This window comes from Muscardinus avellanarius (genome assembly GCF_963383645.1).
Source record: "Muscardinus avellanarius genome assembly, chromosome: 5".
In the NCBI taxonomy this organism is placed as follows: Eukaryota; Metazoa; Chordata; class Mammalia; order Rodentia; family Gliridae; genus Muscardinus; species Muscardinus avellanarius.
The window spans coordinates 16,504,514-16,576,602 of NC_137790.1; the positions used below are offsets into that span (position 1 = coordinate 16,504,514).

Here is a 72,089-nt window from a genome sequence, read left to right on the forward strand (position 1 = left end):
TTCAGGGATAGCCTCGGCTACTTAGTGAGACCCTCTGCAACTCAGTGAGACCCTGTTTGAAAATAAAGACTAAAAACAGGGCTAAGGATAGAGGGAGAATGCCCCTTGGTTCAGTCCCCAGTACTGCAGAAAATAAATAATAAATAAATTCATGGTTTTATTTGACTGCGAAACAGTGTTCTCTCTCTCTCTCTCTCTCTCTCTCTCTCTCTCTCTCTCTCTCTCTCTCTTTTATGGCATGTAAATTTTATTTTTTATTATTTAATTTTAAATACTTTTATTGGTGCACTGTAGCCTTGTATCATAATGATAGTATCATGCACACACATAGCACTTTCTTTTCTTTTTTTAAATAAATGCTTCTTACCATTTAAACACTGGTTTTGGTAAGCATAGTTTAGAAATGCCTTTCATAGACTGCTTCCAGGTCATTTTCTTCTCACCAAGCATAGGATAGTAGTGCCTCGGGCAGTTGGAAGGGGTGTGCAATTACACAGATAAATTTGCAGAACCTTCTCTGAGCCAGCCCCTTAACTAGATGTCCTGTGGTTGTAAAAATATAGGATGCTCAGTTAAAATTGAATGTCAGATGAACAACATGTTTTTAAGTATAAAATATTTGGAATATAACTTAACACTTAAAAAATATTCCTTGTTTATCTGATTTCTGAAGTTCTGTTTGTACTGGTTTCCTGTATTTCCTCTGGCAACCCCACTCTGACAACCTTAGGGAAGAGTATTTGCCTGTCCTTCCGGTTCAGTCATGAGTCAGTTCTGCCATTAACACAGACCAAACATGACTCTGTCTCTCACGATGTCAGAATTTATTGACTAACAGTGCATTCAGAAGCCACGGCACTTTCATTGTTTGCTAGTGACTGAGGACTTACTCACGGGTTACCTGGTAGTCATACTTTAGAGTATCATGGGTTCTTTTATTTCAATCTTCCTTCCCAATATCTATGACACTCAAATCACACACCATCCTTCAGATAGTGATATATAAATATATATCATGGACAGACTAAAAATGATCAAGGTGGCTGCAGGGTTCCAGGAGGGCGTACGGAGAGCAACAGCAGAAAATAAACACAAAATAATCAAATAAGATTGCTCAACCAGCTGAGGACCTTGATAAATTCACAGAGCTGTCAGGGTGTGGAACCTGTGCTAGGCCAGGGTCCCCATGGCAGGCAGTTTCAAAATGGGCCATGTCAAATAGAGAGATCGAGCTCCAGGCTGAGCTGGAGCCCAGGGATAGAGTCAGAGGTTCATCACCTGATCACTGTGTGACTCATTCACTAGATGGTCTGATGATCTGTCATGAGACATTCCTCCTTTTATGGGTCTCAGGTGCAGGGGGAGGTGCTTCATTCAGTAGTGTGATGTGTTTGATAGCTCACGGGCCTGGTTTTCCTGATAAGGGGCTGATATGCCCTTGTATCTGCATGTTCGTGATTTCATTCAATCTGTTCACAGGTGGTTGTTATTTGCTATTTAGTAGCACCATTCATCAATTTATCAGTTTGTGCCCGGTGGTTGTGCAGGGTGGATGGTGGTTGTTTCCTGCACAAACAAAGCGTAGAGTCACTCTACTTTGGTACTCATACTCACAGTGAAGTAATTCGTGGCGAACTGCTGCTTCATAAAATGGAGTGACTCAGGCTTAGGCACAGCCTGGGGACTGCTGTTCTGTGCATCATGGAGTAACTGAGCAGGGCGCAGTCTGCTCGCCATGTCCAGATTTCAGATCTGTAATGGGGCTTCACTGCTAAGTCGTCATACGGTTAAAAATCCTGCTTGTAGCGTGTCCATCTTTTCAGCTTGTTGGTCTTTGCTAAAAACTCTCCCCGTTCCCCTGCAGGTCACTTCTCTGTTTTATCCCGCTGCGTGTCCTGGAAGAGTGGCCATATGGGTCAGTGACAAGGCTCCCTTGTCCTCTGCTTCTATTTGGGATGGCCACTGGGAGCCCCCAGGAGAAGATGGTGAGACAGAAGGAGAGGGAGTGAGGTATTTATCTTCCGGCTTCTCCTTACCAACCCTGAGAACTTGCCCCTTCCAAGGGCAAGTTCTTGAAGAAGGTCAGTGGCAGGGACCCTCCCCTACAGACACAGCACACTCCAGTCCCAGAGCTTTCTCCTCCTTTGGTTACCCTTCAAAGCCTAGGGGAATCTTTCCTGAAGCTGCCAGTCCCAATGCAGCCTCTTAGATTTGGCTTCACAGGACTCCCAACTTTGTAAACAGCCCCTTCATTAAGTTCTCCTTTATCCCTTGTTTGAGTGTGTCCCTACCACGACCCCGATTTGTGGAGGATTAGACTGAGATGTGTGGTACATAGAGATGCCCTGTTGGAACCTTAATCCTAAATCTCAAACTTGCACCAGCTTTTGCCAGAAAGCTCTATGTTGGGAGTTTTGGCCTCTGGCTGACAATAAAGAGGTTCTTTGTTTCTCATCTTTGAATCAGCTAAAGATCAACAAATGTCATTCAGTGTGGGCGTCACACAAGATATTATCATCACTGCCACCACTGTTATCATTAACACCCTAAATATTCATGTTTATACTGAAATAGTAGAGTAACAGTTTGGACATGGGGGCCAGGTTATTTAACTGCTATTAACACCCATCTCCATACCAAAAAGAAAAACGTGACTACTTGAGAATTGCCTGCAGACCACAATGACTTGGTGGTGGGTTTCTATTTTTGTCCATCTGTCTTTTGTGGTATTGAGGATTGAACCCAGGGGCATTCTACCCCTGAGCTACACCTCCAGCCCTGGTTTTTTTTTTTTTTTTGGTGGTACTGGGGTTCCTGGAAGCCCTTCTACCTCCGGGCTACACTCCCAGACCTATTTTTACATTTTTATTTGGAAACAGGGTCTCCTAAGCCAGCGCGCGCAGCTGGCTTCGAACCTGCGCGATCCTCCCGTTTCTGCCTCCCAAGCGCGGGGATTACAAGCGTGCGCCACCACGCCCGGCTTTTTTTTTTTTTTTTTTTTAAACAGGGTTTCACTGAGTTCCTCAGGCACTCACTAAATTTCTGAGGCTAGCCTCAAACCTGCAATTTGCTTTTCTCGGCCTCCCAAGTACTGGGATTGCAAGCGTATGTCACTACACCCAGTTTTCCTGCCTGAGAGCTGAGATCTGACCAGTATCTTCATGTGGTTAGTCTCTGGAAATGTTAAATCTTAAGATTTTTGTTGGGCAAACCAGATGTTCTCAGAATATTGAGTGCTGGATGCCATACAATTTAAGTGTAAAACAAAACAAAAAGCATCCCAGTTTTACCAGAACCAATTTCTCTCCTTCTCCCCCTGCCCCCAGTTATATTTTAGTTATCAAATCGCCATCGAATCTATGGCATTTGGGCAACGGCAGGGCCTGTGAGTCACATCCTTAATTACAGGAACCAGGAGGGAAAGTCAGCTTGTCCAGCGTTTACTTCATTTATGAGTCTGCACTTAAGAAGCTGAGGAGGGGACCGTTTCGTGTGTAATTTTACCCCTTCTGACAATCTCTTTATCTTTCCCTTCTCAGGACTCTGACCTGAGAGAAGAGCCACTGCCTAGGCATGTTCTTTAACAGACAGGAAAAAAAAAAAAAAATACTATAGCCGGGCGTGGTGGCGCAGGCTTGTAATCCCCGCGCTTGGGAGGCTGAGACAGGAGGATCGCACAGGTTCGAAGCCAGCCTCAGCTACTGAGTGAGGCTCTCAGCTACTTAGTGAGACCCTGTTTCCAAATAAAGTATAAAAAATAGGTCTGGGAGTATAGCCAGGAGGTAGAAAAGCCTCTGGGTTCCACCCCCAGTACTACACACACACAAAAAAAATTATAGTCATTAGCAATTGCAAATTCTTCCTCTTTTGGTTGTGGAAAAATTTGGTTCCTTCTTGACATACAGTGACTCAGACTTTTTATTTTCCAAATGCTCTTTCTACGTTCCATAGTCCATAGACACCTAATAAAAAGTGTTTTTGAAAACCCAAATCTAAGCCAGGCATGGTGGTGCATGTCTGAAATTCCAGTACCTGTGAGGCTAAGACAGGAGGCAGGCAGGTTCGAGGGCAGCATCGGCAACATAGTAAGACCCTCGACAACTTAGTGAGACCCTGCTTCAAAATAAAAGAAAAAGGCCGGGCGTGGTGGCGCACACTTGGGAGGCGGAGGCAGGAGGATCACGCAGGTTCGAAGCCAGCCTCGCTGGCTTAAGAGACCCTGTTTCCAAATAAAAATATAAAAATAGGTGTCTGGGAGTGTAACCCGAAGGTAGAAGGGTTTCCAGGAACCCCAGTACCACCAAAATAAATAAATAAATAGATAGATAAATAAATAAATAAATAAATAAATAAGGACTGAGGGTGTCGCTCAGAGGTAGAATGTCCCTGGATTCAATTTCCAGTTCCAAACTAATAATATTAATATAAAAAGCCCAACTTTATAGAAAAAAAAACTTTGTTTTCCATCTTATGTGACTCAAGCCACCACCTCGTACACCTTATCGCAATCTCAATAATCAACTCTCAGAAAAGCCTCCCCAGCCGGGCGTGGTGGCGCATGCATATAATCCAAGCAATAAGGAGGCTGAGACTGGAGGATTGCGGTTCGCGGACAGCCTCAGCTACTTAGTGAGGCCCTTGGCAATTCAGTGAGACTCTGTTTCAAAACTGAAAAGACTAAAAAATAGGGCTGGGGGTTGTAGCTTGGAGGTAAAATGCCCCTGGGTTCCATCTCCAATACCGCGAAAGGAAGGAAGGAAGGAAGGAAGGAAGGAAGGAAGGAAGGAAGGCCGGCCGGTCAAGCCTCCCCTTTTATCTATCTGCATTCAGAGCTGCCTGGGAGTGTGCACAGCCATAAAGGAGCATACACATTTCCAGTTTGCAGAGAGCAAAATGAGTGCAGGCAAGGTTAGCACTACTGCAAATTATTAAGTATAAATGGTTTTCTTCCAGGGAGAATTTTTTGCTTCATAACTATGAGGAATAAAAGACTGTATTTCCAGTTCATGAAAGCAGTGTGATAGAAAGGTATCTGGAAAGGTATTCAGGGAAACTTAAGGACCGAGGTCTCAGCTCTGTGAGTTCCTTAATCTCCACTTTTCTATAATCCCATGCTTGCATCTGATGTAATCTGTATTCTCAGCTCTGATTACTATCATTCTGTAAGAATAACAATAATGGGGGAAATGTTATTTTAAGAGCTCTAGTTGTTTAAGAATACCCTGAGCTAGTTGCCTTTGAAATATGAGGCAAGCTGGGCATGGTGGTGCACACTGGTAATCCCAGCATTCAGGAGGTTGAGACCAGAGGACCGCGGTTCACGGACAGCCTCAGTTACTTAGTGAGGCCCTTTGCAACTCAATGAAACCCTGTTTCAAAACAAAGAATAAAAAATAGGGCTGGGAGTATAGCTCAGAGGTACAATGTCCCTGGGTTCCAGCTCCAGAACCACAAAAAAAGAAAAAAATATGAGGCACACATGAGACAATTTTGTAGAAATTTTTATAATAAGAAGAATTATTTGATCCCATCAAAGAAGCTAGTCTGCATTTTATTCTTCCAGAACACTTGATACTGATGAGGGTTTACTTATTCTTGATGAAAAAAAGTATTTGCTTAATGACTCTACAAGGTGCCTAACAATCTTGTCATCTAGCTATCTTGCCATTCATCCATCAGAACATGTATATTGTCAACAACCCTATACTGAACTCTACATAACTTTAAATAAGGTATCTCACAGGAAGTGAAAGTCATATGTTCTCTCTACTATGTGGAAGATAGAATAATGAAGATTCAAGACGGTCTTTAAATAATGGAACTAAAGAGGTGGCCTAGGGTAGGAGAGTGAGGAGATGGAGGATTAATGAGGGAAACACTTCCATTGAAATTATATACAACACCAATCTCAATACCATGTACAGGGGAAGGGAGGAGCGGGGAGGAAGCCCAGAAACATCTCACCAAGTGTTGTGTGCATGCATGCCGCTGTCACTGTCAACTACATCATGATGTGCACCAGTAAAAGTATAAAAAAAGAAAACTCTTAAAACCTGTTATCTGAAACATGTTTAAGATTCTTCAGTAACGTCTCTTTGCTTATAGGATTAAGGCCAAAATGCTCAAGGTCCTACCTTATTCTTCAACTTCATCGTGCACCATAGTCTTCCCGTCTCTTCACACTCAGCTAAATTGGCTTACTTCAAGTCTAAGTGTACCACAGAGCCCTTGCACAGGTTTTCACTGTCAAAGCCTTCTTCATCCGCCTCTTTCTTTGCCTCTGTAGCACTTACTCCTCGATTAAATCTCATCTCATTCTTCATGGCCTAATAGAAGCCATCCCAAACTCCTCATTGCAGTCAGTTTCCCTTTTTTTGTGTGCATTCTTAAATTATATTTTTTTCTGTTTGGACTTACCTCATATATTTGTCATATTGGTATCTATTGCTGCATAACAAATCAACCCCAAAAGTAGTGGCTTAAAACAATAAACATTTGTGTTCTCAAAGTTCAGGCAGTTTAACAGAGTAGCTCTGCCTCACAATCTTTCAAAAGGTTTTGCTCAAGATATCAGCCAGCTGGGTTAATAAATTTTTGTTCATCTTGGGAACTGTATAATAAGCACTTACAACAACATTGCTCTATGGAATTCTCCAAATGAATAGAGTAGACAGAGGAAGGGACAATTCTTGTGTGTGTGTGTGTGTGTGTGTGTGTGTGTGTGTGTGTGCGCGCGCGCGCATGTGTGGTACTAGGGATGGAACCCATGGGCCTCCTAACTCTGGGCTACACCCCTAGGCCTATTTTTATATTTAATTTGGAAACAGGGTCTCACAAAGTTGCTGAGATCCTAACTAAGCTGCTGAGGCTGGCTTAGAACCTGCGATCCTCCTGTCTCAGCCTCCAAAGTACTAGGATTACAAGTGTGCACCACCACATCCAGCAGGACAATTCTTGAACCATAAAATTTGATAGGGTTCCAATTACATAAAAATTATACGAATTTTTTTGCCGGCCATAGTAGCGCACGCTAGTAATCCCCGTGCTTGGGAGGTGGTGACAGGAGGATCGCGCAGGTTCAAAGCCAGTCTTGCTGGCTTAAGAGACCCTGTTTCCAAATAAAAATATAAAATAGGTCTGGGAGTATAGCCCGGAGGTAGAACGTTTCCAGGAACCCCAGTACCACCAAAAAAAAATTATACCAATTTTTGATGAAAATATCAGGTAATCAATATACTTTGGTGAAGAAAACTTAATAGGCTTATTTATGTTTGTTCCATCTGCCCAGTGATACTCATATCTGTAATGGAAAGATAAAAAGCACATAGAATATCAGTATACAATTATATAAAATGCACCTATTTTTATATTATAGATTATGTGTCATTAAAATATATATAAACATATTTTAAACAATCTGTTACTCCAAATAAAGATGTTGTGTTATTATTTTTCAAAAAAATGTCAGCCAAGCTATAGCCACTTGATGTCTTGCCCAAAGTAGGAGAATCTGCTTCCAAATTCACTTGTGTGGCTGTTGGTCAAAGGCCAACACCTGCAGGCCTCTCCATCACACTGCTTGAGTGTCCTCACAACATGGCAGCTCGTTCATGACAGAGCTACTGACCCAAGAGAGAGCAGGTAAGTAGGAAGCTTCAACATCTTCTTTGACCTGGTCTTACGAGTCACATGCTGTCTCTTCTGCTGGCCTTACAAACATTGTTCAAGACTGATTGACACTAAAGGAGAAAGAAATGAATCTCCACCTTTCAAGAAAATTTTTAGATATATTTTAAAACTACCCCAGGTAGGTATTAAGAAAAATTTCTTCTTACCAGCTTTAGAGTTCCTTGGGAACAGAACCCCTCTTTTTCCTCTTCTCCCTTGTATCCTGTCTCCATGCAGGAAGCCTGGTGAACGTAGATATTCAATAAATATGAACAAGTGAACAAACAAATAAAACTTTGTATTTGAATCCGAGATCTGGGGAACTTTGTCCAAATTATGTAAACTTAGCTCCTGTTTTGGAGAAATAAAGATAATTATAGCCAACTGATAGGTTGTAATAAGATTCAATAATACCTCCTGTGCCTAGTGCGTGGTCAAGTCTGGCCCAGAAGGAGCATGTTGAAAGTGATTTTTCTTCATCTTCCATGATTAAATCATACATGCAATGCATTCCAAGTCATGTGAGTTAGACTTCTTAGGTATTTCCCATCCGCTCCATCTTAGTTGCTACCACTTCAAGACTCTTGCACAGTCCTTTCTATTCACTTCTAAGGACCGCCCAGGCTTCTAGTCTCTATTTAGTACAGCATATCCCACACACTGCAAGCACATTAGTTATCTCTAAGTTTTTATGTCCTTCATTTTTACAACCTGTATTGCTGTTGCTCTGCCCTGCACTTGGTAAGTATATTATAAGTTTGCGGTAAAATGAATTTGGAAGTCCAAGTCCCTTTCAGTTCTTTTTCTGTTCTGAATTAATAATACAGCCAAGGCCAAATAATAGGATGACATAACGAAACATACTCTGCCAATACCAATAATTAGAATCTGACTGCTGGCCACACATGATGACATTCTTTTCATGCCTATGCAAAGCAAGTGGCCCACAAACAGCAGATTCTTTAGTAGAGTAACTGCAAACTATAACGTGAGTTATATTTTCCTATAATTCTGGCTCTGAAGCAAGTGCCTTCACCCTAAGGACATCTGTGCTTATTTTTAATGCTCTATAACATTATCGTTATTGCTCATAGTAAGAACATTATAAATATGTTTGAAGATAGAAAATTGTTTTGATGGGGTGCTGGGGATCAACCCCAGGTTCTTACACATGCTAGGCAAACACTCTACTCCTAAGTTATCGTCCCAGCCCTGAAAAACATTTTTAAAACAATATTTTAAATGATCTGTCATACAGAAAATGTACATTAGTAAATAAAATTGGAGAAAATTTTTCAAATGAATGAATAGAAGAAATTCAGCTCGTAGATTTCTCTGATTTGCCATAAAATGATGATAGTTTCATGTTTTAATAAATAAAAATCTACTGAAAACATCCATACTTGTGGAAATGCTTGCTTTTGAGTGACAAGTGCGTGTCTTTTGGAAACTTGTAAAATTTTAGGCAGAGACTAGCAAAGACATGAAACTATTTACCTAGTGCCTCAGTGTAATACTCGGGGTATTCAAATAATTTTATTGTGTCAAATTACTTTCATTGTGGAAGGGCAAAGAGATTTTAGACTTGTATCACCTTATCCCTCATTTTCTACAAAGAATTATAACTGCTGGAGTTTTATAAATGTACTCAATCTTCTCTAGAAAAACAATGACCAAAATGAATGATGTAAAGCATAAGCAGGTTGTAGGTAGCTCAGTAGAAGAGGAATCATTTAGTATGCATGAGGCCCTGGGTTCAATTCCCAGCATTACCTAAATGAATAAGTATAGGTAAGTTACTCTTCTTTGTTTCATTCTATTAACCCTGGGTTTATATAAATGTAGTGAATAATATTTCCTCTATGTTTATATATTTATATTTAAAAAGAAAATAAGAGAAAGTTCTGCCAGAATGAAAGGGACTTACCTTTGGTCAAATATTAAAGCAATCTGGGTGTGGTGGTACACACTTGCAACTTGTAGCTTGTACTTGGGAGGCCGAGACAAGAAGATTGCGGGTCTGCGGTCAGCCTCAGCTACTTAGTATGGCCCTCTGTAACTTAGTGAGACCCTGTTTCAAAATAAAAAGAATAAAATAGACTGGAAATGTGGCTTGGAAGTGGAATATCCCTCCACCTCCGACTTGTGTGGTCCATCCCCTAGTACCCCCACACACAAACACCTTAAATATATTAAATATATTTATTTATATTAAAGCAGAGGAAGAGTAAATGGGCTAAAATCACAGTAAAACTTTAACACACACTGGTAATCCTAGTACTTGGGAGGCTGAGACAGGAGGATCGCAGGTTTGAGGCGAGCCTCAGCTACTTTGTGAAACCCTCCACAACTTAGTGAGGCCCTATTTCAAAATAAAGAATATAAAATAGGGCTGGAGGTGTATCTCAGAGGTAGAATGCCCCTGGGTTCAACCTCTAGTACCACAAAATATAAAAATATAAAAAATATAAAAATATAAAAGTAAACCTTTAATATCTGCAGAAAAGCTTTATTTTACAAATGAGGATAGTGAGAATCAAGATGCTGAAGGGCAAGCCGGGCGTGGTGGCGCACGCTTGTAATCCCCGCGCTTGGGAGGCTGAGACAGGAGGATCACACGAGTTCAAAGCCAGCCTCAGCTACTTAGTAAGGCTTTCAGCAACTTAGTGAGACCCTGTATCCAAATAAAATATATTTTTAAAAGGTCTGGGAGTATAGCCCGGAGGTAGAAAGCCTCTGGGTTCCACCCTCAATACCACCAAAAAAAAAAAAAAAAAAAAGATGCTGAAGGGCCTCAGGGACTCTACACCACATGGCAAGAAACCTGTGGATCTCAAGCATGCTTCCCCTTGGCATCACCCAAACTGCCCAGCGATTGGTCTGCCCTGGGTACATCCATGCTGCTGCTTTTGACGTGTCGGGACAGACAATTCTTCATTAGGGGAGACGGTGCTGTGCATTGTATGATGTTTCGCAGCATCCCTGGTCTCCACCTTGCAGAAGCCTAAAGCATCATCACCTATGACAACAACAAAAGAAAATGTCCCCAGACATTGCCACATGTCCCCTGCAGATAAAATCACTCCCAGTGGAGAACCGCTGCTCTATCCAAGGCCATTTTATTATTTAATGAGCTATTCTTTATGTTCAGTAGACAAATACCTCCAGGCACAAAGGCATCATGATCAATGGGGCTCTGAGTTATTTCTATGAGAAATCATAGTCTTTCCAAGAAAAGGGATTTCACATATTTTTTAGCACATACATCTAAGAGTGAATCCTAACCAGGGTTAGGCGATACCAACTTTCAGCATGAAGGGGGTTAAGAAAAGAGCAAAAGACCATCTGGCAGTTTTAATCCATGTTTAATGAAAAAGAAATTACATGAATAGAAATGGACACATAACAAATATCAGTTTGGGAAAATATGGTGATAGCTAGAACAAGGGGAAAATCATTTTAATTCTGAATTTACTCACATAACCCTATACACTATTACTGATTTAGACATCTCTTTAAATCCAAAATAGCTATCATTTCATTGATGATGTCTTCATGGGAACTCACTAAAAGAATGTCTATACCATATGTTTCCATTTCCCCTATCTCCCCCAGAGCACACGCAAGCTAAGGCTGAGATGTTGACAGTGTCTTAATACAAAGCAAAGAAAATGTAGCCTTTTCTGTTTCTTTATTACAACAGCAAGTCAGCACTGGCAAGGGAACTTTTGGCACAGATTCCTGCTAGTATTTTCAAGAGCGAGCTTTTATGCTATGCAACCATTTGTTCTTAGGAAAATCAATCATCGGGGGATTATATCTGACTCTGGTGAATGTAAATATATGTAGAGAAGTTTTCATCAGTTTATATTTGAGCAGACTTAAAATATGAAAGGTGTGATATTTCAAACGTTGTGGGACTACAGTGAGCATCTTTACTGGTTTGGTTCATAGCTCATGATCCTTTTCAGTGTGGGTCAGTATTCTATCATCATTATCATCTTCTATCCTGGTGTATGATACGATCGTATCTCCCGTATCTCCTTATATAAGACAAAATATATATCTATGTCTTTGGAAAAGAATTCCGATCTCTGAAAACATACACTGTTGATAGCTTTGCATTAACAATCTCGCTTAAAATAAAATATCCCTTCTCTCAAGCTAGAAAAGTTGGCAAGCATTAAACTCATTCTAGACATTTGCCATGTGGGTAATAAAGAGAAGCAATAGATTTTATTTGCTCTCTCTTTCAACTAAAAACATACTGGCCAGTGCAGAGCAGTCACCAACCTCTTGTGCTCACATTTAATAATTTCATGTTAGGATGAGCCCTGCCTCTTCTGGTACTGTATTCTAAGTTTTTCCAGTTGTTCCACGCATTGGGACTGGGCCAACTTCAGTGTCTGGTTCTCCTCTGTCAGAGCCTCAAATTCCCGAACCAGCTGAGCAGCGTCCACTTTCTCCTTCTCTGCCTGGTCCAGCTTGGCAATGAGCTCCTTTCTAAAGATGTGGGGGACAGGGCCGGAAGAAGCATGACATTCAATGCAAACGACAGGAATGATTCCACGATAACTCAATGGAAGCAGAATGTTTCATCCTCCTCTTCTAAATATTTACCCATCTCTACTTGCCTCCAATGACTGATTTTTCTAGTTTCAAATGCTTTAGATCCCTTCATTTTATTCTAGCACCTCTACTAGATGTATCCAAAATACTAAATATACAGCAAGGTGTTGTGGGTGACACAACTGGAATCCTAGAATCCCAGTACTTGGGAAGCTGAGATAAGAGGATTGCAAGTTCAAAGATAGCACATACTGGCTTACCGAGACCCTGAACAAAATAAAAACTAAAAAGGACTAGGGTGTGTAACTTAGAGGAGAATATCCCTGAGTTTAATCCCTAATACTACACACACACACACACACACACACACACACACACACACACACCATACACACACAAAACACACACGCACACAGAAATATTAAAATACACAAAAAGCACTCACACACATAAACTCGTACAAAGAAATATTAAACATACACAAGCCTACAGGTATTTCAGTGGTCCTAAACACTGATCTTTTTAAGAATATAACCAATTGTCAAACTTGTAACTAATTTAAAAAATTATAATTTTGTATAATTTAAGGAACTGCCTGATGTCTTATAAGGAAAACTAGCTTACCTCATACTGAATCTTTGTTCTCCAAATACAGTGGTTATCTTTCTTTGTTTCCTATATCTGAATTTAACAAACCTTCACCAGACTTCTTTGAACTAAAAGAAAAAATCCCAACCCCTTTATTGCAAGTACTATTTTTTATGTCTTACTCTCATCCTTCCATTTATAGAGTCATCCATCAGTATCCTTAGGAAATTGGTCCCAGGCCCCATCTATGGATACCAAAATCTGCTGATGCTCAAGCCCCTTAAGTAAAATGATTATAATATTGAAGGTAATCTACATGCATCTTTCTGTGTCCATTAAATCATTTCTAGTCTATAAAGCCTAATACAAAGTGTATGCTATATAAATAGTTGTTAAACTGTATTGTTTAGAGCAAAATGACAAGAAAAACCACTTAAGTATAGAGCCTGGGTCCACCTGTCCACATTGCTTGGATCCACTGGTGTGGAACTATGGACAGGAAATTGGTGTGAAACTTAGGATGGAAGAAGCAGGGTGAGGGCACTGGAGGGAGCTTTCAGAGACAATGCCTTAAACAAATTCAGTTCTTAGTAAATATTTGTAAATAATTCATTGACGTAAGCATGCCTAATAAGTAGCTATCCCAGTCCAAGTTTAGATTTAATGAACATGGGACCTAAAAGGATGCCAGCACCACGCCCCTTAAGTGAGTCAGCTCCTCCTAACCTAGACTAGATCCAACTGAATTATCCTGTCTCACACTCCTTCTTTCTCTGCCAGGGGAAGAAGAGTTGGGAAATGTTCTTCAGATACATAGTTTTCTACATGGATTTCCTTAAGGAAACTTTCCTTTGCTGCTCATGTTAACATCAGATAATTTTAAGTAGTGTCCAGGCAAAGTTTCATTTAAAGTTTTTTTATTTATTTAATATACATTTTTAAACATAAACCAATCCATCGATTCTATGATTTCAAAAATCCTGTGGTCTAAGAGGATGCTAATTTTTAAAGCTATATAAATATGATTTAAAGAAAATTACTAAGTAAATAATAGTACAGATATGGGATATTTCATAAAAGTTATACCCAAATTACCAAAGCTAGGGACACACTGATGCTAGTCTCAGTCCCGAGCTTTAATCATTTTTGGCACACATACACACACATGCACACACACACACACACCCTCTGAGGCCTGTAGATTTCTTCTCAAGAAATAATGTTAAACTGTTTAAACTAGCAACAGCCTGGCCTTTGTGTAACACCTGCAAATACTCTCTTCCTTACATATGATTTCTCTTCTTTTAAGAATTATTTTTTTATAAATTAATACTTTTCCAAGGAAATAATCACTAGGGAAAAACATCTGGAATAACAGAATTTTTACTTTAATTTACAATGATATTCAAACTATTTATTAGTTTGGTTCTTTTTTATTGAGAGGGCAAGAAGTATTACAGACACACACTGCCACATCTGACTCTCTACTAAATTTGATTTCATATGGAAGAGAGATAATTTTCGTTATGGTTTGAATTAGATAAACAATTCATAATGTATTTCCACGTGATTTTTCAAAGCATCTTTTCTTCCTTTTGCTCTGATTAGATAGATACTGATCTGATAGCACATAATATGAAAAAAGGGAAAAAAAGGATATATTCCTGACAGAGTAATACTCAAGAACATATTGCAAATAAAACCCAGGGCCACTGGGAGCAAAGAAGGTTTCCTGATCACAGATCCAACCTATGCTGTTCCAATAATTCAGAACTAGAAAATAACCTGGCCACCCAGTACTGGGGAGGCTGAGACAGGAGAATGGCAGATTCACGGCCAGCCTCAGCTACTTACTGAGGCCCTCTGCAACTTAGCGAGACCCTGTTTCAAAGTAAAGAATAAAAAAATAGCTTGGAGGTGTAGCTTGGAAGTAGAATGCCCCTGGGTTCAATCCCCAGTACCACAAAAAAAAAAAAAGAAAAGAAAAGAAAAGAAAAGAAAAGGAAAGAAAAGAAAAGAAAAGAAAAGAAAAGAAAAGAAAAGAACCTGACCAGACCATATCATTATTTGTCTCTCCAAACATTTTTAATTGTATAAGACTATTAGTTCAAATCTTTGGATACAAACCAGGACTATTTCAACATATGTGGATTAATTCATAAATCATATATGTGCTATTATATATAATATAAAGCCTACCCAAATACTTACATACTCATACTTAAAATAGTGAGTAACAGGATAAGGTTGAATGCTAAAATTAGTAGGTACAAGTCTGATGAGGAACAAGATATTTATATATACTCAAAGCATATTCTGACAAATTGTTAATTGTAAATGGCTAAAAGTGTGGAGAAAGCTGGACGGCCACTTCAACCAAGTGATCAAAGTTGGCGTTACCACCGAGGAGATCAACAGATGTCGTTTGCACTAGGAGGGCAAGGCAACATTTCTGGGGTACTTCTGTCAAAAGCATGTAACTTAAACTTAATCATAAGCACCACCAGACAATATTGCACTGAGAGAAATTATGTAGAACTGTCACCTTATATTGTCAAAAATGTTATAAAATGTCCCATATTTAAAGAAACCAGAAGGAAATGACAACCAAATGTCATGTGCAATTCTGAACTGAAAAAAAAAAAAATCCCTGAAAGGATGGATCCGATTTGAATATGGACTGTGAATTACGCAACAGTACTAGTTCCGTGCTAAACTTCTTGATTTTAATTATTATTCAATGGTTAAATAAGAGAATACCCTTGTTTTTAGAAAACACTCACCAAAGTATTTAGGTCAATGGAGCGGGATGGCGTACATACATAAACATATGTACACACAAGCATACATATTATATATTACATATTATGTGTATATGTTATAACATATTATATATTAATAAGGGAGAAGGAAACCCCAGTAGTGTTAAGGGAAGAAAATAAAGCATGACTAGAGAAATTTTAAATAATAGGTAAATTTAATAAAGGATATATGGGAGTTCTTTATACTATTTTTATAACTTTTCTGTAAAATGGAAACCATCAAAATAAAGTTATCTTGGAAAAAGGACAAAAAGTGAATCCAAATGGGAGTTCCAGTAATGTCTTTCTATACTAAATAGATTACCCTGTGAGCCCAATTTGGTGCCCCTGAGCAAAACCAGGCACTAGAAAAGAAACACTCAGTCACAGCCAATGGGCAGATACTTTGGACCATCGGTGTGCACATACACAAAGTCCCTTGGGCTCTTGCTGAACCTGTTTACATGGAACAAGATATCAGTAAATACCTGTTCAATGAATAGATAAAGAAAAAATACCTTAGAGAAAAATAATTTATATTTTAAAGGGGAGGAAACAAAACTCCAAGTGTTCTATTTAATTTTTAAAAGTTACAGAGTTAAGCCGGGCGTGGTGGCACACGCTTGTAATCCCCGCGCTTGGGAGGCAGAGACAGGAGGATCGCGCAGGTTCGACGCCAGCTGGCTTAAGAGACCCTATTTCCAAATAAAAAAGTATAAAAATAGGTGTCTGGGAGTGTAGCCCGGAGGTAGAAGGGCTTCCAGGAACCCCAGTACCACCAAAAAAAAAAAAAAAAAAAAAAAAAGTTACAGAGTTAATAAGAAAAATAAATCAATCCTACTCTTCTGTTTAAATAGTTACAGCTGTGTGCCCTGGAGCTGTTTAAAGCAGCAAAAGTCAATAATTAAATATTGATTAATAAATGCCATCCTGTAACCATCTCAAAAAATTAATTAGTAAAACCTATATAAGTAAAAATTTAAAAAAACAATAAAGACATCCTGTAAGGGCTCTGCCTACCAGATCATCTCTTCCTGTTCTTTCTCCCTTTCAAATTTCCCGTGTCATAAAAATAATTTAGGTAGAAACAGAGATTTTCTTCCAAATCATGATCTCAGACTGCGTAGTACTATTTTTCTGACTCCTTATCTGACTTCATTTAAAACTTCTGAAGCTATCTATTATTGGTTTTGACTAGTAGAAATAACAAATCACAAAATTATCAATTTTATAATGACAAAGAATAGTTCAGATTGTCTCTATCTTCCTACACTGGAGATTGTCAATAATAATATCTTCTTTACTGGAACCAAGAAGACTCAATTGATAGGTTCCTAAATTAGTTTTGGGTACTTGATAAGTAATTTTACAGATCTCTAATGAAAACTGTCAAAATGTCTGTTGTCTCCTGTCTGGGACCTATTTATATAGACATATTTATGCTCACCCACTAGCAATTCATAATTATATCCTGGCACGTGAAGGTACAGATACTATCTCATAAATCGATGATCCTAACAACAAATCAATGTTTCTAATTGGCTAGAATGTGGTCCTACCTCCCAGTTGCTGGTTACCATTTCTATAATTCTCTTTACTATTATGCAAAATGAAGTAGAGGGCCATAGGTATAGGAATCTTATTTCTGGAGTTGATAACCTATAACTTAGCTTTCCACTGGAAGTAGCTCAATACGTCAAAGGCTATAACCTTATGGTCCATCATAGATCATTTGCCACCTTTACCTTGAGCTACATGCCTGGAAAGGTCGTTAGTGGCTGAGACAAATGGTGGAAGGGACAGTCCAACTGCATTAGTAAATAAAATTTTAAAATGTCATGGAAACTAATTTCCAAATTAAGGAGATTCTTTGTTACAGGAAATCGAGACATGGATTCCTCATTGGGATAAAATACTTCTCTGTTCTGGAGAGACTGCTTCCGTGGTTCTTGGCACTTTCAAACTGAGAATGTTTAATATAAAAAGGCAAAATTATAGACAGATTGGCCTCAGTGAGATGTACAGTTTGGGGTAGTAATGTAATAAAATAACATCTTCCTCACAGGATAAATTTTATTTGAAATTAGGAATTTGGAATGCATGCACTGCTGGTGCTTCTTGGAGATGGATACCCAAGTACAAGAATATACACATCAGAGAAAAAGTAGATGGCAAAAAGAATTAAAAGTCTACCTTCGTTTGATGCAGATGGAGGAAAAATAAACATTATTAAATTCCCAAATGCTCAGCCTAAACAATGGTGTTGGTGCTCACAAATGAATAATGCATAAAAAAATAATCTAATGTCTTTTGGAAGCCAGAGAACAGCTTTGAACCCTCACAGGAGAAAATGAGACTCACTCTAAAGCTGGGTTTGTCAACATTGCACAATTGACATTTGGGGCCAGAAACTTGGGGGTGAGGGGATTGCCCTATAAACTGGTGTTAGAAGAGGGTTAGCAGTATCTTTGGCTTCTATTCACTAAGTGCCAGTACCACCCCTCCCAAGTCATTACAACCCCAAACATTTCTAGATACTACCAATGTCACATACCTCCCAGTTGCTGGTTACCATTTCTATAATGGTAACCATTATAGAACTTACAGAATTATAACCATTATAACTGCCCTGTTATGAACCACTACTCCAAAGGAAATGGAGACTCCGGCTCTCACCCTGAAGAATCAACCTGAGATAGCGATACATGACAGTAAGATGTTTCTACACTGTTTCCCCAGAGATTGGATTGGAGCCTTCTCCCATAATAAGGGAAGCTACTTAAAAACCCTCTCACCAAGGAGATGTAAATGTTCTGTTCCTTTCAATAGGGTTTCAGGCAGACAATTAGGTAGAGAAGTATCTAGAAATGAGATTCCAGTTAAAACTGGACAACATGTAATTAGATGGCATAAAGAGTCATTGTGGCTTACTACGTACTACCCAGGTGTTTATGGCTAGGGACATTAAGGAAAAGTATTATCCGACAACTTGATGAAGTCTGGGATATTGGGGCTTCACACATAACTAATTACTAAAATTAAAGAAGCTCCTTGATGGGCATGGTGGTGCATACCTGTAATCCCATTACTTAGGAGGCTGCGACAGGAGGATCCAGGTTTGTGGTCAGCCTCAGCTACTTAGTGAAGCCCTCTGCAACTTAGTGAAACCCTTTAAAAAAAGAATAAAAAAAAAACTGGCTGGGGATGTAGCTCAGAGATAGACTGCTCCTGGGTTCAATCCCCAGTACCAAAAAATAAGTAGATAAAAGTATCTTCATTCTGGCTAGCCACATTAGTCCTGTGATGCACACCTCCACTGCTAGGAAATGAGCTCAAATCCTAAACTTGCCTGGTGTGATGGCACACGTTTGTCATCCCAGCATTTGTGAAGCTGAGACAGGAGGATCAAGGTTCGAAGACAGCCTCAGCTACTTAGTGAGGCCCTTTGCAACTCAGTGAGACCCTGTTTCAAAATAAAATATACAAAATAGGGCTGGGGTGTAGAATGCACCTTGGTTCCATCCCCAGCACCAAAAAAAAAAAAAATCCTAAACTTTACCTACCAGGCAATTTATCCAGGTCTGACATCACAGAAAAGAGAGGACAGGCTCTCTCTCTCTCTCTCTCTCTCTCTCTCTCTCTCTCTCTCTCTCTCTCTCTCTCTCACACACACACACACACACACATTCTAAGTCAATCATCTAAACACCAAATATGTAGATCATACAAGTGGTTTCTCCATTGAACAAGATAAAAGCCATAAAATATGTATATCTCACATTCATGAATTTCCATTACATACTCAAAAAGTTATATGTGTTGTGTTGTTTATAATATTTACTGAAAAAATGCTATAATATATGGAATTATAGGGAAATATCTATTAGCATGCAAAAAGGCCGAGAAAGAAATAGGTTAAAATGATAGCAGGGATTACAAGCGTGCGCCACCACGCCCGGCTCCATTTTATTTTTTATTTTGAAGCACAGCCTCATTAAATCGCTGAGGACCTTGCTAAATTGTTGAGGCTGGCCTTGAACCTATAATCCTTCTGTCTCAGCCTCCCAAAAAGTGGGATTACAGGCACACAGCTCCAAGACTTTTATTCTTCTTTTTTTTTTTATAACAGTGAAATACTAATTTCTGGTGGCTGAATAAAATTTAAGAGATATATGTTTTGACTCTAAAAGCAAGATTTGGTTCTCAGTGTTTTCACACTGGGCATTCCCTTTTCAAACAAATAATCCTCTGAAGTAAAACAAATAAAACAGATGGAATTGGGTCTTCTTTGTTTGACCCCAGAACAGAGCACTGCCTGACTTCCTCCCATTCATTCCCAGTCTTTCAGAGAAATTTCCAGAATACAGTTTAAAAATCTCTGTTTGGGAGAATATAAAAAAAAAATCTCCTGTTGGCAATTTCATAAAACTTTAAATATCATCTCTAAAATTAAACAAAAACAAAAATCAAGATAAATGTAGACTATACTTTAACCAGATATATATGGCCCCCATCCTGATATGTTCCCCTAGATGGCTCTGCCATGAAAACCCCCTTTTAATTTTTTTTGACTCATTGAGATTGTGTAACATTTTAACTCAATAATAAAAAGAGAGAAACCCCACTTAAAAATGGGCAAAGGATCTGAACAGACATTTCTCCAAAAACAAAACAAAACAAAAAACATAGAAATGGCCACTCAGCCCATGAAAGGCACCACAATTTCATTAGCCATCAGGGAAATGTGAATCAAAGCCACAGTGAGACGTCTTTTTATATCCGCTAGGATGGCTAGATACAAAAGACTAAGCACTGGCAAAGATGTGGGGATGCAGGAACCCTGATACACTGCTGATGCGGACAGAAATGGCCCCAGCCTTTGAAATCAGTGTGGCAGTTACTCAAAATTTTAGGCACTGAGTTATCATAAGGTCAGCATTTGGGAATATGTCCATTGTATAAATGTGAATATACCATCCTGGGTACTCTGTATTGGGAGGGAGGGAAGTGGGGATGTGGGGGGGCACTAAGTGCTGTGTACATATATATCATTACCAATATGATTTACACTATGATGTGAATCTATAATGCACCAATAAAAGCACAAAAAATCGTATGGTCACATGAAAACTTGTATATAAATGTTAAAAGCAACATCATTCAGAATAGCCTCAAAATGCAAACAACTTAAGTGTCTGTTGACTAATGAAAAAGGATAAATAAAATGTACATCTATACAGTCAAAAAGAATGAAATACTGATGCACGACACACCATGGATAAAATGGGAAAGCGTTATACTAAGTGAACAAAGCTAATAAGAAAATGTCACATATTCTATGATTCTATTTCTATGAAATGTCCAGGTTCAAACCCATAAAAACAGAAAATATATTAGTATTTACCAATTGCCAGGAGTAGGAGCCAATAGGGAGAAACAGCTCAAGGGTGTAAGATTTCTTTGGCAATGATGAAAATGTTCTAAAATTGTGACAGTAGCTGCACAACCCTGAAAACCACTGAAATGTTAAACAAACAATTAACAACAACAACAATAACACACACACACACACACACACACACACACACACACACACACCACATTCTGTTTTTGAGGTACTGAGGATTGAACCCAGGCACATTTCACCTCTGAGCTATACCCCCAGCCCTAGTTTTTATTCTTTATTTTGAAACAGGGTCTCACTAAGTGGAGGATGGCCTCACTAAGTAGCTGAGGCTGGCCACAAATTTGTGCTCCACCTGTCTCAGCCTCCCACGTACTGGGATTACATGAGTGCACCACCACCCCTGGCTCATATCACATTCTTCACCCTGACTTCTAAGAGAGTCTCTCTCTCTCTCTCTCTCTCTCTCTCTCTCTCTCTCTCTCTCTCTCTCTCTCTCTCTCTCTCTCATACACACACACACACAAACACACACACACACATACACACACACACACATTCTAAGTCAATCATCTAAACACCAAATATGTAGATCATACAAGTGGTTTCTCCATTGAACAAGATAAAAGCCGTAAAATATGTATATCTCACATTCATGAATTTCCATTACATACTCAAAAAGTTATATGTGTTGTGTTGTTTATAATATTTACTGAAAAAATGCTATAATATATGGAATTATAGGGAAATATCTACTAGCATGCAAAAAGGCTGAGAAAGAAATAGGTTAAAATGATAGCAGGAGTTCAAAGATATTAGGATTCTAGGTAATGTTTTAATTTCAAAAAAGTTCTCATTTTTTTAACAGTGAAAAGAAAAAAAAATGTTTCATTGGTCATAAGCCAGAAATGAATCTTTAAGCTGGATTCATAGCGTGGAGGCTTTATGATCCTAGACAGTGTTTGACTTCTTTATGAATCCAATAACATGAATAAAAATAATAGTTACATCAACTCTTCTCAAGGCTCCTCTGAAAAGTCTCCTAAACTTGATCCAGGGAGACCTCCTCTGGAGAGGAGAGAGAAGTTCAGTCTAAAGTTCAAACTTTAAACTGTGCTCAAATGACTCCAGTCATGAAAAACTCTCTTTTAAAATATCATCTTTTTTTGTTTCTAGTTTGTGCTAGCCAAGTACCAGAGACAACATAATCAGTCAGACTTTATGAAATTATGGGGAAGAAATTCTCTTCAGAACCACAGAAAGAAAGAAAGAAAGAAAGAAAGAAAGAAAGAAAGAAAGAAAGAAAGAAAGAAAGAAAGAAAGAAAGGAAGGAAGGAGAGAAAGAAAGAGGGAAGGAAGGAAGGAAGGAAGGAAGGAAGGAAGGAAGGAAGGAAGGAAGGAAAAGCTAATTACTTGGGTCAAATCCATCTGGCCCAATTTATCTTGCTTGCAAACAAAGACTGTTCAGGAGATTTGTTGCAAAATAAGTCTCTGCTTCAGTAAAGTGTTAGTGTAAACAATGACTGCTAATAACTCCTGGGTGAATCAAGTTCATTTCTTTATTAATACAACCATACTTCAGATTTAACAATTTATCTTCACAGCCCTTTCTTACTGACTCTGTATTTTAACTATAGACTATGTAAGCTACAAAAAATATGTGTGTTCACAGAATGATATTGCTATGACCTGTAACTGGCTCTTCAAAATCAGCCTCACTCATATTTGACCCTAAGCACAGGTCCATGAGGGCTGATGAGGACAGAAAGAGATGCTGAAGGGTGTCCATGTCTGCAGGAACACAGAAAGACAGGAAATAAACAGATAGCCACTGATAACACTAGCTTATAAAAAAAAATGCTAAAAGAATCATTCCAATGAATCTTTCTTTGCTATAGAAAAGGACCCATCGCTGTGCGGTGGTTGGGTTAAGGACAGGACCTGAAGGTTGACCCAAGAAAGGGCAGCGGCTGACCAAGCACATGGAAGAAAGGAACCAAGAACTTGGTACAAGCCTGGGTTAAGATGCAGGACACACCTCCTGCCCTGTCGAAAGTACATGACATGAGCCATGCAGTTGAAACCACAAGGAGATAGGAAATTCTACAGGGGTACATAGGCAGACTATGGGAAGTCTTGAAACCCAGACCAAGAACTGACCGTCCTTTCCTAGCAACAAGAAAAGAACTATACTATTGTACCAACCAAAGTTTATACTATCACATCAGCCAAAGTGTATACTATTACATCAACCAGTGTTTCAAGCAGTAAGTCCTGAACCCCAGTGGTAGAACTGGGAATGGGGAGAAAGACACTGGAGAAATTTCAGAAAGAAAAGTAATGATAAAAGAATTTGGCCTTTGCCCCACATCTAGACAACTATTTTCAGAAAGAGTTCAGGTAGGCTGCGGAAGGAATTAAGATGAGGTCTGCAGAAACAAACATGGACATATGAGTACCTACATAGTGGGCTGGCTATGGTTTTGTGCTTCTAGAAAGTTGTATTTACTAGTTTGCTAACCACCTTCTTTCTAGAAGTTGACTTTGCATTTTTAACTTTTAATATGGGAGTGATGACCACAAGTTATCATTTTTCTCAAAACAAGCAGCAAAGATATATTTCAAAGACCAGATATGAATCACTGTCATGTCATTATCCTATCAGTTTTTCAATGTAATATACAAAAATATAAACTTGTAGAACATATAATTTAGTGGGTAATTGTTGTGTTGCCAAAAAAATACCACACATGGGGTTAATTTAAGTAACAAAGCCCTCTGCTAGATTCAAATTGAAGAGCTTATAACCAAATACATAACTGCCTGGGTTTTTTTTTCTATTATACCACTGCAGTATATATACAAACACACACACATGTGCACACGTGCGCGCGCGCGCGCACACACACACACACACACACACACACACAAAGATACACATGTACAGGCTACAGATTATTTAAGTCTTCCTTTTACTGACATACTGGCCTTGCCATTAATAATCTTCAATTTCTTTATAAAACTTTATTTTTTTGGTACTAGAGATTGAACCCAGGGGCATTCTAGTTTTGAAACACCATCTCGTTTCTGAGTTGCTGAGGCTGGCCTCGAACCTGCCATCCTTCTGTCTCAGCCACCCAAGTACTGAGATTATAAGTGTGCACCACCACACCTAGTTTATGAAATTTATTTAGAAATAAATTTTATTTAGAAATAACACCGTGTAAAATGTAAAACTGTAAATGTGTGACTTGGATATTTCAAGTAACCTATCAAGACTCTCAGATCAAAAAGCCTCACATTTACAAAGGAAAATGTGTATGTCTGACTCTCTTTCTCTCCTCTCTATTCATCTTTCTTTCTTTCTTTCTTTCTTTCTTTCTTCCTTCCTTTCTTTCTCGCAGTACTGGGGATTGAACACATGCTAAGCAAGCTCTATCATGGAACTACGTCGCCAACCTCAAGCCCCTTCTTAAATTTTATTTTGAGACAAAATCTTGCTAAATTGTCTAGGCTAGCCTGGAACTCACAATCCTCCTGCCTCCATCTCCTAAATAGCTGGAATCATAGCCACCATATTTGGCACTAATATTTTTTTTAATTTTTTTCTTTTTTTCTTTGTGTGGTGTTGAGAATTGAACCCAGGGGCATTCTACCTTCGAGCTACATTCCCAGCTTGATTTTTTATTCTTTATTTTTTGAAACAGGGTCTCACTAAATTGCAGAGGGCCGCACTAAGTAGCTGAGGCTGGCCACAAACTCAGATCCTCCTGTCTCAGCTTCCCAAGTACTGGGGTTATTAGCGTGGGCCACCATTGTCCAGCCTGATTTCTTAATAACATCTTTTAACCCCTGATAACCAAAAAGACAGATATAATGTTGTGGTTGGAGCCTGGCAAAGTAAGGAAGCAAAAGAGGGCTAACTGAGGTCTTAATAGTAAGAGCACAAGTCTGCCCCCAAAATCAATACTGTCCAATACCATGTTATATTATTGATTAATATAATATATCACCATTCAGGGGACTCTCAAAAGAATTCTAAGGATTTCTTAAATTTCTCAAAACAAACTGCATTCTACTCTCTTATGTATGTATGTATGTGTCACTCCAGTAAGATAGATGAAGGGGAGAAGAATGAAGAATCACAATATAGGTGGTATACACCTGTAATATCAGTACTTGGGAAGCTGAGACAGGAAGACCACAGGTTCAAGACTCAAGACCAGTCCCAGCAAGTTAGTGAAGCTATCAGAAACTTAGCAAGAAACTGTTTCAAACCAAAAAGGGATGGGGGTATAGCTCAGAGTTAGAACACCCCTGGGTTCAATTCCTAGTACCACCCACCCACACACACACACAAGAATCACTATATGTCTGAGTTTCATTTCATACATTGAACAATAGTGGTTTTAAAGCCTTCAGGATTCAATAGTGGTCAATGCCTGACTGTGCCCACTTTTATGGATGAGGTACAAATACTAATCAGTGAACCTCTCTAATAGATATAAAAGCACAAACTGAAGTAGTATATTGAGAAGAAGTGGTGATAATGGACAGCCTTGTCTTGTTCCTGTTTTTAGGGGGGATACTCTCAGTTTTTCCCCATTTAATATGCTGGTGCTAAAAAGGCAAAGTATCTAAATCTGATACTTTGAAAGAATAAAAGAAATAAGGAGTCACTGGGGTTGAAATTGGCAAAATCGAATACAATTAAAAAGAGATTTTTGAAACAAAAAGTTATGAGTGAATGAAAATTAAAGTGCTCCCATTACTAAAACTGTATAATTCCCTTCTGTAGAACTGAAATGGTAATAAAAGCTATCAAGACAAAAGCTGACTTGGACTATGAAATAGTCAACTAATGCATTTGCATTATTCCAAAAAGCTACCCAAGTGGCTTCTTCATTTAATGTGGAAACTCTGCCATTTAAGCATTATTTAAAATTCACCTCAAGCTGAAGTGCTCTGAGAACTTGGCACATTCATCATGTGGCTCTGGGTGGTTTTTTTTTTTTTTTTTGGCAATTTAATTTCCTAAACTAAAATCTCTTATTAAAAAAAAAAAAAACTTTTGGGTAGAAGCACCCCTGCTTTTCCTTTTTGCTACTCCATAAACGTTAAGCACTTAATCTACAGCTGAGCCATTTGGATAATTCCCAAAATCTCTTCCCTTCCCTCAAGCCCCCCAGCCAGGTGGAAGGTGCCCAGAGATGAGTGTACTTAGGAGAAAGCACTTACTTCCTTTCCTCGAGCAAGGCGATCTCTTTTTTGACCTCATGGTACTCTTCTGCTATTTGGCAGTGCTGTTTGAACACCTGCATGGATTCCACGGAGTCATGACAAGGAGGCAGAGGCTTTGCAAACAGGAAGACAAAGCAATCAATCATTCCATTTTTTTGCAGCTGAATAAGTTATCAACCATTTTGCCCTGAGAGGTTTTTTTGGTGATGGTTTGTTTTTGGTTTTGTTTTTGCTTGAAAGCAACATTGTCAATCAACATTGGACAGAGTTCAACAGCTTGCATTTGACTGAAAAAGGAGAGGAAGACTAATCTTCCCTGCTTTTATCTCCTGGTGACTTCATGAGCAGCTTAGGCCTGAGCCAGTGCCCTGAAACCCATTACATGTCAGTTACCTGCCACACGTTGGAGGGAAAATAACTCCTAATGATTCCAGTTCTCCCCAGAAATCTCGAACTGCTTTAAGAAAGGGCAGTGATGGGGAAATACTTCAGTCGTCTGTTTCAATTACCCCTTACTGTCTGTTCCAGAAGCCTCAGGCACAATCTCACCCTGTGGAGTAGAGTAAGCTTACAAGAAAGGCTTCCTTCTGAGAAGAGTATCCAACCTGAAGAAATGATGGTGGCCCAGAAACAATGCTTACAGAAATGAACAGCCCTCTGTGAAAGATCGGGCCTCAAATGAAACCCTGCTGGTAATACTTGATGCCCAAGAGAGATTTGTATTTTCCTTTTCTCCCATCGATGATGGACAAACCAGCACAGCAAACCTTTTCTGAACATTCCATGGCAATATTTCCAGAAATTACTCTTAAAGAACTCGTTTTCTCTGAAATTATCATTCTAGTTTCTACATTAGCAGCATGTGCTTAAGACTACTTTTAGAAATACTAGTTAATCGTCTTTACAGAGTTTTTAATTACCTCTTTTAATTCTTTATAAAATATGTAAAATGTGAGAAATGTGGGTTCATTGTCAAATAAGAGTCTTTAGTCTAATTTGCTCTTCAAAATAGTTTGAGTAAACTGTGTGCCTAAATCCTATTCACACAAATTTTATGTTGGTAAAGTGAAAACTAATGAAATTCGTGTGTGTGTGTGTGTGTGTGTGTGTGTGACAGAGACAGACAAAGAGAGACAGAGAGAGACAGAGAGACAAAGAGAGAAGAAGAAGAAGAAGAAGAAGAAGAAGAAGAAGAAGGAGAAGGAGAAGGAGAAGGAGAAGGAGAAGGAGAAGGAGAAGGAGAAGGAGAAGGAGAAGGAGAAGGAGAAGGAGAAGGAGGAGAAGGAGAAGGAGAGGAAGAAGGAGGAGGAGGAGGAAGAGGAAGAGAAGGAGGAGGAAGAGGAAGAAGAGGAAGAGGAAGAGGAATTAGAAGGAGAAGGAGAAGGAGAGAGGAGACTTTAGATTTAATCTAAGGGATTCTATTTCCAAGCTACCCCACACCCTATTTTAATTTTTATCTCGAAATAAGGTCTCACTAAGATGTTGAGGGTCTTGCTAGGTTGCTGGGGCTGGCCAAGTACCTGCAATCCTCTTATGTCATCCTCCAAAGTACTGGGATTATAGGCAAGCACCACCATACCCAGCTTGAGAACTAATAAATATCTTACTATTTGCTCCTGTCATATTTTCCAAGGACACAGATTTCATTGGGTGTCATATTTACTGACCCTACAGAGAATGTAATAGAAATACAATCAAGTTTACTGTCTGATTGATGGTAAGATGACCCTCTTATTTAATGTGAGCCCTTTAGTAAAGATATTCTGAAGGAAACATATATATATATATATATAAAATCATACTGAGACCCCATTTATATGCACAATGAACATGTTAACCAAAACTAAAAATCTTTAAAGATCAAATACATCTGAATGGATTAGGATCAAATTTACCTTCACATGAAATGTGTGTCTGACCTCATAAATATAAAACTGAAGAACAACCATATTCTGGAACATCTTTCCCGACAGCCCTGTGAACATGTCCAGAGTGGAAGCTCTGCCTCTGGGAATCATCACCCCTTTCCATACAGAAAGAACTTGAAAAGCAGAGCACAGTAGAAATGCAATTTAAGTCACTCCGGGAGATGAAGCGGATGCCAGAGGAATTCAGAACCCCTGGCTCCTCCTGTCTGTGTCCCAGAAATTGCCACCCACTCGCCAGGGTTCACCTGCTGCACTGGCAAATTACCAGGTATAACAGTCAAGGGAATGACAGCAATGTACCCCGGCTCCCTAGCCAAGCTGTGAAGTCATCTGTGCCCTGTTAAAGGATTTGCTGCTGGCAGACAGAACACCACACATCCTATCCTGTTCTCATGAACGCCACGTAAGGCCACAATCAGCTCAAACAAGAATTCAGGACACCGCTTGCCCCCTGCAGTTCTCCAAACCACAAATGCAGCATGTAACACCTAGGTAACAGCCAAAGGATTCTAGAACTCTGTGTAAAGGATTTGCATGCCTAAGAGGATATAGATGAGAGTAGCCATGAGAAGTCCTTTGCTGTTCTAATTAAAAAGGAAAATAGAAAAGCACATAATATAGTTTCCTTAAGATGATTTTCTTGCTTGCCTCTTTGCTTCTTCTTAAGTAGAAAGCTTTTTCATGTGTACATTTTTGTTGTTATTTTTGGGGAGAGTGGTACTGGGTAATTAACCCAGGGCATTCTACCTCTGAGCTACACTCCTAGCCTTTTTTTTTTGGGGGGGGGGGTACTGGGGTTCCTGGAAGCCCTTTTACCTCTGGGCTACACTCCTAGACCTATTTTATATTTTTATTTGGAAACAGGGTCTCTTAAGCCAGCACAGCTGGCTTCGAACCTATGCGATCCTCCTGTCTCCACTTCCCAAGCGCGGGGATTACAAGCGTGCACCACCACGCCCGGCCTAGCCCTTTTTTATAATTCTTTGAGACAGGTTCTTGATAAGTTGCTGAGGCTAGCCTTGAATCGGCAGCACTCCTGTCTCATCCTCCCTAATACTGAGATTATAAGGGTGTGCCACCATGCCCAGCTTCATTTGTTCGTCTTTTATTAGAACCTCTTATGGTAGGAAATTTGAAGATATTAATATATATAAGTAGTGTGATCATGCTACTAAGGAAACATGAAAACAGTAAGCATTTCAGGATATTTTCAGTATCCTCATATGCTCTTAACAGAATGATCATGGAACCTATGCATAATAATTTTTTCAAAATTTCTTATAATAAAGTTAGATTTTTTTTATTTCTTTTTTTTCTTTTTTTTTTTTTTGTGGGTCTGGGGATGGAACCCAGGGGCATTTGACCTCTGAGCTACACCTCCTGCCCTATTTTTTATTCTTTATTTTGAAACCGGGTCTCACTGAGTTGCAGAGGGCCACTAAGTAGCTGAGGCTGTCCGCAAACCGTGATCCTCCAAGTCTCAGCCTCCCAAATGCTGGGATTCTAAGCATGCGCCACCACGCCCGGCTAAAGTGAGATTTAAAAAGGACAAGCCAAAAATTCTTACTGTGCAATATTTCAGGGGGTAAAAAGATGCCAGGCGTCATTTCAGCCTCGAGCTTCTACAAACTCCATTTTAACCCAAACCTAACATAACTCAGCACCACTTCAGGTCTACCAATTTGCTTGAAAACATGAAACAGAAATAAAGAAGCCAGGCCGGGTGTAACATGCCTGTAATTTCAGTACTCGGGAGGCTGAGACAGGAGGATTGCAGATTTGAGGCCAGTCCCAGAAACTTAGCAAGATTCTGTTTCAAAAAAAAAAAAAAAAACATAGCCAATCACAGAAAGTGAAGAGCCATATGTTTTCTGTCATATGTGGAGGTAGGGAGTAATCATATATAGAAAGACTTTAGATAAGGGAGGAGAAACCACAGAGGAGCGAAGTACAGGGTCTATAGGAAGGGGAACTTAATATAGGAAACACTTCCATTGACATTGTATACATATGTGAAAATACCAGTGCCAATCTCAAAATCATGTATGGGGAAGGGGAGAATGGGGGGCAGTGGGGGAGCTCACTCAGTGCTCTGTGCATGTATGTCACTATGGCTCTGAAATACATTATTGTGTGAGACTAAAATGCACCAATAAAATTACATTAATAAAATAAAATTAATAATAATAAAAAGGGCTGAGGGTATAGTTCAGAGATAGGATACCTCTGGGTTCAATTCCAAGTAGATAGATTAGATAGATAGATAGATAGATAGATATGATAGATTTTTAAAGTGAGAATTTTTTATTTAATTTTTTTCTTTATTGAACATAAGTGGTATACATTTAAATTATACTTGGTGCCCTCTCCCCCCCACCCCTGTTTTCCTCCCCCCCCCTCCCACCAATGATTATCCAGGGTAACCATGCCATATTCATAATTTTACACATATTCAGATGTAGACCCTCATTAATCAAGTTCAGTCTTCCTCCTCCCCTATCTTTCCATTCAAGCTTTGCTGGTATTTCCCCTCCATTACCTGGAGTACCACTGGTATCCTCTACGTTCCCTAGTTTGGGCATATTAGAGGGAACATATGTACCTTCTCCTTCTGTGTTTGGCTAATCTCACTTAACATAATGCTCTCCAGGACTTTCCATCTTCTTGCAAATGATTTGATTTTGTTCTTTTTTATGGCTGAATCTCAGAATTCCATTGTGTGTGGAAAGATACCCAGGAGTGGTAGAGCTGGATCATATGGTGGATCTATTCCCAGCTTTCTTAGGAATCTCCACACAGATCTCCATAGTGGTTGAACTAGTTTGCATTCCCACCAACAGTGTAAAAGAGTTCCTCTTTCCCCACATCCTCGCCAGCATTTGTTGTTGTTTGATTTCTTTATGCTTGCCACTCTGACTGGGGTTAGATGGAATCTCAGTGTAGTTTTGATTTGCATCTCCCTGATGGCCAGTGATGAAGAACATCTTTTCATGTATCTATTGGCCCTTTGTATATCTACTTTTGTGAAGTGTCTATTTAGTTCATTTGCCCATTTCTTGATTGGGTTGTTTGTTTTGCTAGTGTAGAGTCTTTTGAGCTCTTTGTATACTCTGGATATTAGCCCCCTATCAGAGTGGTGGCTGATAAAGATCTTTTCCCATTCTGTAGGCTTCCTCTTTAGGTTATTGATAGTTTCCTTTGATGAGAAAAAACTTTTTAGTTTTCATGCTATCCCACTTGTTAATTCTTGCTTTAATTTCCTGAGCTTTGGAGGTTTTGTTGAGAAAGTTACTGCCTGTGCCAATATGTTGTAGTGTTGAACCTATGCTCTCCTCTACTAACTTCACAGTCTCAGGTCTAATGTCTAAGTCTTTGATCCATCTTGAGTTGATTCCTGTGTATGGTGAGATATAGGGGTTTAAATTTAATTCCAAGTAGATAGATTAGATAGATTGATAGATAGATAGATAGATAGATAGATAGATAGATAGAGATAGATAGATGATAGATTTTTTAAAGTGAGAAAATTTTTAAAGTGAGAAAATAGATATTACAGAAGCCACCATAACAGTATAAAATTATCTCACTACTTGTCAGAGACTGGAGGGAGGAGAACAAGAAGTTGTACAACAGTGCAAAAACACAACACTACTTTATACTTAGAAATTACTAAGATGATTAGCTTTATGTTATGCACTTAGAAATTACTAAGATGGTCAGCTTTATGTTATAGAGTTTTTCCACAATAAAAAAAAGTTAATGCTAAAAAATAAGAGATGATATCATTGGCTATTTCTGCCACCCCTAGCCCCTCTTTGAACCATTACTGCCAGGGCTCCCTATCTGAAGCTCACTCCATTTATTTCCAGCCTTTCTCTCTTTCCCAAATTTCTCTCCAGGGAACTTCACATTCCTCGCCCTTTTATAATCCCTAGCCATTCGCTGGTAACCACGAATGTAAATCAAAGTCTCCTCTGGTCAGCAGGGTCTACTGTCCTTAGAAGGCGAGTGACACCAATAGACATTCATCTCAGCCCATCAAAGAATTCGTTAAAACACAAAGGGCTCCCATCTCAGCGGGGATTGTGATACATAAAAGTATGGAGATGTTCAGGTTTCATACAGAACATAAAGAGCAAAATATAGAATAATGACAAGCCTTATGCGGCTTGACAGAACACTCTCGCTGTTGTGATTTGATGTGTGTATTTGTGTAGCATCATGCCATCCTGGCTGCAGTCGTTCTCTCTTCTCCGAACCCTTCAAACTAAGAGACGATGTGTGACCAACAGTGTTCACTGAACAAAAGTTCCTGCCTAAGGAAACAGATGCCTAAAATCCATGCACAAGAATCAGGTTTCCAGATTAAAAATGGAGCTACCAGTAGGCTTAAGGGGTGTGGCAGAAGAGGGGCACTCGTGAATGAATCTGCTGTGTATAGGTTTGTGTTATATTAAAAGCTAAAATAACAGCAGCAACAACAACAACAACAACAACAACAACAATAATAATAATAATAATATAATTTAAAAGAATGCCCTAATTGGGTAGAAAAATATATTGTTTTATTTTGTCTTATTTTAATAAAAGTAACGCTGATTCAATTCTTATTTCTTGGTTTTGACTGTTTCTATGTGAGATACTGTAGTTTTTTCATTTGTTTGTTTGTATTTTGTTTCTTGGAGGGGTTTTTTTGGTACTGGGGATGGACCCCAGGGGCATTCTATCTCTGAGCTATACCTCCAGCCCTATTTTTTTTATTCTTTATTTTGTTGGTTTTTGTTTTTACGGTACTGGGGATGGAATCCAGGGGCATTGTTCCTCCAAGCTACACACCCAGCCCTATTTTTTAGTCTTTTTATTTGTGAAACAGGGTCTCACTGAGTTGCGAAGGGCCTCACTAAGTAGCTGAGGCTGTTGGAGAACCCCGATCCTCCTGTCTCAGCCTCCCAAATGCTGGGATTACAAGTGTGTGTACCACCACGCCCCGATTGTCATAATTGTTTTAACCACTCTGGCTGTGGGTGAGCAAACAGTACACTTTTCACATTGATCATTTCTTTTCCCATCAGAAAGAGAAAATGCCCTTGTTATTTTCCCCTTAATTATGCTACAGTTCCGCACCTTGGGTACATTGATTCTCCAATCTTGCTTAACGATTGAAATATTGCATCTCAACGAAAAAGAATCCAAACCATCGATTTCCAAGACACAGATTGAGGCTTGGATGAGCTCAGCGGCCTGGAGGGCCACTTCCTCTTCGTCTTCATCTCCGCCTCCTCCCCACCGCAGCAGCCTGAACAAGGAGACCTTACAGGCTTTAAATTACAGGGCAGGTCAAGGAGCTGCTACTATCTCTGGTATCCAGCCCAATCACCAGGACCAATTTAACAAGATGAAGTAAGAGAGAAACCGCAGGGTCCTGTTCCAAGAATGCCGGCTTGAGCCACATCAACTGTCTCAGCCATCGGCTCACAGCGAGCACCTCCCGAGGTGGGTGGATTCCGCCCTCTGGGAAGGGCCCCCATGGGAAAGGACTGGGCCAAACCCAGCTCCTCCAGGGGCAAAGCCGGCTTAAGCGTTTCCGTTTGCTGCTCGGCTTCTCCAATTACTCCTGGCCCCACCCACTTCAAGATGTAAGAATTTAATTTTCCTATCCCAGCTTCCCACACAGAAGATATATTTAGGAAGCTAAACGTTCGACAGTGGCTGATGTCTTTGTACGTATTCCTTGATTCTCAGGGTTACCTATTTCTAGAGGACAAGAGGGAGTGGGGGTGTCTGGTTTAAATTTATGCTGCATTTTAATGTCTCAAGATTAGCAAGAGTAGTTTGTTAAAGCTACGGGGGAAAACGGTATTGGGGCTAATGCTGATCATTAGATATCTGTTAACTTAGAATTTTAAAATAATGGAGGGGAAATACCAGCAAAGTTTGAATGGAAAGATAGGAGAGGAGGAAGGCTGATCTTGATTAATGAGGGTCTATATCTGAACATGTATAAAATTATGAATAAGACATGGTTAACCTGGACAACTATTGGTGGGAGGGTGGAAGGGAAAACGGGGGCGGGGGGGAGAGGGCACCAAATATAGTTTAAATGTATACTACTTATGTTGAATAAAAAAATTGTTAAAAAAATAAAAGTAAAAAAAAAATAATTTTAAACATTGTTCCCATATCTTAAAAACTGACATTTCTAGAGTATCAAAATTACAGTCCAAGTAAGTACTACTTTCACATCCACCAACTTATACATTATTTTACATTACGGTAAAGTAGACGTAAGGCCTTTCTGTTGATATAAGCAATATAAGAAAGCAAGAGAACTCAAGAAAGTCTCCAAGCATTTCCAGTAAGGCATACCCTAATGATCACTAACTAGGCTTTTCAATAAATAAGTAAATAAATAAATAAATAAATAAGCAAATATACTATTGTAAAGCTCCAAAGTATCTATATATGTTTTCTGTGTGGTCACAATAGTCAAAGAACAGCTCTAAGATATGTCTCAACAAATGCATGAAAGAGAACTTTTTTCTTTTTGTGGTACTGGGGAGATGGAACCCAGGGGCATTGTACCTCTGAGCTACACCCCCAGCCCTATTTTTTATTCTTTCTTTGTAACTAGGGTCTCACTGCGTAGCAAAGGGCCTCACTAAGTAGCTGAGGCTGTCCGCGAACCGCGATCCTCCAGTCTCAGCCTCCCACACGCTGGAATGACAAGCGTGCACCACCACCCCCGGCTGGCATGTTTCCAAGTTAGTTACTTTCAGCACTTCTTATGTGTGCTTCTAATTGCATTTCCAGATGGATGTTAAAGGCCACTGCAGCTGAATCCTAGAATACTGAGACCTCATCATTTTGCACCATTTTTGCTTCCCAGATAATCAAGTGATATGTTGATGCAAGACCTAAAAGAAGTTTCTGGAGAGGCTGCTCGGATAACAAGATATTATGGTACGCAAGAGAAGCTATGAAATTATTTATTTGTGGCGGTGACATCAGTTTCTGGACTTATCAGACTCTGTGAAAAGGCAAGTTCAGTGTGTACCACAGAGACACCTGTCACTGTCATCTGTGACCAGATGAGAGGACTTTAAAGGGTTTGAAGCTATTGCTCAATTTAGCTTAAAAAAAAATCATAATTGTTTTCCAAATACTGGGCATGGTGGGGCATACTTGTGATCCCAGTATTTGGGAAGCTGAGACAGGAGGATCTCAGGTTTGAAGCCAGCCTCGACAACTTAGCAAGATCCTTCACAACTAAGTAAGACCCTGCTTCCAAATAAGAAATAAAATCAGGCTGAGAGTTTAGCTCAGAGATAGAATGTCTCTGGATTCAATCCCCAGTGCAAAGAAGAAGAAGGAGGAGAAGGAGAAGAAGAAAGGAGGGGGAGGAGGAAGAGGAGGAGGAGGAGAAGGAAGAGGAGGAGGAGGAGAAGGAAGAGGAGAAGGAGGAGATGGAAGAGGAGGAGGAGAAGAAAGAGGAGGAGGTGAGGAAGAAGAAGAACCTCTAATCATCAGAACCTCTATCCCTAACTCAAAAATCCAAAGGGATGCCTCTTTTCTTTCACTTGACACATACAGAGGTAAATGACTTGTTCTTAAATATTCCATTTAATCTAGTTTCACTAACAAAAAAAATTCCCATTAATTGAGCAATTATTTTGCCAATCATTATGCTAGTTCTACTCGTTAACATATTTGATTCCTACAACAATATAAGATATATTTATTTCCACTTTGCAGGTGAGAAAGGGGGGGTTAGGAAGAATAAATAACATGCCCCAAATCACAAAAACTATTTTGGAGCTGAGACCCAAATCTAGGTCAATCTATGCCAATGCCCAGGCTTCAGTCATTGTAATCCCCTTTGGGATATTTATTACAGATTATTTGATTCCATGTCCTCTCCTTGATTATAAAATCATATTGCTCATTTCAATACAATTAAGACATTATAGCATGGCTTTGGGTCATACAAAAGTCAAGCCATGGTTTCCAAACTCTAACAATATGATCAAGCTATAAGACAATATTAGTCATGATCTAAACCCTGAAACCACTAAAATATTTCACCATCTTTCAAAATAGAGAAGTCAGGTCATTCCTCTTTTTTGATAGAAGGAAACCGAAGATCGGGAGAAAGGTAATCATTTTTCATTCATTCTTGAAGACATAGAACTGGCCCTTCTTTCTTCTGATTATATAATCTTAATTAGCTGTACTCAAATACCACTCCTGATATGCATGGGGAATTTAGAAACCTAGTCTAAGAAAGGGGGTTGCAAAAAATAGAATTAACCTTCACCTACCCTTGGTCAGAAGCCAAAGACCCTCGAATGAATCTTATACAAAGATGTTCATTTTAACACCTACCTTACCCTGAGGTCTCTTGCCAACATTTTGCAATAATAGAGACATCAAGAGAAATGTTTGTCACTACTATTCTTGCACAAGGCTTTTTTTGGCTTCTGTGAAAATAGAAGCATCATGAATTACATGCTCGAACATGTCCACATTCTTGGCAAAACAACAGAAAAATCTTGGGGGTCAGATTGGTGATAGAGTATCTACCACCTAGATGTTTTATAGCTACACTTTATAAATGACCAAGGAATGTGCAATGGACATCAGAACGTCAGAACAAATTTTACAAGGCTGCTCTAGGACAACATCATGGCAACCTTGCAAACCAGAAACAAAATGTCTCCACCTATCAAAGTCATTTTTGCAAAAAAGTTTTAAGGGAAAGCAGAAACTAGGAAAAAAAGTAAGACCAAAATTTGACCTCAAGTTTCTCATCTGCAAAGTGGAGACATAAGAGTTTATTTATATATTTATTGCAAGGCTCAAATGAGATCATATGTAGGGAACTCAATATACATTGGTGGGATTTAAGTCTGAATATTTTCAAAAAGTAGGGCTGACAATAATTGCCTAGCTTCTTTTTTCTTTTACTATTTTTTTTTTTTTTTTTGTGGTACTGGGGAAGAAACCCAGGTGGGTTCTACCTCTGAGCTACAGCCCTATTTTTTTATTCTTTATTTTGAACCAGGGTCTCAGTGAGTTGCAAGGGGCCTCACTAAGTAGCTGAGGCTGTCTGTGAACTGCGATCCTCCTGTCTCAGCCTCCCAGTACTGGGATTACAAGCCCGGCTGGCTACATCATTTTATTTTTCAGTAGGCAAATTTTAATATCATTTTTAGGCAATTTTTTTCCAAGAGAGGTACTCAAGAAGAAGTTCATCTTCAAACTAATAGTGACAACCACAAGGTACTTCATACGCCTTTGTAACCAAACCTTCATTCTTACCTAGTGGATTATGATAGTAAAAAATTCCAAGAGCCATTAGTATATGGTGAAAGCACATGAAACTCACCATAAAGATGGCCTGTTCAGTGTAATGGTTCACACTCTTTGTACAGCAAGTATTTTCATTGCTTTCAAGACTTTCTGCTATAGAATGGCTTAAGTACATGTGCTTGGGCTAAGCAAAGAAACAAGAATCTTCTTTTAGGTCTTGTTTTCTGTGTTAGATTTCCTGTCTCTTAGTCTTTGCTGTCTTGGTTTTTATTTTGTTTTTGTTGTTGTTTTGGTTTGGCTTTGTCACTACTGCTCTGGAGTGTAAATGAAGGTTATAGGCAACAAATCTAAACAGAGGCAACCTTAACCAAATATCATCACAACTGGTAAATGTGTGTGACGAATTCAATCATATTCTTCACCCAATAAACATGTGTTTGCTTTTTTTTTTTTTTTACAGTACTTGGGATATAACCCAGGGGCATTCTACCTCTGAGTTATACCCCCAGCCTTATTTTTTGTTATTTATTTTGATACAAGGTCTCACTGAGTTGCAAAGGGCCTCACTAATTAGCTGAGGCTGTCCTCGAATTATGATCCTCGTATCTCAGCCTCCCAAATGCTGGGATTTTAAACACGCACTACCACGCCCAGCTGCAGTTGGTTTTTTTTTTATTGGTGCATTATAAACACACATAATACTGGGATTTGTTGTTACATGTTTGTATAGGCACACAACATAATTAGGTCAATTTTTTCCCAATACATTCCCTCTTCTCTTCCCCTGGTTCCCTTCTTCTACTCTGCTGGTCTCTCTTTATTTTCAAAACATACTCTTACTTAAATATGTTTAACTGTAATGCCAGTAATGTTCTCTCTGTTAAGGAAGAAATAAAGCAATACCGTATTTGGAGGTGGGAGGGGAGATTCAAAATCCCAGAACAAGAGCCATTCTCTAACTGCCTGCCTCATTAAAGATCATGAAGATGAAATAGTCTCACTGGAGTAAAACAATTAAAAAGACTTAATTTCTAATATATGTCAAATAGAATTAAAGCCATAAAACTCAAACAGACCTAGTGATGCTTCCACAGAAAAGTATCTGGATAACCGTCAGGGGTGCTGCGAATCCTGTGGAGAGCGAGCCACAAACCAGGGAAAACCATTTGAGTTCTCGATGGAGAGAAATAAAGATTTTTTTTCCAATACACAAAAGTAGAATTCATGAGCCATAATTCGATGGGAGAACAAGAAGCTGATTATGCTTTCTGTTTTATTTTCAAAACATATTTACCCCTTATTTTTATCCAATTTCCATGGCAATAAAATAGATTGGAGGTAACATAATAAAGGGGGAAAATTGGTGACGAGGGGGAAGTGTAGTTATTATTTTCCAATCCCAACTGCACTACCAGCAGCAGCTTGTAGACAGCCCCCCTGTGAGGACAGAACATGGTATTCAGTGTGAAGTGGCAGGAAGGAAAGGCAGAGGGAGCTGAGGAGTTCTCCTCCATGCTGAAAAGGAGAGGAAAGGGAGAGTGTGGTCAGATGTCAAAGACCATGCATGAGGGACAGGGGAGGAGGGAGATAAGATGACTGGGAGCTGAAGAGGAAATTTTAGGAGATGACGGAGCCGTGTGTTGACAGCTGCACGGTTGTCACTATAACTCTCCCACCTCCTCTGCAACCTTCAGTAATACTGACATGACTGACTGTGCTCTGCGGAGCGGGCTTGCCCAGGGCTGCTGCAGAGGTGGGGACGTGAGGTCCTCCAAGGGTCTGGGGAACACCTGAGTTACCCTGGGTTGGTTTTTAGAGGCCAACCGGCAATGGGAACAACCTGACCTAGTTTCTGCCATGCTTTTAACTCAGTGCACCTGGCACTGAAATAAGAACCAAGGTAAACAGAAAGGAATACCTTCAGACACCAAGGGCTCATTCTTGGTTCTTCCCACCTCTGTTGATGTCTGTTCTGAGACCAGGGTTCCCAAACTCAAATGATTTTAGGATGACACCAGGTACATCCACAACGGGGAAGGACCACTGGGTAAAAGATACAGTCTGAGCATGCCTAACCTGAAAAGCCAAGACCAAAACTTTTTGAGTGCTGATGTGACGTCACAGGTGGAAAACTTCACCCTTGGCCTCTGATGGGTTGTAGTCAAAATGTAGGTGCACTAAAAGTATTGTACAAAATTACCTTCAACCTGGGTGTGTAAGGTGCATGTGAGATATGATCGATTTTGTGTTTTAGAAACCCCAAGGTATCTCATTATATGGAAGGTAAATATTCCAAAATCCAAAACACTTTTAGTTCCAAGCATTTTGGATAAGAGACACGGAACCTGTAATATTGAATGTCAAGGCCTTTTGGTAGGTGGAGATCACAGACCCTTCCCTTAAGTCTTTCGAAATCAGTCTCTATGGGGAAGAAAATGATGACCAAGCAGAACATCTTTGTACAAGATTCAGGACCTCTATGTGACTGTCTAAATGTGATTACATAGTTAAGTACTCAAGTGAATGGCTGGCCAAAGGCCAGTTACAAGCACTTTAGGCAGAACCTCATTCAAAAAACCATGTTTGCCTGGAATCACCATATATCATCTAAAGGAAATTAAAAAGTCATAAATTGCTGGGCGTGGTGGCGCACGCTTGTAATCCCTACTCTTGAGAGGCAGAGATGGGAGGATCGCGCTGGTTCGGAGCCAGCCTCGCTGGCTTAAGAGACCCTGTTTCCAAATAAAAAGTATAAAAAAAATAGGTCTGGGAGTATAGCCCAGAGGTAGAAGGGCTTCCAGGAACCCCAGTACCAAAAAAAAAAAAAAATCCATAAATTATCTCTTTAAGAAAACATTCTGGGCCAGGCATGGTGGCACACACTTGCAATCACAGCATTGGAAGGCTGAAAAAGGAGGATCTGGGTTCAGAGCCAGTCTCAGCTACTTAGTGAGGCCCTTTACAATTCAGTGAGACCCTGTTTCAAAATAAAGAATTAAAAAATAGGGCTGGGGGTGTACCTCAGAAGTAGAATGCCCTTGGGTTCCATCCCCAGTACCGCCCCCCAAAAAGACTAAAAAAAATATTTTGGTGTGTTCAGGTAGGATACTTTTGATAGACCATCTGAAAACTATGCACACATAAAATTTTGACATGGGTCAAACCAACAATTTTCTGAAGGTTTAATTCATAGTAATTATATTCCATTAAAAGTTGTCAAAGAAGTGGGGCATGGTGGCACACTCCTATAATCCCAGTACCTGGGATGCTAAAATAGGATTACAAATTCAAGGCCAGCCTCAGCAACTTGGAAAGACCGAGTTTCAAAATAAAAAAATAGAAGGGGCTGGGGTATAGCCTGGAGGTAGAATACCCTTAGGATAAATCCCTAAAACCACACACACACACACACACACACACACACACACACACACACAAGGTTGTGTCAGAGAACTAGGGAAGCAGAAGGTGGTAGAGAAGAAAGCCCTGCATGTCAGGCACACATGTAATGCCAGTACTTGGGAGACTGAGACAAGAGGATCACAGGTTCAAGGCAACCCTCAGCAATATAATGAGACTATCAGCAACCTACCAAGACCCTGTTTCAAAATAAAATAAAATAAAATAAAATAAAATAAAATAAAATAGCTGGAGGTATAGCTCAGAGGTAGAATGTCCCTGGGTTAAATCTTCCATACCAATAAGAAAGAAAAATAGGGAGGGAAGGAGAGAGAAAGGGAGATTATTCTAAAGTATTATAAAACAAATTTCCTCTACATAGTTTATCACTAAAGCAGTAACTCAAAATAACCAAAATTCCCATGGCCAGAGATATCCATAGCAAAGGAGATCAAGCCCTTTTTTTCAGGCTCTAGAACCCCTTAAAAATGGAAGCTAGTTTATACTCTAAGTGTTTGGAGTTTCAGTGCCATAGTCACATAACCCATGAGGGTACTCTGTGAGGGCCTGATCCTGACCTTGGAACCCTGGAAATGCAAATATTAATGACTGTGTGAAGCCCATCTCTTGCAGGCCACTCCCATCCCTCTCTCGTGTGACACTAAGAAGAAAAGCAAAAAGACTTTAGAAAAATCCTTACCTGTAGCTGCTGCTCTAATTCTGGAAAGACCAAAGGAATGGCGTCTTCAGTAGGTGTGTCATCTAAAACATGAAAATAAAACGATTCTTCACTAGGGAGCCCTTTAACTCATGAGGGTCACCTCGCCAGGACCAGCCCTGCACCCACAGAGTTAAAGCAGCTGTATATTCTCCTTCCCTTAGAGCCATCATCTCAGTTGGGGACAGACAGAATGTATAAGACAATTTTGTTCATTCATTTTCTGTGTGCACAGAAGCAAGAAGGGATTAATTGGCCTGACCAAATTTTAACATTATATATATATATATATATATATATGATATATATAGCTTTATATGTATATATAATATATATATATATATCCATTCTCGTCTGAGAATGTATCTATGTATATACATATTAGAATTATCAAATGGCCAGTTGGTAGCTCTCCAATAAGAATGGCTTCTTGTCTTTCAATACTCTCCCATTAGCCAAAACCAAAAAATATGATATGCAGAAAAGTGCTTTAACAAGGTGCTAATGAGGTGGCCGCAACACTCTCCATGGGGCCAAAGAAGAATAAATACCCTAGGATAAATCCCTAGGAACACACACACACACACACACACACACACACACACACACACACACACACTATGTCAGAGAACTAGGGAAGGAGAATGTGGTAGAGACTAGAGAAAGGGAAAGCCCTGCAAAGCCTTTTTTATTTTTTTCTTGCCCTCCAAAGAAGTGGAAGCGTTGGTGAAAACAAGCAGCATTAGATGTGTTCCAAGTGACTGAGCCCCCGTGTCACAGCCTTGATGGCTTTGTTCTCTGTTCTCACCACAAACCATGGCTGAAAAGCAGACAGTTCGCCAGGAACTCATTCTGGGTCTCAGTGAGTAACAGGCAGCCACCCGAACAGAGCCGTCTTCCCAAGGCTCCAGGTGGCCTTCTCTACCTGAGGCAGAATCCAGGGCCCTTTTTCAAGGGAGCCTGAGCCTGCATGGTGGTAGCAGCTCTGGCCTCAGCTGTGTAAATGCCCCCCTCAGCAAGCATGGAAGTGGACCAATTGGTAATAGACTCTCACTGCATCAAAAGAAGCCATCTCAGCCAGGCGTGAAGGCACACATCTGGAATCCCAGTACTTGGGAGGCCGAGACAGGAGGATTGCAGGTTCCAGGACAACCTCAGCTGAGAAAACCTGGCAGAAATATGGCCTAAAATATCCAAGTCACCCCCCCCCATATATCTTTAAGGAAAGACTGCTGCCCCAGCCTTGGTGCTAGAGAACAGCCCCTGGGTGAGCAGCGCCTCCAGCTCTCCAGGCGGACTCTGACTCCCAGGGGCCATCTTCCACCCATGTCCAATCTCTGCCCCAATACACCACTACGGAAAATTCAATAAGACACACAGTCAAAGAGTCATTTAAAAAACAAAGCACTTGGAATTATCATAAAGCAAGGAACGAATTTTTATAGTCCTACTAATATAACCAAATGTATTAATAAAAACTGATTGATATTCTTTGATGCTAGAGAAAGTGATACAGGCCATTTACAATGAAGGAATGAGAACGACTGCACCAAGAGGACTGGTTCTAGGAACCCCCAAGACACCAAAATCCAAGGATGCTCAAGTCCCTTATATAAAATGGAACAGAATTGGCAAATAACTTAAGCATATCCTCCTGTACACTTTAAATCATCTTTAGGTGACTTCAATACCTAATTCAAAGAATCCTCTGCACATAGTCCTCAGACTCCCTTGTTTAAGGTAATAATGACAAGAAATAAGTGTGTGCACATTGAATATAGGCACAACTGTTTTCAGAGGCTTTTGATCCTCCGTTGGTTGAACCCACAGATGTGGAACTCAAAAATCCAGGGAGCCAACTGTATCCTATTCCAGCTCCCTGATAGCATGGTCTAAAATAAAATGCAGTACACAAAGCACTCCAGGTTTCTAACAAAATATGTCTCTTTGAAGGCATGGAAAATAATCACCAGAAAGGTATTTTAAACAGGGATGGTATTAACTGCTGCCAGATACCTCTGGGGTCTTGTCTTTTAATGGCATTTGGTAAAGAGAGTATTATAATAACATCCTCCACTTAAAAGTGGCTGAGAACCTTGGCAGTGCACCACCAAATTCAAATCCATTTTGTACCTGGACCTGTGCTCACAAGATTGCTAACACTATTTAACTTTAGTTTCATCGAAGATCCAATCCCCAGACCTTTTGAAGGCTATCTTGCTCACACTAAAGGTAACAAATTCAAGCCAGTGGTCATGGCTTTTTAAATTCTCTCCATCACTTGTTTAAAAAAAATCTGGATAAAAGGCAGAAATATCCCCTTGCTAATACTGACCCATTATAGAGATAGCCTGCATTAATAAATGGATACTTTGTAAAACTGGTTTTGCTGTTAAGTGCATTTGATTTGCTGCAGTACAACTTCAAAAACCTAGACATCATGGCTATTCTAGCTTACTGGATCTAATGCCAGAACAATTTGGCACGGGTAAATGGGAATATACTCTACTTTGGCATCCCAAGCCTAATAATCAGACAAGCAGGCACTTGTTGGAAGAAGAAAGCCACGTCTGTAAAGTTCATCTACAGACAGGGCATGCTAGAATTCTAGAAGATAGTCAGGAATGGAACCCAATGCTTCCTGAGACTTAATCCATCTTTCCTTCTGTGAAGTCACGCTCCTTCCTGCTTAATCATAAAAGGGGGGAGGCTATCCATTTGCTTCGCTCTAGTAATGTAAATAGCAAATAGCTGGTAGGATCCAGAATTACTGAGGCTCAATATGCAACCTGTCGTTTTTGATGTACTATAATACACATCACAGTGAGATTCAGAGTAGTAGAAACACACATGCGCACGGCATCCCCGTGTACTCCCTCTGGGTCCTAGTCACACCATGGCACAGTCCATTGCAAGTGAACATCACTATAATTTTTGCAGATAAATGAAGATTTGAGATTCAAGTTCTCTAGCTGAAATGAAAGTCCTGTTGAAAGATGTGAAAAGAAACCTCTACTGGATAATCTAGAGATAAGCAAAATGAAAGGATTTGGTGAAAGAATGGATCCAGTCAGATTAACCCAAGCAGGAAATGGCAGCGGAAACAAAAAAACCAAAGACAGATGTCAGACTCCCCGGTCTGAACGCCAGCCTCGCATTTCACTGCCCGATGCCATCTGGTTTCTCTGGCATCGCTCCCTGCCAGAAATTTCCGGGCTTGTGAAGCCGCTTATAAAACTGCCCCAAGTTGATGTGTGGGGTGTTTACTTTTAAACAGTGGCTGCCTTCTTTGACTGGTTTTAAAAATAGGCAAATAGTCTAAAAGCAGAATGATGAATCACAGGATTGGGCCAGAAGGAAAGGACGAAAATGACTCAGGCAGACGAGTAGGACAGCTGTTCCACAAACATTTGGCCAAATCGTTGTAAAACATCTCGACAGTGATACTGGATCGCAGTTCCTGAGAGCAGTCAAGTTTGTTTTGACAAGCCCAGGAGCATGAAGGAGACTGTACAGTAGCTATACCGAGAGACCCTCCTGGCATATGTAGCTTTAAAAAAAATGGAGACAGTTGCTAGATATGTCTATAATGGGACAACATCACAGTGCAAGTATATCTTTTATTAAAATTTATCTACCAAATCCTTAAAATGTGACCATTATGTGCAAAGCGGGGACCGAGACTCTATGTTAAATTAATGAATTACCTTATATTTTTAATGCCTTAAGGAAGTAATTTGACGGTCATTTTCCAAAATTTGAAAATGGCACCCTTGGCCTAATGAGGGCCAGGCAAAAATATATCTGAAGGAATTTCTTCAAAGAGGAAATATAGAGGAAATATCTAAAGAGGAATTTGTTTCTTAATAAGCTGACAGTCACTGCCCCTTTGGCACTCAGAGTATGACTAAGCCAATGGTCCTTAAGATAGAACTTTCTTGTTGGTATCCCGGCCATTATGAAATGCCATAGTACATTTTAGGACGGGCTCATCTCAGCCTCTGCAGAGCAGCTGCTGGGCTGATTTCGTGACCCTTCTGTCTTCGGATTCCCTTAAAGTGCCTTCTCTGTGTTTCTCCATGAAATGGGTAAATGGGATGCCCTGGTCCGTTAATCCAAATCTTCACTGGTATTTAGCAATGAGCTCTGCAATCTGAGTTTAGAGGATGCTGAGGCCGAAAGGAAAATAAACATTTGTGTGGCCCAGTCCTCTCCAAGGAGAGCTAAGGACAAGGTCTCAAGAAGGACAGAAGCCACCCAAGACTTGGCGATTGGTGGCCACGTGAGACAGAGGGACTCTCCCAGCCCAGGACTCTTCCTACCATACCCCTCTGCTCTTCTTCGTCTCTAGCCCCCTGGCTTCCCAGACTTGAATTACTAGTACGAGTACAAGTTTCCCAAAGTACTGGGAATTATGGTTAGAGTACCTAACTTTTTATTTAGCTAGTGGAGATGATTCAAAAATAATCACTGTGTATTATTAGTATCTCTTTATGACAGAAACTTTTTTTTTGCAGTACTGGGGATGGAACCCAGGGGCATTCTACCTCTGAGCTACACCCCAGCCCTATTTCTTATTCTTCATTTTCAAACTGGGTCTGACTGAGTTGCAAAGGGCCTCACTAAGCAGCTGAGGCTGGCCGCAAACCCAGATCCTCCTGTCTCAGCCTCCCGAATGCTGAGATTACAAGAGTGTGCCAATCCACCTGTCTCAGAAACATTTTAGCACCAAAATCATAAGAATATCAATGGAGTGCTCATTATACTGAGTTAATTTATCTTTATAGACAAAAGCAAACATATTACAAATTAACTTCACTGCCATGCCCTTAATTTTTTGTTATTGTTTTATATAAAAGGGGTGAAAACTTCATCAGAGCCAGACCAGGTCTGAAAAAGTGTTTGAGAACCTATAAGTGAAACAATATATTTTTTACATATTTATACTTTTGTTTTTTTTACTGGTGCATTGTAATCAACATCTTATCTTAGTGAAGTTTATGGTGATCGAGGCACACGGTATGCACGCTGTACTCACTGAGCCTCCCCTCAGCTCCTGCCCTATTACCTCATCCCCCTCCTTCCCAGGGTGAGCACAGTGATTTACCTTGATAATGCATATGTACATCCTTTCCATTGAGATGTTTCCTTCTTCCCCCTCCCATCTCCCTCAGATAGGTCTCCTTCTTCATTCAGCTAAGGTTCCTCCTCCTCTGTCTGGGGTGTCTTCTATGTCCCAATTTCTCCCTAGTTCCACATATTAGGGAGAACTTTTCACTTAGGCACAAGAAATTTTAATGATTGTGTTAAACTGAAGAGCTTTTGTGCAGCAAAGGAAACTATCAAGAACCTCAAGAGAAGCTGGGCGTGGTGGTGATCGCTTGTAATCCCAGTACTTGGGAGGCTAAGACAGGAGGATCTGGGTTCACAGATAGCCTCAGCTACTTAGTGAGACCCTTTGCTACTCAATGAGACCCTGCTTCAAAATAAAGAATAAAAATAGGGCTGGGGCATAGCTCGGAGGTAGAGTGCCCCTGGGTTCCAATCCCAGTACTGCCCAAAACAGAAGACGAAGAACCTCAAGAGAGAGCTGGCAGAATGGGAGATTTTTGCCAACTGCTTCTCCAATAGAGGACTAATATCTAGAATATAGAGAACTCAAGAAACAATATCTTAATTGGCTAATATCTTGGTTTGACTTTGAGATCAATTATCTTCTCTTCCCGTTCTGCTCACCGTAGACATAACTGGGGCCTCGGTTGGAAATTCTAAATCTTTGCTAAGGAAAAAAAGAGTTTACATTTCTGCACAGAGGAGGAAACCTCAGGAAAAGTAGCCACGCTCACAAGATGTTGCCACACCCACCCCACTTCTCAACCGGAATACAAAATGCATCCTGCCCGGGGTCTTCTATTTCCTGCAGTTGAAGCCAGTCAGAGGCAGCTTCATACACATGTGCCCTGCACAGTCACACAGAGCCCTTCCCCCGGGAGTCTCTGCACTGGTTTTAATGCTCTGCTGGAGTGCCTGGAATTTTCTTATCAATTTTTGAATAAGGAAAGTTTGGTATGGTGGCACACACCTATCATCCCAGTACTTGGGAGGGTGAAACAAAAGGACTGCAGGTTCAAGGAGAGCCTGACAGCTTATCAAGACTCTGTTTTAAAATAAAAAGTAAAACAAGGCTGGGGGTGTGGCTCAGAGGTAGAATGCTGCTGAGTACAACCCTCAGCCCTGCAAATACCAATAATAATGATAAAATTCGAATAAGGAGCTCTGGATTTTCATCTTGCTCAGTGCCCCTTAAGGTATGGCTCTTGTCATATCCGTAGGATGACCTCAACCTCTGAGGGCTGGTGTTTTAGACACTGTCCTGCAAAGCACCAGGGACAAACCAACACTTCAGAGGCCAGAAGACTTAGGCAGTGGCTTCAGTGCTGAGGATTAAATGAAAACCCCTAGGACTCAATTATCTGTGAGGACTTCTAATCACTAAAAACTTGGCCAATAGGAACAACTCTCAGTAGGACAGATCTGTATAAGAATTTTAAATTGATTAATTAGTGAATATAAGCTTTGTTAACTAGTGAATATGAGCAATTAATATAATTTCTTTGAGACTCCATTTACTTTTACATAAAAGGTCTTGAGCTGTTTCATTTCAAAGCTAAGTTGAGACTCATATTTTATGTCTAGAAATAAAATAAGTCATATAAGACTATCAATACACATTTCTAATACATCAAAAAACTTTTTAAAATTTTCTAGACACTTAGATTCTTGTTAGATCATCACGTGCTTTTGAGCCACATCAAAAGCTTTATAAACCTTTGCTTTCTGATTATTAAACACTAGAGATGTGAATTCTTTAATACACATTGGGTTTTCAGGTCCATAAAATAAAAGTACAGCTGTGGAGATGGTTATGTATGTGAATACAGATATAGATAAAAGTAGAGATTTAATATAATACCCAGCAGATTGTCAATTCTTCATAATTAACAAATACCATGTTATTCTAATTGGTATCCCCGAGTTATTAGACAAACAAGATCATGTATCAGTAGACTTAATTATAAAAGACTTGATTCATCATGCTTTATGTTTCTTAAAAATAATCATATATTCCCCATAGCCTTTGTTCAGACCACTAGACTTACTTAGCTTATAATATAATCTTCCCAAAACATATACTACAAGAAGAGTCTGTTGGACATCTAGTTGACCCTGCATTCATAAGTTTCACATGCAGAGTCTGGCGGGTGCAGATGCTTGGAGAGAGTTTAAGATGGCACTGAGTGCCGTTTTTCCATAATGCAACCTTTAACAAGCTACCAGGGATTTGAAATTTGTCTTTTTACTTATGACTGAGTGGATATGCAAAAGAAAAAAAAAACACTGAAGTAAAAAAGTAAACTTCAACATTCATTTATAGTTCAGATGTAAATGAGTTTTTCCAGAGTCTTCAAAGGATTAAGAAGCTAGAGAAAAGAAAATACCAGAAACAGTTGGGCTCTGAAGAAGGAAGAGAAAATAACCCCAAAGTCAGAAAAAGTTGAAGGAAGGGGGACAATGATAAGAGGCTCTACATCTGTATCACAGTTCTGTTGAAAGCCAGTTTTGTACATGTATACAAAAGACAGTCACACCCTTCCCAGCTTTGGAAATATAGAGAGAGAGAGCTTTAAGATATAATCATCTTTTCTAGCCTATCATCAGAGTTCTTCATGAAGCAATACTTAGCTTGGTAGAGTCAAGGATGACTCTTTCAGCTACTCCACAGAATTCCCAATGCCACACAAAAACACCCTGATATATGCATTGTTTAAAAGAGACATCAGTGAAATGGATCTGAGTTTTTTACATTTTTGTGCTTTTATTGATGCATCATAATATAATTATTTATATTTATATTTATATTTTTGTGCTTTTATTGGTGCATCATAATGTAAATAATTATATTTATATTTTTGTGCTTTTATTGGTGCATCATAATGTAAATAATTATTGACAGTGACATACATGCACACGCTCTTGGTGCCCCCTCCCCGTTTTCCTCCCTCCCAATATGGAGTACCCAGACTGATTTTGGTATATATTCATATGTATACACACAGTCTATGGTAGTATTTCTGTTAATGAACCTAAGCCTTTTTTCACCCCTACCCTTATCTCTCCCTGCCTCCCTTGAACTTTCTCCTCATGGATCTGAGATTTTTAAACTAAATGTCATAGGATAAATTTGGCCCAAATATGAAAATTCTAATAGCTTGGAAGAATTTTTTACAAATAAAATGTCACCAGTGTCAGCTTAGTCTGACACTGGTATCCTTGACTCTTTGTAAATAAAAAATTTAAAAAGAAGAAAGAAACTCCAAAAGTCTAAACGAGAGTGTGCTAGATTTTAGCTCAGCTAAAGAAAATTCTCAAGTGCTTAACATAAAATTTAATGTCCATCCAACTCTTAAATCATCTTTAATTAGAAAAGGATCAGTTATTCTCTAATTACCCAAGAGGTTAAATTCATATTTCTCTTCTCTACACATTATTTATTTGTAAACTAACTCCATGAAGGGCCAAGTTTAGGAAAGTATCTCTTAAGAATTCCTAGTTTGGAAGTAATACCCATTATATCATTAGCCTATGAAAAAAAGACATCTCTACTTCTAGGAATTATGGCTAGCTAAGGATTGCTTCATGAAGAACTCTGATAGTAGGGTAGAAAAGATGATTATATCTTAAAGAGCTACATATTTTTTTCTCTAAAACTTTGCTTCCTTAATAAGGCCCCTGGAAGTTCATGGCCTATTTGAAGTCTTGTAGCCATTCAGCTATCAAATAACAGACCAACTCCCCATCCACTGAGGCCATTCTGCCCGTCACCAAGCCCTATCAACTCTTCCTTCAAAATGAACTCTGAATTCAAACCCTTGCCATTCTGAAATACAGGCTCTAATCACTTGTAATTGTCCCATTATAAAACACCTCTTCCATTCTCTCATCTTTCCACATTCTGGATTGTTCCACAAATTTTTACCATTTTTATATTAATCGCTTGCTTAAGAACTTTTGAAACTCGCTTGCTTCTGATAAGTGCAACCCATTCACTGAACACTGAGGATTTGCTCAGGAACTCCAGTGTATTACTAGAAATTACACAGAAATATGTTTCTATGTTAGGCCTCTAGCACATCTGGCTCAAGGCAGGACTAGGTAGAAATCATGAGCCAGGCATGGAGGCCTACGCCTATAATTCCAGTCTGGGAGGCTGAGACAGGACAATGGCAAGTTTGAGGCCAGCCACAGAAACTTAGTAAGACCCCGTTTCAAAATTTTTTTAAAGAATGAAAGAAAGCCGGGCGTGGTGGCACACGCTTGTAATCCCCGCACTTGGGAGGCAGAGACAGGAAGATCACGCTGGTTCGAGGCCAGCCTCGCTGGCTTAAGAGACCCTGTTTCCAAATAAAAACATATAAAATAGGTCTGGGAGTGAAGCCTGGAGGTAGAAGGGTTTCCAGGAACCCCAGTACCACCAAAAAAAAAAAAAAAATGAAAGAAAGAGTGAGAAAGAGAGGAAGGAAGAAGGAAGGAAGAAAGGGAGGGAGGGAGGGAGGGAAGAAGTTACTCCATAGAGCAGACTTCTCCAATTGACTAAAGTTTTCACATTTTCTGAGCATACCATGCTCTTTTTGACTCTTAGGTTTTGCCCATGTTTTCTGTTTGGAGAGAATAGGAAGACAAATGGTTAAAAAGTATGTAGCTCCCTCTTTTGTATGTAGTATCCAAAAATGACATCCTTCCTGCCTTGCCTTTCTATAACCTACCTGTCCTTAAGCCTGGTTGTATTATCACCTCTTCCGAGAAGCTATTACCAATGACTCTGGGTGACACAGACTTTTCTCCAAGTCTTTTCACTTATAGGGTCTGTGGGAGGGGCCATGTGTACCCCACTCGCACATTCCACCAGCTTTGGCAGAGTGCAGAGACATAGGAGCTAAACAAAGGTCAGTTGATGATCAGTTCACTAACTAGATAACTAGTCCCTAAATAACTGCAGGTCAGTTGCTCTATAAAATCTACCTGGACATCAAGGAGATGCATGAGATGTAGGAGACCCACAACTGCTTCGTGCATTTGCCTTAACTCTCAAAATCAATTATCACAATTACAGGGAAAAATTGAGTGCTTAATTTGCGTCAAGTAATTTGCAACATACTTTACCTATAAGTCATTGTTTTATTCCTACAACAGCCCTGTGAGTTACTACTCTAAAAATCTTATGAGAAACTGAATTCCACCAAGACTGAATGACTCATCTAAGATCACACAAATATTGATGAACGTGAATCTGGAAATCATGCTTTTCTAACTCCAAAGCCCTACCTCCTTAACTTCTCCACTAAAACATCTCAGGAATATGTACACACACTGAAAAGAAAAAAGAAAAAAAAAGTCCAAAAATGAACAGCTAAAGGAAACTAGCACTAGACTAGGCTTATAAGAAGTGCATCATATTAGCTGGGTGTGGCTGCACCAGCTTGTAATCCTAATACTTGAAATTCTGAGACAGGAGGATCGTAGACTCAAAACCAGCCTCCGCAATTTAGTGATACCCTCACCCTCAGCAATTTAGAAAGATCCTGTTTAAGAAAAATGACAAAGTAGAACTAGGGATGTGGCTCAGATGTAGAAAACCCCTGGGTTTGATCTATAGCACAAAGAAAGAAAAGAGAGAGAGAGAGAGAGAGAGAGAGAGAGAGAGAGAGAGAGAGATTGGTTCACAAAGATTTTTTTCTTAAACTCAACAATAATAAATGAAACAATATGAGATTATTTTCCAAACTTCTGAGCTTCCCCCATTTACTATGAAAGCCTAGGATATTTCCCTTTGTTTTCCCCCTAACTGTGTGGTCTGCAGGCCATGTGCACTGGCATTCAGAAGGCATGCACGGCTTGCATGATGGCAAGTGTTGCTCTGTGTGACGCCCAACCTGCTCCTTACTCAAGAATTCAGGGGGAGTGGCCCAGATATCTGCACAGTGTCTCCTTGTGTTCTTGTAATTTCATGGGCATGGAAAAGTTCAGAGTTCCGGACCCTGACTAGTACATAAAATTTTGCATTTATGACATGCTGGGAGGGGGCTTTCTTTTTCTTCATAAAGACAATAATGAACCTCTTGAATTAGAATATACAAAAATAGGCCCTTTGAACACATGTTTTGATGTGTGCTTTCAGGTAATTAATCAGGACAGACCGAGAAATGCTGAGTTCCCGACCCTTGTCTTTGATTCTTCAGGTAGGTACCCTTTCTAGACACAGGCAGACACATTCATCATAAGATTAAAATAATTATTTTAAGACTTCATAAGCTTCTTTTGTAGGAATAGAGGGTATGCATTATTTAAATTATTACCCCCTTTTGAAACTATTATGAAATACAAATTTTGCTGGGTGTGGTGGCACATGCCTATAATTCTAGTACCTGGGAGGCTGAGCCAGTACAATGCATGTTTTAGGCCAATCTTAGAAACCTGAGGAGACTCCCAGCAACTTAATAAGACTCTGCTTCAAAATAAAGTAAAAGGTTGGTGGGTATAGCTTAGAGAGAGAATGCCCCTGGGTTCAATTCTCAGTACCAAAAAAGTAAAAATAAATAAATTTCAAAAGTGGGTATTGATTGATTGATTGAGTGAGTGAGTGAGTGATACTGGGGATTGAACCCAGGGACGTTTTATTTTGAAACAGGGTTTTTTGCTGAAAGCCTTCTAAATTGGTGAGACTGGCCTTGAATTGTACTCCTCCTTTCTGAGCCTCCCAAGTACTGGTATTACTGGTATACACAACCGCATCCAGAAAAAGTAGGTATTCTTGAAACATTTAAGAGAAGGGAAAGAGACTAGAACAATGAAATTTATTATTATTATTATTATTATTATTATTATTATTATTATTATTATTATTGTGGTACAGGGGTTCCTGGAAGCCCTTCTACCTCCAGGCTACACTCCCAGACCTATTTTATACTTTTTTATTTGGAAACAGGGTCTCTTAAGCCAGCAAGGCTGGCTTCGAACCTGCGCAATCCTCCTGTCTCCACCTCCCAAGCGCGGGGATTACAAGCGTGCGCCACCACGCCCGGCTGAAATTTAATTTCATTGATGAAAAACATTCAAGAGCTCCCAGTCAGGGACAAAGAAAGTTTAAAGGTGGTGGCAAATAAATTACAAATTGTACATCTTGTACTTCAAGGGAGAATTTAATTACACAGTCCCAACACCAAGATTCAGCCTCTATGGCTCTTCCTTATTACAGGGCATTTATTTGTCTGGTCTGAAATGATGATGTAATTATATTGCTTGAGATGAGCAAGCTTTGAGTACTGAAGTTTCATTGTAAGGCTGTTGGTCACAACAGAATTTGTTCTTCTCATATGGGACATGAGCAGAAGAAATCATATACCTCCTTCAAACGTGGATTGTGATGCCAAACTATGGAACCTGCCTAGGTGCCCGTCAACAAACAAATGGATTATGCAATTCTGGCATATGTACACAATGGAATTTTAGTCAGCCATAAAGAGAACGCAATCATGTCATTTGCAGGAAAATGAATGAAAATCAAGAATAATATGTTGAGATTAGCCAGTCACAGAAAGTAGAGGACCTTATGTTTTCACTCATATGTAGAAACTTGAGAAAAACTGGGAAACAAAGAGGATTTAAGTTTTTGTTTTTTTTTAAAAAGAGGGGGAAACACTAGTGGAATTGGGGAAGGGGATTTAGGGAGGGAGGTCGGGAGAAGAAGGGGGAGATTTGATGATGGAATACTTAAATAATCCTTTGTTTATACATGAAGTTATCTGTATCGGTATAAATACTATCTGAGTTTAGATCCATGGGGAGGCAGGAGCGGGGAAGGACCCAGAGGGAAACATAAAATGAATGCTGTGTGCATGTGTATCTGTCACTCTGAGCCTCACTATGATGTGTAACTACAGAAGCAATTCCTCAATAAAAAAGAAAGAAAAGCCTGGATTTGGGGTTTGCACATGTAGGTCTTAAGAGCTAATAGTTACCTGTATACTGACAATTCCTTGAAATCTTGGATTTATGAAATTCATTAAAATCTGACAGGGCTTTTCTTTGACTATTTAGAGAAGTAATAGAGAATATTGAGGAGAATTTGAACGTGTGGATCTAAGGAACTGAGTTTAGGTCATAATTCCATTACTTAGTAACAGAGAGGTCTCTGGGCCCCAATATTTGTTTTAAGGACCAAAAGTAGTGTGTGAATTCATAACACAAAATAGAAATGCAATTGATGACATCTGTCATTTCTTTATTGGGATAGATTGGTTTTCCTATTGGGAGAATTTCTCTTCACCAGGGTCTAGCAGAATGTCCCATTAGTGGAAATATAGTATAACAGCAAGTCATGGGAAGAATGCTGGAAAAATGAATCAGAAAGAGTTAATTCTTCAACTGAGTGTGATGGTGCACTCCTATAATCCCAGTGCTTGGGAGGCCGAGACAGGAAGACTGCAAATTCAAGACCAGCATCAGCAATTTAGCAAGACTCTCAGCAACCTAGCAAGACCCTGTTCCAAAACAAAAATAAGATAGCTTGGGAGTATAGCTCAGAGGTAGGGTGCCCCTGGGTTAAATCTCCAATAACAGAAAAGAGAAAAGAAGAAAGAAAGAAAGAAAGAAAGAGAGAGAGAGAGAGAGAGAAAGAAAGAGAGAGAGAGAGAGAGAGAGAGAGAGAGAGAAAGAAAGGGAAAGAAAGAAGAAAGGAAAAGAAAGAAGGAAAGAAAGAAAGGAGAAAGGAAGAGAAGGAAGGAAAGAAAGAAAGAAAAAGAAAGAAGGAAAGAGAGAAAGAAAGAAAAGAAAGAAAGGAGAAAGGAAGAGAAAGAAGGAAAGAAGGAAGGAAAGAAAGAAAGGAAAAAAGAAGGAAAGAGAGAAAGAAAGAAAAGAAAGAAAGGAGAAAGGAAGAGAAAGAAGGAAAGAAGGAAGGAAAGGAAGAAAGGAAGAAAAGAAAGAAAGAAAGAAAGAGAAAGAAAAGGAAAGAAAGAAGAAAGGAAAAGAAAGAAGGAAAGAAAGGAGAAAGGAAGAGAAAGAAGGAAAGAAGGAAGGAAAGAAAGGAAAAGAAAGAAGGAAAGAGAGAAAGAAAGAAAAGAAAGAAAGGAGAAAGGAAGAGAAAGAAGGAAAGAAGGAAGGAAAGAAAGAAAGGAAAAAAAGAAGGAAAGAGAAAGAAAGAAAAGAAAGAAAGGAGAAAGGAAGAGAAAGAAGGAAAGAAGGAAGGAAAGGAAGAAAGGAAGAAAAGAAAGAAAGAAAGAAAGAAAGAAAGAAAGAAAGAAAGAAAGAAAAGAAAGAAAGAGGAAAGAAAAGAAAAAACTAGTTAAGGCTTCATCTCTTCCTACTCTGGAATACATCCTCCACTGGGGCCCACACAATCCAGGAAGCTCCATGGTAGATGTGTCTCCAACATAACCACCTGCTGTGGTAACCCTGAGCCTGCATTAGTTGTGTCTCATCAGAAACCTCAGAGCCTAGCTCCTTGCTGCACATTATTTTAGAAGAACCCTGCCCCTTTTCAGTCATTAATTTCTAAAGCATCCCCCCTGCATGGGATGGATTGGAAGAAGGGAAAGAGAGATGAGAATATGAATCAATCCTCAGAAGACCCAAGGTTTAAATGGTAATGTTGTTTGAGCTTGTGATTTCTACAGATGACATTAAACTAAGAGCAATGGCAGCCACTGACAGAAGAGAGCCCTGCCTTCCTTTCCTTGCTCTGACCTCCCACCACATGAGGTTCCTTGCTTAAAGTTGGTGCAACTTAATATGTGTGTTAAGAGGTCATCAAGGGGAGCCATGACGAAGAGCTCTAAGTACAGCAACCTCACCTCAGACTTTACTATTTTGAGAGGGCCTGCCTCACCTGCCCCATTCATTTCTCTAGCCAAGGTCTGTTTATTTAGCCGGAAGTGTGGGAACATCAACAAAAAACCAGCATTTCGAACTTAGGCTTCAACACATGCTGCTGGAACTGGGACAGGGATATTTTTATATTACCTAACCAACTGCCAGCTCTTAACAAACGTTTCCTCCTGCAGTTTTAACAATGACACACTTTGCTATCCTTAGGAGTTGTTATAACTCCATGCAAATCTTATTCTAAAAGAAAGCTGAAAGAGGGGAAAGAAAAAAGAAAAAGAAGAAATGAATTAAAACAACCTAATCAAGGTGGAGAAAGACATCGCCAGAGGTATTTCTGGAAGCCATGATCTCGCAAGGCAGGATGCACTGCGATATCCTTGACCATTGTCAGGTCATGCAAACATGGGATTTTAAGCATCCTTTGTGGAGTCAGAGAGGAGTAGGGGAGGTGGGGTGTCCTTTCCCCCAAATCACAGCATACCTGAGGCATCATTGAGGCTAAAGGCGATGCGTACTGGCTTATCCGCAGGCACCCTGGCCGTGCTGATCATGTGGGCACCTGAGGCCCGGTCTTCTCCTGGGTCTTCCAGCTGCAAGGAAAAGAGAAAGACGCTGTCACACTCCCCATTCATTGTGCGTCCGAATACTCAGAGACCCTCTGAAATAAATAGGCAAGGTGGCAAGCCTTCTTTTCCTCCATCCACGTATTCCCTTGCCCCATTGAAACAAAAACTTTTCCCCCGCTTATATGAAAGTAACTTTGGCAATATACATCTAGAATGAATGAAATCTGGCAAAAACTTCTACCTACCTAACTTTTCCACTGTTCCTTCACACTGGCCAGCTCAATCCTATTTTTCAAGGTCACATAGTGTGTTATTTTTAAGTGATGGGGGATAAAAACAAATTATAGTCTTAATAGGTATCAGACAATTTCAGAGTAGGATACCCTTTCATGCTCAAAGGGCTAAATTAAAACTGAATTATTAATCTTGGAATGGAAAAGAATGAATAGCACGGGATTGTTTAAAGAATGCCAAAGACCATTTTAAAGTAGACTTCAATTATATTGTGACTATTATATGCTTTAAATATCTGATTAACTAAAATCTGTCAAACATTTCTACCTGAGGTTTTAGCGCTTGACAGTATATGACAGAAGGAAAAGATGAAACTTAAAAACAACTTATTGGTATTCTACTCTACCTGTTAAATTAGCATTGAATTAATCAACAGAATGAATGGGAAAACATCTCAAATAAAAGAATAAAAAGGCAACAATGCATAGATAGTTCTGTCTCACAAGAGATTTTAGCCCAAATACACTTTAACCAAGGTATTTGATAAGTAGTGTTCAAAGGGATTAGGAAAATATATCATTCTAAGTATGTGATATCTTTGTTATTTATATATATATTTAACTTCTCTATTTTTGGTCCTGTTTCCACTAAACCTTTGAGTCTGCTTCTCATGTGGATAGCAAAACAAGAAATTGCAATGATATTTTAAGGAAAATGTCTCTAAAAATGGAAAAATATAAATAACCTCTTTAGCCATCCTTAGTGAGATTCTGGGAACTGCTGTAGTGGGACATTTTCTCATAGCAAGGTTTTTGACTCTTTCCCATAACTTTTCTACATCTAAAAATAGTGTTCGGGACACTGCACTTTGCTTTTCCAATTATTTATATAGCCAGAATAAATGCATATATAAATGTACACTTAGACATTCAGAATCATCTTACCCATTATATAGAAAAGGCAACCTACAGCTGGGTGTGGGGTGGCGCACGCTTGTAATCCCCGCACTTGGGAGGCGGAAACAGGAGGATCGCGCAGGTTCGAAGCCAGCCTCGCTGGCTTAAGAGACCCTGTTTCCAAATTAAAATATAAAAAATAGGTATCTGGGAGTATAACCCGGAGGTAGAAGGGTTTCCAGGAACCCCAGTACCACAAAAAAAAAAAAACCAGAAAAAAGAAAAGGGAACCTACTTATGTTAAACGCTTAGAATAGTTTAAGAGAAAAACCAGCAACTGTTTATGATCCAGTTAGAATCATATTGGGCCCATTCATTCAGCACTACAAACAGTGATGTGTAATTAAGCACTCTACTCTCATGCCATGTAACCCTAAAATAGAAAGAAATGATAGCCTGAAATATTTCAGAAAAAGGTAATATAAAATTGCTGTGTCCTGACTCAGAATTTATTTTATCTGAACTCTTACACACTTCTATGTTGTTTCTTCTGCTTAGGATTAAGCACTCTGTTAGCCACCTATTTCTGGAAAAATAGTATAGACTGTCTCAAACTTAACAAAACAATCAAAACCCCCCCAGAGTTATAGTTAAGAGGAAAAGTCTCACTGCTACACATCATACAATCCCAAACCACGTTCTCATAACATCTTAGGGTAGAAATCTTTGGGTAAATCTCCCATCACTCTCCATCAAGAAATAAAGCACAAGAGGTAGAAATTTGTCTTTAGAATTGTGTAAACAGATCTCTGGTCCGGTTTCCAGCTATAGAAAACAGAATTGACAAACACAGCTAACTACAACCCTTCCCCTCGGCGCAATGGAAAACATCTGTATGCCCCAGAAAGGATGGTGTGTCCAGGTTGGGTGGATCTGGAGTTCCACACGGCATTGACTGTAAGCACCCCTGAACAACTTACCTTTTCATGACACCTCCGGGGAACACAGACCACAGGCTCCTTCTCTCCGCTGTAAGGCTATAACAGAGCTTTGGTTAAGTTGCCGGTGCTCTGAGCATTTAGTTTGTTTCCCACACCTGTCGCCTTACCTCACTTAGTTGAGTGTCTGCACTTGTGTAATCCGGGGCCAGCCTCTGCCTTGGCCGGCCACTGCCTTTGTGGAGTAGAGATTCAGCAAGAGACCCAGCTGCACCTGCTGCATAGCAGACACTGACAATCTGAGGAGCGGGGACAGCTGGCAGGGCGGCACGCTGCTACCTGCTCTGCCCCAGACCCCAGCGTCCCACGGGACCTCCCGGTTCCGCTTCCCTCCACAAACTCTCACTCCTTCCCCTGCCTCTCCAATAGCCAGGATGTTGTCATGTTTCTAGAAAAAGCAAGAGCACAAGAAAACCCTCCTCCTGTCAGAGGCATTGATAAACAGCAAGTTGTGGAGAGTCCAAATGTTTTAATTCATTAGTCCTGGCAAACCTAAAATACAAACAGACTTGCTTCACAAGACAGGAATGTCTTCAGCGTGACCCAATCCGGTGTCTGTGTCTATTCCAGCAAACTGGCAAAGATAGCATGACTGTAGTCAGCAAAAATGCCGGCTGCCCCAATCAGCTCAGCCAGACGCGGCCAACTTGGACGGGCCACAAGACGACTCCCAGATGATAGCAGCGATGATCCCGGTTAAGAACGTGAGGTTTGAGGTTGAGCCCGTGTTGTGCTTGATGACTTGATCTGTTCTACAAATGCAACCAACCAACCGCAAAAGGAGTCAATGGGAAATGGGAATGGAGCATTAGTGTGTGGCAACTTTTTCACAACTAACTTGGATGCCAAGATTATTTAAAACTAGTTGGACCGTGATTTTAAGGTTAAATGATTAAAAACAAACACTGTTAAGAGAAGGCAAAGACAAGCCATAGACCAAAAGAAAATATTTGTAGAACACACATTAGATAAAGGACGGCTATGCAAAGCTTACAAACAGATGTTAAAATCAACAATAGCCAAGCAAACAAGCCAGTCGAAAAAATGGGCAAAAGATCTGAACAGCTAACTTACCAAAGAAGATATACAGACAACAAGTAAACCTATGAAAACATGATCAACTTCATATTTCACACGAGAAATGCAAGTAATGAAGTTTTACTCTGCCATAAAGAAGAACAAAATTATGTCATTTGCAGGGAAATGGATGGAACTAGAGAATATTATGGTAAGTGCTAACAATCCATCTATGAAAGTCAAGGGTCATATGTTTTCTCTCATCTGTGGATGCTAAGAGAAAAATAGGAATCCAAAGGGCCATCAGTCAAGTGAGGAGAAAAATAGTAAAATAGTGGAAAAGGATTGGAGAAGGGAAATGGAGAAGAGAAAAAATAGGACGGAGGAAGGGAACAGTTCAAATAAGCTTTTATCCATACAAGATTTTACTACCAATCTCACTAACATATGCAGCAGAAGAATGGGAAAGGCAGGGGTAGGAATGCAGAGGAAAATACACCAAGTCATATGTGCAAGCATATTTTCATCACTTTGAATATCATTATGATGTACATGGTGGCGCACGCTTGTAATCCCAGCATTTGGGAAGCTGAGACCGGAGGATCGCAGTTCGTGGACAGCCTCGGCTACTTAGTGAGGCCCTCCGCAACTTGGTGAGACCCTGTTTCAAAATAAAGAATAAAAAAATAGGATAGGGGATGTAGCTCAGAGGTAGAATGCCCCTGGGTTCTATCCCCAGACCTGCAAAATATAAAAAGTATTAAAAAAAAAACCAACAATGGTATACCATTACTCACCTATTGAATGACCTGAATCCAAAATATTGACATCAAATGTGGGTAAAAATGTGGAAAAATGGGAAGCTGCATGTAATTGTAGTATTAAATGCAACCTGGTACAGCCTCTTTAAGAAGATAATTTAACAGTTCCTCACACACTAAACACACTCCTACCATTTACCCATATAAACTGGAAAATAATGTCCATGCAAAAACCTGCATGCAGAAATTTATTGCAGTTTTATTCAAAATTGTCAAAACTGTGAAGCAGCCCAAATGCCCTTCAACTAGTGAGTAGAGCTGGGTGTGGTGGCGCACGCTTGTGATCCCAGCATTTGGGAGGCCGAGACTGGAGGATCGCAGTTCGCAGACAGCCTCAGCAACTCCGTGAGGCCCTCTGCAACTCAGTGAGACCCGGTTTCAAAATAAAGAACAAAAAATAGGACAGGGGTGTAGCTTGGAGGTCGAATGTCCCTGAGCTACATCCCCAGAACTGCAAAAAAAAAAAAAAAAAAAAAACCCAAAAAACTGGTGAGTAGACACACAGACTGTAGCTCATGCAGACAGTGGAGTATTACTCAGAGTTAAAAAGAAATGAGCCACTGGGCCACTAATATGCTGAGCGCATATTAGTAAGTGACAGAGGATGATCTGTGAAGGTCGCATACTGTATGACTCCAACTATATGACATTCCAGCCATGGAAATACTAACAAGATCAGTGGTTTCCTGGGGTTTGGGGAGAGAGATGTGAGGAATGAATGAGTAAATGAAGCAGATTATAAGACGGGAAAATTATTCCATATGATACAATAATGTAGATGCCGGTCATTACGGATTTATCGAGACCCATGGAACTTACCTAAGATGGACCCTCATTTAAACTGTGGTGTTCAGGTAATGACACTATATCAGTATTGGCTCTTGTAACCAATGCAAGACACCAATTCATGATACTGATGATGTGTTGATAATAAGGAGAAATTAGGAGTGAGACAAATGAATATCTGGAAAGTATGCTTTTTTGTTCATTTTCCTGTAAGCCTAAAACTTCTCGAAAATATTATCCAAAACTTCTCAAAAACATTAAATAAACAAATACAAAAGGGCTTAGTGTGTTAAGGCCTTATGTATTTTTCTAAGGCCTTTTGTATTTTTCCATCACTATGACTAAAATACGTGATGTAAACAACTTAGAGGATAGGAGATTATTTTGGCTCACGGTCCCACGTGTTTCAGTCCATGGTCTATTGGCTCCAGGATGCTTTGGGCCTGTGATCGGGCAGAACATCATGGCGAGAGAGAAGGAAGCTGCTCAGCTCATGGAAAGCAGAGAGTGAGACTGGAGGCAGGCACTAGGGACAAGATAAACCTTTTAGAACACACCTTCAGTGGCCAATCCTTCCAACTAGGTCCCACCTCCCAATAATCCACTTAAATTATTCATTCATCCAATGGATTAATCCACTGATGATGTTAAAGCCTTCATGGCCCAATCATTTTCTAAAAGCTCTATGTCAAGATATTGCTGTTTTAGAGACCAAGCCTTTAAGGGAATGAGCCTTGGGGTTTTTTTTTTATGTGTTTTTTTATTTTTAAGAATTGTATTAGCCAGGCGTGGTGGCGCACGCTTGTAATCCCCGCGCTTGGGAGGCGGAGACAGGAGGATCGCGCAGGTTCGAAGCCAGCCGCGTGCGCTGGCTTAGGAGACCCTGTTTCCAAAAATGAAAATGTAAAAATAGGTCTGGGAGTGTAGCCCGGAGGTAGAAGGGCTTCCAGGAACCCCAGTACCACCAAAAAAAAAAAAAAAAGAATTGTATTGGTCTAGCCAGGCATAGTGGTGCACACTTATAATCCCAGTACTTGGGAGGCTGAGACAGAAGTTTTATGCAGGTTCGAAGCCAGCCTCAGCTACTGAGTGAGGCTCTCAGCAACTTAGTGAGACCCCGTTTCCAAATAAAATATAAAAAATAGGTCTGGGAGTGTAGCCTGGAGGTAGAAAGTCCCTGGGTTCCATCCCCAGTACCACAAAAAAAGACCAAAAAAAAAAAAAAGAATATTATCGGTCTAATGTAATTATGCATCATAATGAAATTCAAAGTGATACATTGACATATGCACAAAACACCTTCTAACGTGTTTCCCTCCACATTCAACCCCTCTCTCCCCCACTCCCTCCCCATACCTGCTAGTGAACTTGGTAGCGATACCTTCATATATGAACACAACATTATTTGTTCTGTTTCCCTCCTCAAGACTCCATTGCTCCTCTTTTCCTCCACCCCCCAATCCCTTTCCACTATTCTACTCTAGGGAGATTGAGGTTTTTCTCCTTACTTATACGAAGTCCCTTTTCTTTTCTACTTTCTCTCTAGCTTCTGTTTATGCAAGAACACATATGACCTTTAACTTTCTGAGACTGAATGATCTTAGCATAATATTTTCTACTTCTATTTTCCTGCAAATTAAATAATTTTGTTTTACTTTATATAGTTAATGAGCCTTCGCGGGACATTCTGAATCCAAACCATCACAGCTGGTGTGTTTGATCAAATGAATGGAAGGTTACTTCGTTATGATGTGAACAGCAATAAAGTCAAATAAGTCCAAACAATTAGACCATTCACATATAAACCTCTGTGCGTGTGAATACACACGTGTGTGTGTGTGTGTGTGTGTGTGTGTGTGTGTGCTACTGGGAACTGAACACAGGGGCACTCTACCACTGAACTACACTACCAGCCTCATTTTATTTTTTATTTTGAAACAGGGCCTCGATAAGTTGCCGAGACTGGCATCAAACCTGTAATCTTCCTGCCTCAGCCTCCCAAGTACTTGGATTGCAGGTGTGCACCACCAAACCATGCATATAAACCTGTTCTTTACAGAAATAATAATTACTTTGCATGTGTGTGTGTGTGGTATGAGAGGTTGAACACAGGGCATTCTACCACTGAGACACATACCCCTTAGCCCTATTTTATTTATTCTTTTGGAACAGGGTGACATTTAATTGTTGAACCAGGTCTGGAATCTGTAACCCTCCTCAGTCTCCCAAGCACTGGATTTCAGGCATGTGCCATCATGTCCAGCTACTTATTAGTGTTTTAGTGTTATTTTATGGCAAATGACATCACCTTACATAATAGATTGTAACTTATCAAATGAATTTCTTATTCACTCTATCATTTTCATCTTGCAGATAACCCTATTGAATAGTCGTGGTCAGTATTGTTATCCTTTTTTGACATTCGTATTTGAACAAACTGAGGCTCAGAAATGTAGGTAACAGGCTCAAAGACAAACTATCATTGTAAAATACAGGACTCAGATAGGTAGTCATTTTCTAATGTTTAGTTTGTGCTATATACACCATGCCAAGATGCACTCTGGATTGACTATTTAATTGAATTTTTTAGTTAATAAGTCTGATGCTCCGCTTTTGGCTAGAGGAGACACAGGTATAACCTTCTTCATTGGCCCATTATCCAGGTTCATCTGACAGCAGCAATCCTCATTATAGAAACTACGTACAACCCCAGAGAAATGAAAGCTGCACATATTGTGCATGCCAGTGAAACAGTGTGCTGGCCCCCAAATCAGTCCATTAGGTCTGCCTTTAGAAAAGCTGAGGGTGACGCTTACATTACCGAGGCAATCAGTAGCTAGAAGTGTTGGCATTTCAGTAAAACTGATAGTTCAGAATGGGAAGACCTAGAATGAACTTGCACCTTCTCTTCTACACTAATTATCAAAGCTCTTGCAAAACCATCCAGAGACAGAAAGGAACAGTTGAGTAGTAGAAAACTACTACTAATTTCTCATATGATATGGTCAACGACACCTGACAGATGCAGCTACTTTTTATCCCAGAGAATTTTCCAGAATTATTAAAAGTGATCCTGGGGACTTCCCAGTGTGTGAACTATAACATGGATGACTGCATCCTTGTGATGTCAAAGGTAGCATGAAGAGAGATGTGACAGACAAGCATGGTGGTACATGCCTATAATCCCAGTAGTTGGGAAGCTGAGATAGGAGGATCCCAGATTTGAGGACAGTCTCAGCAATGTAGTGAGACTCTCAGCAACTAAAAAGACAATAAATAAATAAATAAATAAATAAATAAATAAATAAATAAATAGGGCTGGGGCATAGTTCAGAGGTAGAACATCCCTGGGTTCAACCCCATTAACACCACACACACACACAGAAATAAAGAGGGGGGTCTGACAGATGCTACAAAGAAAAATAATTAAAGGACAATTTGACAAGTAATGGCAAAGGAACAAAAAAACAAAATACATCTAAAACAGTTTAAATGTGATGTGTCCACATCTGATAATATAAAGTTTTCACAATAATAATGTTTACCAACTCAACTGTTCCCTTAGGAGCAATGATGTATTTTTGACTCTATCCAAATACTTAGAAGAGAGCAACAAATCCAAAATCCACATAAAATCCCTTCCCACAACTGAAACCCAAAATAACTACATGGCATCTTAGAAATTCAGTACATTTATACTAGTTCAATCCAAAAAGGGTATGTGTGTTTATCAAAATATGAATAGATTAAGAATATGTTTCTGGGTGGTTCCAATGTGTATGATTTTTATTTTATTCTTTTCAGCAATAATGAGTTTAGTGTTTGCATTGGTCAGCTTTCTTCCTGTGACCAAAACGCCTGAGATAAATCAACTTAAAGAAGAAAAGGTTTACTTTGAGCCATGGTTTCAGAGGTTCCAGTCCATGGTCACTTGACCCTGTTGCTTTGAGCCTATGGGAACACAATCCATGATGATAGTGAGAGCACATGTCAGAAGAGGATGCTCACTTCATGGTGACCAGGAAGCAAAGAGAGAGAGAGGAAGAGAAAAGATTACCAACATCTCCTTCAAGACCACACCCCCAATGACCTAACTTCCTTCCACTAGGTCCCATCTCCTAAAGGTTTCACCAACAACACTACAGGCTGGTAACTAAGCCTTCAACACATGGAACTTTGTGGGACATTCAAATGCTAAATTACAGCACTGTTACATGAAAAAATTGCTTTTAATAGTATTCAAGATGTTTTTCACATAATGACCTTGCATCTGAATTATGACCTATATTACACTCATGGTATAGACTGTTGCCACAATTTTTTAGTATAAATTTCTTAAAACAATTCAGTAAGCACTTTGTGAAGACAGGGTATTTTCTAAGCTAATATATTCCAAATTTTACTAAATGGTAGGGTCACACTTTTTAAAAAAAAATACTCATTGCCAGCCAGTTGTAATAGCTCATGCTTATAATCGTAGTACTTGGGAAGCTGAGACTGGAGTATTGCAGGTTCAAGGACAGCCTCAGCAAGTAGTGAGACTCATTAACCTAACAATACCCTGTTTCAAAATTAAAATAAAATAGGCCGGGCGATGTAGCTCAGATGTAGAATTTACTTGTGTTCAATCCCAGGACCATAAATAAATATATAAACAAACAAACAAATTTATTGTCAAACTTTGACACAGTGACTCACCCTGGCATGAATCCAGGATTATGTAAATTTAAAAAATAAATTCTAATGGCTATGTACAGCATTTAGAAAATGGTTTAAAAGACATTTTCACCAACACTTTAAAGGTTATGACTCTATCACTACATAATATATGTAGTCTATAGTCTCCAACAAAGACATATTTCATGAAGGTAAGGTAATCAGTCCTCCCTGACAAATTAGAATCAATAAACGTTTTTTTGTAAAAGGGCCAGATAATAAATGTTCCACCCATATGATTTTGGTGCTCTTATAATTTTGGTGGCAACTCCTCATTTCTGCCATCGTTATACAAAAGAAAACAAAGACAATATATATGAAAATAGATAAACTTCAACTTTATTCACAAAAGCAGAAAACAATTTTATACGGCTGTGTTCTAATAAAACTGGCCGTCAGACCAGTTTGCCAACACTTGCCTTGTAGTGCCAAATCTGAGCATCCAGTGGGCAGTCAAGGCCCAGGACCACCCACAGTGCCATACGGCATGGACAGAACCCTCTTGGAGAAAAATAACCTCTTTTTCTGCAACTCTCAGTTTCCTCTTTTCCATTTATACCTTCTACTCCCAATTCCACCAGAAATTGCAATATGTCAGATTTCTCAGCCCATGACATGAAAGTCACTGTTTTTTATTAACTAATTTTCTATGAAGCACTGGTACCTCTGTTAGAAACAAACATCAGTGGACAAATGCTTCTTCCAGTTGGTTTGTGGAACAGTGTGTATAGACTGCGGATGAGGAAGCATAGTCACAGGCCATGTCCTGTGGACTGGCCTCTCCCTCTGCTCCTGACGCTAGTGGAGCCTCAGGTCAGAGTCCCGACATTCCCAAAGACTTCTCTTCACAACCCCTCCTCGCAGCGATGCTGCTAATCCTTTTCAAGTAGCTGGTCACGTGAACACAGTGGAAGTCCACAAAGCAAGGATGAAAGCTCAAACACATGACACTGCTCTTCAAGACCTTTGTTTTTTACTTTATTTTATTTTATTAAACAAATTTTTTATTGAACATAAATGGTATACATTTAAACTATATTTGGTGCCCTCTCCCCCGCCCCCATTTTCCCTTCCTCCCTCCCACCAATGGTTGTCCAGGTTAACCATGTCATATTCATAATTTTACACATATTCAGATGTAGACCCTCATTAATCAAGAAAAGTCTTCCTCCTTTCCTATCTTTCCATTCAAACTTTGCTGGTATTTCCCCTCCATTATCTGGAGTCCCACTGGTATCCTCTGTGTTTCCTAGTTTGGGCATATTAGAGGAAACATATGTACCTTCTCTTTCTATGCTTAGCTGATCTCACTTAACATAATGTTCTCCAGGACTTTCCATCTTCTTGCAAATGATATAATTTTACTTTATATCAATTTCACCATAAAGCGGGGGTGGGGGGCTTAGAAGCAATGAACCATTCAATGGTTTCTCCGTTGCAAGCCTTGTAGGTTCCCTTCCTAAGAGAGACAGTAATATCCACTCAACATTCAGATTAGGGATAAGGGAGATGGATTGGCTAACTAATTGGAACAGACACATGCAGTTGTTTCCTATTTTTTTGTCAATGAAATTAGAACCAATGTGCAGCATTTAAGAATCAGACTTCCTGGGTCCCCAACCTGGATCTATCTCTAGGACTTCAATTAAATTACTTGACATCAATTTCTGTACTTCACTTTCCCAAAGTATAAAGTGAGGCATAAATATAGTACCTATTCTACAGGTGGTTATAATGATTAAAAGAATTAGTATAAATATATACAAGAATGCCAGAATCCAGGTATAGTAGCACTCCCCGGAAATCCCAGTAATTGACAGGCTGAGACAGGAGAATTGCCTGTAAGAAGCCAGCCTCAGCAACTTGGTGAGACCCTCCACAACTTATCAAGACCCTGTTTCAAATTAAAAAATAAAAAGGTCTGGGAGAAGCAATTTGGAGGTAGAATGCCCCTGGGTTCAATGATTCAGTACCCAATAGCACAGAGAGAAAGGGAGAGAGAGAGAGAGAGAGAGAATAAGTACTATATAGTAATAAGTACTATATCATTATTTCAAGGGGGCAAAATATAATAAAAGCCATATCCAAGGTATACTTAGACAGCCTCAATTTGAGTTGTGATTCTACCTTCAAAACCTGTGCAAGTTTAAAGCAAACACTTCAGACCTCCAGGCCCCTGTTTGCTCCTCTAGATCAGCACACTTTTCTCTAAAGGTACAGAGGATAAATATTTTAGCCTTTATAAGCCACACAATATATGGTATAATGACTCATTTCATGCTTTAGGTTGAAGGCATCCATAGATGATTTGCAAACAGACATATGGACTCCACTGAAATTATGTTTACAAAAACTAAATACATGTACATAATTGTATTCCAGTAAAATATATTTATGGACACTGAAATTAAAATTTCATATGATTTCCAAATGTCACAAAATATTGTTCTTCTTTTGACATTTTTCAACTATTAGCCTCTGGACCATACTAAAACAAACAGTGGGACAGAATTTACCTTAGGTCTATAATTTTTAAACCCTGGCCCTATATAGAATTTGTCATCATGCAAGCATAGGACAAAGAGGAGTTTTACAATCTGTAATATCTGATGTTTGGCCTTTGTTTTACCTTTTTAACTCAGTTTATCTAGAAATCTAAATAACTTTATACTACTTAAGTTTGTTCACTTTTTATTTTGAAACAGGGCCTCACTAAGTTACAAGGGAACTCACTAATTTGCTGATGCTAGCCTCAAATCTGTGATTCTCCTGTCTTAGTCTACTAAGTACTGGGATTACAGGCATGTGCCACCACACTTGTTGTGTTCCTATTCTTACAATACAATATCAGGCTCATGGTAAGAGAATAAAACTTCTTTTAATATTCTTTACTATATTGAAAGTTATATTTATAATAAAATGTTTACATTTTCCCAAGAATACTATTATAAAGACTAATAAAATCAAGTTTTAAAAACTGTTATTAGCCAGTGGTGTCGCACGCTTGTAATCTCCGCGCTTGGGAGGCGGAGACAGGAGGATCGCGCAGGTTCGAAGCCAGCCGCGCTGGCTTAAGAGACCCTGTTTCAAAATTTTAAAAAAGTATAAAAATAGGTCTGATAGTGTAGCCCTAGCCCAGAGGTAGAAGGGCTTCCAGGAACCCCAGTACCACCAAAAAAATAAAAATAAAAAATAAAATAAAATAAAATACTTTGGTGTTGGAGGATACTGGGGATTGAACACAGGAGCATTCTATCTCCAAGCTACACCCCCAGCCCTTTTTTATTTTTAATTTTCTTGTCATTGTTGTTTTTTTGGAAACAGATTCTCACTAGGTCTCTGAGAGTCTTGCTACATTGCTGAGGCTGATCTCAAACCTGTAATCCTTCTGTCTCCGCCTCCCAAGTACTGAGGTTATAGGTGTATGCCAGCACGCCCAGTTTAAGGTACAATTTGACTACATGCTTTTAACAAGACAGAATGCTTTCCTGAAATTAAACAGGTGTGTAAAACATCAACATTCTGTCATATAGATACCTTTGGGTCGCCCCCCGCCCATGCCACAATATGCATGGTGACGGTCTTTGTGGGACATTCTCTCTGCATTCTTTGCCATTCATATTTGATTGGTGTTTGTGACATCCTTGGTCTTCACACAATATGGCCATATTATGAGGGAAGATTAAAACCTGGTGTTCATGAACATTGTTCTCACTTTTTGTGTGTATGTGGTACTGAGGTTTCTAGAAACCCTTCTACCTCCGGACTATACTCCCAGACCTATTTTATGTTTTTTGTTTTGTTTTGTTTTGTTTTGTTTTGGAAATAGGGCCTCTTAAGCCTGCGCAGCTGGCTTCGAACCTGTGAGATCCTCCTGTCTCCACCTCCCAAGCGTGGGGATTACAAGCGTGCGCCACCACACCCGGCATTATTCTCACTTTTAAACATGAACATAAGCCTCTTAAAATTCAGGCTTGAACAGTTGTATTCGGAGTGCCTGACTTTCTCAAGTGAGCTCTAGTTATAAGTTCGTATTTTCACTTTAATTATTTAGGAAACTTATTGAACTACTTCTAAAAGTCCCAGATACCAAACTTCATGGATCAGTAAATCCTAAACAGTAGCCTACTGTTTGTTAGGTATATCTTAACTTCAACAATCTCTCACACCTCCCCCCCCCCACCCCCGGCATTGCCAGAAAAAGCAAAACACAGAGGAAACCTCCCATGTGGATGAAGGGAAAGAAAACAGAAGTTTGGGTGTGAATGAGCCATTCTTTTGTTGTGGGAGTTAAGAAGCAAGTTAATATTAACTTGAATACCAATGAGGCATTTAGGGCTCATAAAACTAGAAAATACAGGCGTCTTCTAGTTTTAGAAATGAATTTATCCAAAGGTATGAATGATATAATCAGGGGGCTGACTTTACCTTCTGGAAAGGTTTCTTCTGTTAGCTCCGTTCTCATGTGGAGTTTCCCCATGAGGTCGCCACTAGCTAGACATACTCTCCTGCTAATCTTCACAAGCCCAGTGAATAGAGAAGAGCTTTTCCTCATTACTTCTGGGTGAAATGGTCATTGGTCAAGCTTGAGTACCATCTCCTTCACTGTGGATAAGAGCTGGAGCACCAGAACAGCTGAGGCCTCTGCCATGAGCCACCCCAGAAGTTGGGTAGGGAGAGAATCATTCCTCTAATTAGCAAATTAATATGGGGAAGGAAGGAAGGAAGGAAGGAAGGAAGGAAGGAAGGAAGGAAGGAAGGCAGGAAGGCAGGCAGGCAAAAATCCTAGGCTAATAATACCTTTATGAGTAGAATATGTCAGAGTCCTGTGAAACACTGGTCCCAAGGTTATGGTAAGAAATAACATATAAGAGGCAAAAGCTATGTGCCACATATTTAGCTAAGCTCTTTTCACATGGATAATATTTAATGCTCATAACACCCCTTTGTGGCAGCTACTGACATTCCTGTTTCATAAAAGAACAAACAAAGTTTCAGTGATTTATCCAAAGTTTCAGAGCTCATAAAGTGTTAGATTCGATTTGTTGACAGAAATAAATCTCTTCAGTAATATTCCAAAATCCTGTTCAAGGGTCAAATTGCCTTTTAAAAAGATTCCTGTTCCTGGAGATCTCAATAAAACATTTCTTCTTGAAGGATACAATCAAACCCTCAGGGAATACAAAGAGGTTTGCTAATTTTAACCATCTAATACCAGGAGATACAAAGCAAATTGCCTCATCGGGTGAATAAAACCATGAGGTATTCCACATGCAAAGACTTAACTACAGAGTCTCTAAAAATGGCAGAAAAGCACGAACTCTTAAATTACAATAGGATCTTAAGCTCACCCCTTGAGAAAACCAAAGACACAGAGGAGTTGTGCCTTTGAACTGGACCAAAAAAAGGAAGATTAGTGCTTCATGTTCAGTTTGAAAGAGACTTACAGTAGCATCACTCTCTTCTTTAATTTTCATTTACATAGATGTA

At 39.6% G+C, this 72,089-nt stretch overlaps 1 protein-coding gene across 1 annotated transcript; it reads right to left on the reverse strand.

Annotated features, from left to right (window-relative positions):
• Window positions 1-11,990: 11,990 nt before the first annotated feature.
• On the reverse strand, window positions 11,991-57,116 carry MAP3K7CL (MAP3K7 C-terminal like; the record flags this gene model as incomplete). Its single annotated transcript, XM_080696349.1, has 4 exons — window positions 11,991-12,171; window positions 26,269-26,384; window positions 41,608-41,669; window positions 57,047-57,116. 4 exons carry the CDS (start codon window positions 57,114-57,116, stop codon window positions 11,991-11,993), a joined length of 429 nt encoding a protein of 142 aa, XP_080552475.1.
• Window positions 57,117-72,089: the final 14,973 nt, after the last annotated feature.